The sequence below is a fragment of the Glycine max genome, chromosome 16 (genome assembly GCF_000004515.6).
Source record: "Glycine max cultivar Williams 82 chromosome 16, Glycine_max_v4.0, whole genome shotgun sequence".
Classification (NCBI taxonomy): domain Eukaryota; kingdom Viridiplantae; phylum Streptophyta; class Magnoliopsida; order Fabales; family Fabaceae; genus Glycine; species Glycine max.
In genome coordinates this window covers 18,849,363-18,921,451 of record NC_038252.2, presented here as the reverse complement: position 1 = coordinate 18,921,451, position 72,089 = coordinate 18,849,363, and the positions used below count along the sequence as shown (strand labels likewise).

Genomic DNA, 72,089 nt, shown 5'->3' with positions numbered 1-72,089 from the left:
TACTGAATTCTGCACATCTGAAGGCATCACTCATGAGTTCTCTGCAGTCATTACACCACAACAAAATGGCATAGTTGAAAGGAAAAACAGGACTTTGCAAGAAGCTGCTAGGGTCATGCTTCATGCCAAAGAACTTCCCTATAATCTCTGGGCTGAAGCCATGAACACAGCGTGCTACATCCACAACAGAGTCACACTTAGAAGAGGGACTCCAACCACACTGTATGAAATCTGGAAAGGGAGGAAGCCAACTGTCAAGCACTTCCACATCTTTGGAAGTCCATGTTACATTTTGGCAGATAGAGAGCAAAGGAGAAAGATGGATCCCAAGAGTGATGCAGGGATATTCTTGGGATACTCTACAAACAGCAGAGCATATAGAGTATTCAATTCCAGAACCAGAACTGTGATGGAATCCATCAATGTGGTTGTTGATGATCTAACTCCAGCAAGAAAGAAGGATGTCGAAGAAGATGTCAGAACATCGGGAGACAATGTAGCAGATACAGCTAAAAGTGCAGAAAATGCAGAAAACTCTGATTCTGCTACAGATGAACCAAACATCAATCAACCTGACAAGAGACCCTCCATTAGAATCCAGAAGATGCACCCCAAGGAGCTGATTATAGGAGATCCAAACAGAGGAGTCACTACAAGATCAAGGGAGATTGAGATTGTCTCCAATTCATGTTTTGTCTCCAAAATTGAGCCCAAGAATGTGAAAGAGGCACTGACTGATGAGTTCTGGATCAATGCTATGCAAGAAGAATTGGAGCAATTCAAAAGGAATGAAGTTTGGGAGCTAGTTCCTAGACCCGAGGGAACTAATGTGATTGGCACCAAGTGGATCTTCAAGAACAAAACCAATGAAGAAGGTGTTATAACCAGAAACAAGGCCAGACTTGTTGCTCAAGGCTACACTCAGATTGAAGGTGTAGACTTTGATGAAACTTTCGCCCCTGTTGCTAGACTTGAGTCCATCAGATTGTTACTTGGTGTAGCTTGCATCCTCAAATTCAAGCTGTACCAGATGGATGTGAAGAGCGCGTTTCTGAATGGATACCTGAATGAAGAAGCCTATGTGGAGCAGCCAAAGGGATTTGTAGATCCAACTCATCCAGATCATGTATACAGGCTCAAGAAGGCTCTCTATGGATTGAAGCAAGCTCCTAGAGCTTGGTATGAAAGGCTAACAGAGTTCCTTACTCAGCAAGGGTATAGGAAGGGAGGAATTGACAAGACTCTCTTTGTCAAACAAGATGCTGATAACTTGATGATAGCACAGATATATGTTGATGACATTGTGTTTGGAGGGATGTCGAATGAGATGCTTCGACATTTTGTCCAGCAGATGCAATCTGAATTTGAGATGAGTCTTGTTGGAGAGCTGACTTATTTTCTGGGACTCCAAGTGAAGCAGATGGAAGACTCCATATTCCTCTCACAAAGCAAGTATGCAAAGAACATTGTCAAGAAGTTTGGGATGGGAAATGCCAGCCATAAAAGAACACCTGCACCTACTCACTTGAAGCTGTCAAAAGATGAAGCTGGCACCAGTGTTGATCAAAGTCTGTACAGAAGCATGATTGGGAGCTTACTATATTTAACAGCAAGCAGACCTGACATCACCTTTGCAGTAGGTGTGTGTGCAAGATATCAAGCCAATCCCAAGATAAGTCACTTGAATCAAGTAAAGAGAATTCTGAAATATGTAAATGGCACCAGTGACTATGGGATTATGTACTGTCATTGTTCAGATTCAATGCTGGTTGGGTATTGTGATGCTGATTGGGCTGGAAGTGCAGATGACAGAAAAAGCACTTCTGGTGGATGCTTCTATTTGGGAACCAATCTTATTTCATGGTTCAGCAAGAAGCAGAACTGTGTGTCCCTATCCACTACAGAAGCAGAGTATATTGCAGCAGGAAGCAGCTGTTCACAACTAGTTTGGATGAAGCAGATGCTTAAGGAGTACAATGTCGAACAAGATGTCATGACATTGTACTGTGACAACTTGAGTGCTATTAATATTTCTAAAAATCCTGTTCAACACAGCAGAACTAAGCACATTGACATTAGACATCACTATATTAGAGATCTTGTTGATGATAAAGTTATCACACTGGAGCATGTTGACACTGAGGAACAAATAGCAGATATTTTCACAAAGGCATTGGACGCAAATCAGTTTGAAAAACTGAGGGGCAAGCTGGGCATTTGTCTGCTAGAGGATTTATAGCAATTACTTTTATCTGAACGTGCTCAAACGTTAATAGCGCGTTCTCTACTGGGCCAAAACAAATTCGACCGTTGCTTCACACGTCCCTCTACATTCCTCATTCAAACTCATATTTTAGTGGTAATCTCGTTTTCAGCTTTCCCCAACAGCTCTCAGAGATTTACGAAACCACTCCAAAGGCTCTGCTTCTCCATGGCTACCTCACCAAAAGATACTTCATCTCCTGGTTCACCCTCTGTACCATCATCTCCATCATCCACCAAAGCACCATCAAACCAGGAACAACCTGAATTCCATATCCAACCCATACAAATGATTCCTGGTCAAGCCCCTGTTCCTGAGAAACTGGTCCCCAAAAGACAACAGGGAGTGAAGATTTCTGAAAACCCTAGCCTTGCAACAAGTCCTAGGGAAGTAGACCCGGAGATGGATAAGAAGATCCGCAGTATTGTGAGTAGCATTCTGAAAAATGCTTCTGTCCCTGATGCTGATAAAGATGTTCCAACATCTTCCACCCCAAATGCTGAAGTCCTCCCTTCATCCAGCAAAGAGGAATCAACAGAGGAAGAGGATCAAGCCACAGAGGAGACCCCTGCACCAAGGGCACCAGAACCTGCTCCAGGTGACCTCATTGACCTAGAAGAAGTAGAATCTGATGAGGAACCCATTGCCAACAAGTTGGCACCTGGCATTGCAGAAAGATTACAAAGCAGAAAGGGAAAAACCCCCATTACTAGGTCTGGACGAATCAAAACTATGGCACAGAAGAAGAGCACTCCAATCACTCCTACCACATCCAGATGGAGCAAAGTTGCGATCCCTTCCAAGAAGAGGAAAGAAATTTCCTCATCTGATTCTGATGATGATGTCGAACTAGATGTTCCCGACATCAAGAGGGCCAAGAAATCAGGGAAAAAGGTGCCTGGAAATGTCCCTGATGCACCATTGGACAACATTTCATTCCACTCCATTGGCAATGTTGAAAGGTGGAAATTTGTATATCAACGCAGACTTGCCTTAGAAAGAGAACTGGGAAGAGATGCCTTGGATTGCAAGGAGATCATGGACCTCATCAAGGCTGCTGGACTGCTGAAAACTGTCACCAAGTTGGGAGATTGCTATGAAAGTCTAGTCAGGGAATTCATTGTCAACATTCCCTCTGACATAACAAACAGAAAGAGTGATGAGTATCAGAAAGTGTTTGTTAGAGGAAAATGTGTTAGATTCTCCCCTGCTGTAATCAACAAATACCTGGGCAGATCAACTGAAGGAGTGGTGGATATTGCTGTTTCTGAGCATCAAATTGCCAAGGAAATCACTGCCAAACAAGTCCAGCATTGGCCAAAGAAAGGGAAGCTTTCTGCAGGGAAGCTAAGTGTGAAGTATGCAATCCTGCATAGGATTGGCACTGCCAACTGGGTACCCACCAATCATACTTCCACTGTTGCCACAGGTTTGGGTAAATTTCTGTATGCTGTTGGAACCAAGTCCAAATTTAATTTTGGAAACTATATTTTTGACCAAACTGTTAAGCATTCAGAATCTTTTGCTGTCAAATTACCCATTGCCTTCCCAACTGTATTGTGTGGCATTATGTTGAGTCAACATCCCAATATTTTAAACAACATTGACTCTGTGATGAAGAGAGAATCGGCTCTGTCCCTGCATTACAAACTGTTTGAGGGGACACATGTCCCAGACATTGTCTCGACATCAGGGAAAGCTGCTGCTTCAGGTGCTGTGTCCAAGGATGCTTTGATTGCTGAACTCAAGGACACATGCAAGGTGCTGGAAGCAACCATCAAAGCCACCACAGAGAAGAAAATGGAGCTGGAACGCCTGATCAAAAGACTCTCAGACAGTGGCATTGATGATGGTGAAGCAGCTGAGGAAGAAGAAGAAGCAGCTGAGGAAGAAGAAGAAGCCGCTGAGGAAGAAGAAGATGCAGCAGAGGATACAGAATCCGATGATGATGATTCTGATGCCACCCCATGACCATCAGACCTTTATTTTTGCTTTTTACTCTTCCTAACTATTGGGGCATGTCCCTTTGAACAATTGATTGCTATTGGTCTGTAATATTTGCATGCATTCTACTTTTGTCAAATTCTGTCTAAAAAGGGGGAGTAATAGTATTATGCATGATTTATGAGTTTGAGTAGTAGGATATTATGTATGCATGAGTTATGATTTTGAGGGGGAGTAGTTATGATTTTGAGGGGGAGTAGTATCTGCTGATGATGATTGATGTAAGCTACTAAAACTAGTAGCTGATAGAAGATGTTGCAGTGAAGATGTTGCAGTGAACTGCTTCACAGCAGTAAGAGCATGGAGACAGGGGGAGCAGAAAGCTGATGTCACGTGAGATGTCTTGACATCCTGGAAAAGACTAGTAGCTGATAGAAGATGCTGCAGTGAACTGCCTCACAGCAGTAGGAGCATGGAGACAGGGGGAGCAGAAAGCTGATGTCACGTGAGATGTCTTGACATCCTGGAAAAGACTTGTAGATTTGCAACTTGCAGAATTTTGCTGTCACCACTACAGATACCGCTGTGCTTGATTACTCTGATAATGAAAGTTGCTGATCCCACTTGCATAACTGCTCGTACCTGCTCAGGAAGTGTCTAAGTATGTTTTAGACAAAATTTGCCAAAGGGGGAGATTGTTAGTGCTTAGCTTTACTAAGCTTTAAAAGATTGGCTAAAAATTTGTTAAAACATAAGCACTTAGACAATGAAGGAAAGCTGGAGTTGCTGCACATGCTGTCTAACATTATGTCAAGGAATCAGATCGGGCTGCACAATGCACAAGGCAAGATAAAATGTCAAATGAAGAATTGAAGCTGCAGGATCCACGATGTCGGATACAATGTCCAGGACATCCTGCCCGAAAATACTGGACACATAAACCTGTTATATCTTTAACAGATTAATGTGCAGTTAGCAACAGATTTAGGCGATCTATCTTTAGGAACGAATTAAAAGATAATTAAAGTTCGAATTACAAACTTGAATAGTTCGTTCAGGGATTAAAGATTAAAGATAAAAACTAAAAGATCAAACTTTATCTTTTAGATCTTTAAGTGCAGATTTTCAGGAGAATGATAGATCTTATCCAGCGCAAGTTGTTGCAGCCCAGATACGCACACTGCTATATAAACATGAAGGCTGCACGGGTTTTGTACCAAGTCCGGGATTGAAGAGTTATTTTGTGAGTTTTGGGACTTGAGTGTTTTGTGAGCCACCTTGATGTCACCCTAACATCAAGTGTTGGACCTGAGTGTGTAGAGTTGATCTCTATTGTTCAGAGAGCAATCTCTGGTGTGTATTTGATTTAATTGTAAACACGGGAGAGTGATTGAGAGGGAGTGAGAGGGGTTCTCATATCTAAGAGTGGCTCTTAGGTAGAGGTTGCACGGGTAGTGGTTAGGTGAGAAGGTTGTAAACAGTGGCTGTTAGATCTTCGAACTAACACTATTTTAGTGGATTTCCTCCCTGGCTTGGTAGCCCCCAGATGTAGGTGACGTTGCACCGAACTGGGTTAACAATTCTCTTGTGTTATTTACTTGTTTAATTTGTTCATACAGTCAAATATAATCTGCATGTTCTGAAGCGTGATGTCGTGACATCCGGTACGACATCTGGCCTCAGTATCAGAATTTCAAGGTATTTGCTCCTGTTGCTCGTCTTGAAACTATTAGACTGATCATTTCTTTGAAAGCCCAAAATAAATGGAAGATCTATCAAATGGATGTGAAGTCAGCCTTCTTGAATGGTTTTCTCGAAGAAGAAGTCTATATTGAGCAACCACTGGGCTATGAAGTAAAAGGGCAAGAAGAAAAAGTCTTGAAGTTGAAGAAGGCGTTGTACAGTCTCAAGCAAGCACCGAGAGCTTGGAATGTTCGAATCGACAAGTACTTTCAAGACAAGAACTTCATCAAGTGTCCATATGAGCATGCACTCTATATCAAAGCGCAAAGTGGAGATATTTTGATTGTGTGTTTGTATGTAGATGACTTGATCTTTACAGGGAACAATCCAAGCATGTTCGAAGAGTTCAAGAAAGATATGTCAATTGAATTTGAGATGACGGATATGGGGCTCATGGCATATTATCTCGGCATCAAAGTAAAACAAGAAGAGAAAGGAATTTTCATCACCCAAGAAGGCTATGCCAAAGAAGTCCTTAAGAAGTTCAAGATGGGTGACGCCAATCCAGTTGGCACCCCGATGGAATGTGGCAGCAAGTTGAGCAAGCATGAAAAAGGAGAGAATGTGGATCCAACTCTTTATAAAAGTTTGGTCGGAAGTTTACGTTACTTGACATGTACAAGGCCGGATATTCTCTATGTTGTAGGAGTAGTAAGTCGCTACATGGAAGCTCCAACCACAACTCACTTCAAGGCGGCAAAGAGAATCTTTCGATACATCAAAGGTACAACAAACTTTGGCTTGCACTATTACTCTTCTGAAAATTATAACATTGTTGGCTATAGTGATAGTGATTGGAGTGGAGACTTGGATGATAGAAAGAGCACTACTGGTTTTGTGTTCTTTATGGGAGATACTGCTTTCACTTGGATGTCAAAGAAGCAACCAATAGTCACACTATCAACTTGTGAAGCCGAGTATGTCGCTGCCACATCATGCGTTTGTCATGCAATTTGGCTAAGGAACTTGTTAAAAGAGTTAAAAATGCCACAAGAAGAACCTATGGAAATATGTGTTGACAATAAATCAGCACTCGCTTTGGCAAAGAATCCAGTCTTTCATGAAAGAAGTAAGCACATCGACACCCGTTACCACTTCATAAGAGAATGCATTGAGAAGAAGGAGGTAAAGTTGAAGTATGTGATGTCTCAAGATCAAGCTGTCGACATTTTCACAAAGGCACTCAAGTTGGAAATATAAACTTGATTTGGGCCTAAATTAATTATTTGGTTCCTTGGACTTAGTTATTTTGGGCTTAAGTAATTATGGGTCATGTTTCTAGAGAATTCTTGTAGTGTTTGGAGTGTCTAGATATTTCTTATGTTTGTAATATTCTCTAGAATACTCTTTGGATCTCTAGAGTTGAGAACTCTCTAGAATTAGTGTGTCTAGAGTTCTCCTTAGAGTAGTATAAATAGAGATGTAATCCTACACATTTGTATCAAGCAAAAATACAAGGTTCTCTCCTCCATAAAGAATTCTCCTTCCTATCAAGTTTCTATTCAAAGTCTCCAATATTCCTAAACACTTTTCCTAAACATAAAAAGCCTTATTTCCAACAGAAGAAGCCTATTATACATCCATGTTCGGTGTGTAGGCTTTTCCATTTTTCAATGCAGCTCCAAAAATTACTGTATAAGTATTTATTTGAAATGTTAGAAATCTAAAAGTAAGAGTCAAACAAAAAAAAATAATGTTCCAATTTAATCCATCAATCAAAATTTACAAATAGATACATTTGGAACACATTCATTTTAAACTCTTAAAATGCAAAATGCCAGTATCACCATAGTGAATTTTTTTAAGAGTCCCCCCCTACCCCTATTGTGACAAAACCAATAATGCAACAACCTAAATAAATATAACTTAATGTAGTAAACATCATAAAGATGGATTATACCTTAAAGCTAGATTCAGTCTGTAACATCCATATTTGGTTTTCCTTCAAACCATAAGTTTAATAAATAATGATTTAAGAATCTTGAGAGACCAGTCAGGCAGTCACATAAAATAGTTAATACAATTACAAAAAAAATGCACGTGAAAAGGCAGAGAAAACCCAACCAACATCACCATGCACAGACAAATAGAAGAGGTTTTGTAAACAAGGATTTGAGTTAATATTGGATCACAACATGATATAAGATCTTGAACTTTGAATTCCCAGCTTAAACAACAGAGTCAAACAAATCACTCCGAAACTTAGGTTCAAGACCAAACAAAACCAAAGAGACACTTTTGGGGAGGACTCATCCAGTGGCACAGAGGAAAACTGATTCAGATAGAGTGGATAATATCAATGAAGTACTATTGTCAACTTTAGGTTCACCGCACTGGCAGTGGGCATATTTGGTTGGTAGTTTCCAAGGATATGGTTAAGAGGTAGAGTACAAAAAAATTATGTATATTAAGTTTAAACTGTTGAACAACTAGCTGCTGCAGTGCTGCTATAGAAGCATGAACTTGCAAATGACCTTAAAGTATGGCATGTTCTAATTTCCCTACTTCACAAATGGACCTTACACTACACTCCACACAAACGAATACAATATTACTCTGGCCTCAAATCAGGAACCTAGAAAATTGCAAATGCATATAAGAATCACCAACTGCAGAATTCAATCTATGAAAAAATTAATTTAAGCAAAGTAATTAGAGTACTACCTTTTCTACAGGACACAATGATTCTGATACAAAAAAAACAAGAGGACATTTTCAAAACACACGAACAAGACACCAAGTCACAACATAGAAACCCTAATAGCAGTCCTAATCGGCACTAATTTCTGTTTATCAAACTCCTCATCTATAATGTGCATTTCTCAAGAAAGTGAATCTCAAGAAGAGTAAATATGTGATCTATGGATACAACGAACAAAGACCACTTGATCAACAAGCCCAACAAGTGGTATCAAATGATACCAACAGGTCACTTGTCTTTGATTGATTACTTTTGATGCTTGTTTTCTACTTGAGTTTAGATTGTCCTTGATGATTGATTGATTGTGTTTTTTGATTGATGTGTTTGTTTTTGCTTGATTGATATTCAATGTTTGTTAGTTTGATTGATTGATTATATTTTATAATTGATTAATTGTGGTTGTTGATTGTTTTTGATTGAGTTTTGACTGTCTTTGATAATTGCTTTTGATTGTGTTTTTGATTGATGTGTTACTATACTTGTTTTTGCTTGATTAATATTGAATGATTGTTTTAATGCCTTTTGGTATCACTTGATTCTCATACATTGCAACAAGTGGTAACATTTTTCTCCTCTCTATTCATGATTTGTTTTTGATGTTGACAAAGGGGGAGAGAAAGATAAAATAGTAAGAAAATTATCTATTCTTTATTAGACAACTTTTTATATATGAAAAATATGAAATCTTTAATTGTCTCATATAAGCAACCATTGCAAAACCAAGGGGGAGTAAATTATATGCAAATAGATATTTTTTTTGTTTTGTTTTGTTGTTGCTCCTAACCTACAGGTGGTTGTCATCATTAAAAATGGGGAGAATGTAAATCATGAAGATTTTGATGATGTCAAAAAGAATTTGCTTGAGAAAGGGAGAGAATGTAAATCATGCAAGCTTTGATGGTGTCGAGAAGAAATCACATGTTTGTCATCATCAAAAAGGGGGAGAATGTGAATGTATGTATACAAGATTTTGATGATGCCAAAGAAGAATCAAACAAGGCTACTTCAAAGGATAAGCATTTGCTTCAAGATTAATACAAGATTGTTTCAACAAATAAAGCCTTGATTCAAGATTTCTTCAAGATCAAACCTTGCCTCAAAACAAAGTGCTTTCAAGACATTCAAGGCTCTGGTAATCGATTACTAGGCAATGTAATCGATTATCAGAAGATAGGGTTGACAAATAGCTGTTGAAAAAGATTTTGAATTTTCAACATGTAATCGATTACCATATGTCTGTAAACGATTACCAGCAATGAAACTTCAGAAATTCAAATTCAAAAGTCATGACCCTTCAAATTATAACTGTGTAATCAATTACACAAACATTGTAATCGATTACCAGTGGAGAATTTTCAGAAAATATGCCAACAGTCACATCTTTTCATTGGATTTGTGAATGGTCATCAAAGACCTATAAATAGGTGACTTGGGCACGAATTTTATAAGAGAGTTTTTGCTGGTCCAAAATGTCTTATCCTCTCAAAAGAAAATGAGAGAGATTCCAAGAGAACTTCATTGCTAAATGCTCTCTCAAGAACTCTTGGGTAAACACTTGTAAATCCATTAAGAGTTCATCCATGGATCTTCATTGTAATATTCTTCTCTTGAAGAGAGAATTCTTCTTCCATTCTTATTCAATGAGATTGGCTAAGAGACTGTGAGTCTCTTGTTGTAAAGCATCTGAACACAAGGGATGAGTTGTCCCTGTGTGGTTCAGACTTTGTAAAGGATTTTACAAAGATAGTGGAAACTCAAGTGGGTTACTTGAGTACTGGATGTAGGCACGGGAAGTGGCCGAACCAGTATAAAACTGTGTTCGCATTCTCTCTTCCCTTATCTTATTTATATTATTGCAATCAATTTTGCCTTGCATGTTTAAAGAATATTGTTAAATTGATTGTTGTTGCTTCTTCTGCATTCTAAGCCTATCCCTCTTAAGATTATTGAGGCCACAAGGACCAACATAATCAAGGCTCATCCATTCCTTCTAATTAGTCACTCTATATATGTTAGTGGAAGTTAGTTAGTTATTTCATTTTGTAAAAAACAAAATTAGTTACTTGTTGTGCAAGTTTCAGGATCAAACTTTTTTCTCTCAATTGTTCTTCATTCTTCTTCCTCTTTTCACTTCTGTTCTTCCGTTTTATTGCATAGCATTTCATGGATTTTTCATTAATGATAATCATGGAAGGCTAAACACTTAATCAATCCAAGGATCTACTCCAAATAAGGCTGAATTTGAGTTATGGTTTAGTATTTCTAATCTTTGTAAATTTTCATCTTTTTCTTCAATCCTATTTTCGATTTTCATGATTATGATTATGCTTAGGATTGAAAATGGATTAGGCTATGGATTCATTTCTTAATTTCGAAATTTACTCATAGATTATTTCGATGATTTTCCAACCTAATTTGCGATCTCAAACAATTTAGGGATTGATACGATTGAACTATCTCTTGTAACAACCTGTCTCGTCGCTACGATATCACCATTCTAAATCGCAATTATTTCAAATTTTAAATGAGAATTCTGTTAATTTGCTTATGAAAAATGAAAGTAATTTTTTTCTTGACATACATTCACCACACAACACACCATTACTTAAGTGAATACATATACATATAGGAATAGTAACTCAGTACGCGTCATACACATAATGGAAAGTACATTTGTTCATACATATAATTAAATTTGTGATTTACATCTTTAGTTCAACAAAAGAATCATGAACCGGCTATGGAGGAGTTGATTAACAAAACACAACTCTCTCCCAAAATAATCCCAACGTCATCACGTCAGCTTGGCAGCTCCTCAACAAAATCTCACTTTCTGCACCCCACTGCTGTCATTCTACTCCCACGAACAAGGTTCGTGATCATCACAAGTATCAACCACACGATACAAAATTGCAAGGGTGAGTTCATTATAAAAATAATTAACACAAAAACCAAACAATCACGATTAAAAGAAACACATTAACAATTATCATAAGAATACACAAACATTCATTGATCCACACACACTCAAGAATCAGTCATTATCCATCCATGGATCCTATCAATCATTGCTTAGTATGATACATGCACCTAACCTCAACTCTTAGATGCAATGTGGTACCGTACCATCCCCAAGGAAATAGCCTAAGCATGTCCCCACGACACCTCACATAGGAAAACTATGCAGTAAGTGTCGAGGCCGCCCTGTCGTGCACCGTAACTCCCTCCTGATGGAAGCTTGCTTGTGGAGATTCTATGGAGGCTGGATCTTTGAGCTTCAATGAGGTCCTTCAATGGTGATTTTCCACCATGGAGATGCAGTGGAAGGAAAAGGAGAAGAGGAGAGGGGAGGCACCATCCACTAGGGAATAAGCCATGGAAGAAGGAGCTTCACCACCAAGAATGTGCCTTGGATAAGAAGCTTGAAGAGGATGCTTTAATGGAGGAAAGGAAAGAGAGAAGGGGGAGCACGAAATTGAAGGAATAAAAGAGGGAGAGAAGTGGAACTTTGAAGTGTCTCATAAGACTTTCATTCATCAAAGTTACAATAAGTGTTACACATGCTTCTATTTATAGACTAAGTAGCTTCCTTGAGAAGCTTTCTTGAGAAAACTTCCTTGAGAAGCTTCTTTGAGAAAACTTCCATGAAAAGCTAGAGCTTAGCTACACACACTCCTCTAATAACTAAGCTCACCTCTTTGAGAAGCTTCCTTGAGAAGATTCCTAAAGAAGCTAGAGCTTAGCTACACACACCTCTCTAATAGCTAAGCTCACCTCCTTGAGATGAGAAACTAGAGCTTAGCTACACCCCCCCTATAATAGCTAAGCTCACCCCCATGACAAAATACATGAAAATACAAAAAATTCCCTACTACAAAGACTACTCAAAATGCCTCGAAATACAAGGCTAAAACCCTATACTACTAGAATGGTCAAAATACAAGGCCCAAACGAAGGAAAAACTTATTCTAATATTTACAAAGATAAGCGGGCTCATACTTAGCCCATGGGCTCGAAATCTACCCTAAGGCTCATGAGAATCCTAGGGCTTTCCCTTGGATCTCTGGCCCAATTTACTTGGAGTCTTCTATCCAATGTCCTTACGGGATAGGATTGCATCATTCCCTCCACCTTGAAAAGGATTTGACCTCAAATCCCGAGGTTCTTCATACTCTAGGCTCCTTCCCTCGACACATGTAAAAAGAACAAAAACATATGTATTAGTGGTGTTTGGTATGTTGAAGTAAGGTAAGGTCTGAAAACACACTTCTTGGGCATCTTTCCATGAAGGAACATGGTTCATCACCAACTCAATGAGTGGTGCTACAAGTATAGAAAAATATGGGACAAACCTTTTGTAAAAGTTTGTTAAGTCATGGAAGCCCCAAATTTTTCTTATACTTGGTGGAGTGGGCCACTCAGGAATGACCTTTATTCTCTTAGGGTTCATGGGAACCCCTTGATCACTATTTGAAAAATTAAGAAAAGTAATGCAATAAAACATACCTTTTTCTGTATTTTCATATTGAGTATTCCTACCAAAAAGTATGACAAACCTAAGGTATCCCATATGAGTACCTAAGTTTGTATTGAAACTAAAAATAATAACAAACCTACCTAATAAGTCCCTATGTACACAAACCATGAGGATGTTGGGTGCACGAGTGTTTTTACAAAAGAGGGTTACACCACTCAAAACATTCATCATACCACCTATTTTAGGGACTTGGTGCCTAATAATACCTATTTTGGGCACCAACAAAGCCTAAGGATTTAAGCTGTTGTGAACCAAAACCTTCATCCAACAACTTCTTTACTTGAGGCCCAAGAGGTGTGGAATTGCTAGCAAGTGTCTTTTTACAAAAGAAAAAATGTGGAGGTTGTCTAAGACGGAAAGTTTCTTTAATGTTTATCTTTATTGTAAAATGAGTTTTCTTCTTAGCTAACCTCTTGGAGGAGACACTTACCTCCTTACACTTCTCTTTAACCACTAATGGTTGTCATTCTTCTTGGGGGTAGATTTCTTCACTAGATTCTTCCCCTTTTGCTTCTTCACTTTCACTAGAGGAAGGTGAAGTAGTAGCCTCATCTTGGTTACTATATATGTCTTGGCCCCTCATAATCATGGTTTTCGTGGTGGGGTATTGAGAAGTAATGTGTCCTCTTCCAAGACATTTAAAGTACTTTATAGAGCTAGTCTTCTCTTGCATACTAGCCTTAGGTGCTTGCTTTTCTATTGTCTTCCCCTTATCATCTTTGGGCTTAGAAGGTGTTGTAGAAGCAAGCTTCATGATGTTGAATCAAGATTGATTCAAGGAGTTTTGATGATAACAAAGATGATGACAAAAAGCCCAAGAGAATACAAGAGAATGATTTCAAGAACAAGATTCAAGAATCAAGAAAAGTTTGGTTTCAAGATTCAAGAAAATATGAATTCAAGATTCAAGAAAAGAAATCAAGAAGACTTCACAAGGGAAGTATTGAAAAGATTTTTCCAAAAACAAACATAGCACAGTTTTGTTTTTCAAAAGAGTTTTACTCAAAATTTTCTAAGTTACCAGAGTTTTTACTCTCTGGTAATCGATTACCATTTTCCTGTAATCGATTACCAGTGGCAAAGTGTGATTTCAAAAGCTTTCAACTGACTTTGCAATGTTCCAATTGATTTCAAAATGATGTAATCGATTACAAGATAATGGTAATCAATTACCAGTGTCTATGAATGTTGAAATTCAAAATCAAAGTGTGAAGAGTCACATCCTTTCATAAAAGCTTTGTGTAATCGATTACAAGGATTTGGTAATCGATTACTAGTGACAAGTTTTGAACAAAAATCAAAAGATGTGACTCTTCCAATGGTTTTCAGGTCTTTCTAAAGGTTATAACTCTTCCAATGGTTTTCTTGACCAAACATGAAGAGTCTATAAAAGCAAGACCTTGACTTGTATTTCATAATCTTTGACAACCTTTACAAACAACTTTTCCACATATTCTTTTACAACCTTTGAATCTCTTTGAACATCTTCTTGAACTTCTTCTTCTTCTTTCTTTGCAAAAAGCTTTCTTAAGTTTTCTGGTTTTCCAAACCTTGAAAACAAAAGTGTGCTATTCATCTTTTCATTCTCTTCTTCCTTTGCCAAAAAGAATTCGCCAAGGACTAACTACCTGAATTCTTTTTGTGTCTCTCTTCTCCCTTTTCCAAAAGAACAAAGGACTAACCGCCTAAATTCTTTTGTGTATCCCTTCTCCCTTTTCAAAGAATTCAAAATGACACAGTCTGAGAATTCTTTTGATTCTTCCCTTTCCCTTAAACAAAAGATTTCAAAGGACTAACTTCCTGAGAATTCTTTTGTTTCCCCTTTACAAAGTTTCAAAGGACTAACCGCCTAAGAACTTTGTCTTAACACATTGGAGGGTACATCCTTTGTGGTACAAGTAGAGGGTACATCTACTTGGGTTGTTCTAACTGAGAACAAGAGAGGGTACATCTCTTGTGGATTAGTTCAAGTGGAGGGTACATCCACTTGGTTGTTACAAAGAGAACAAGGGAGGGTACATCCCTTGTGGATCTTTGCTTGTAAAGGATTTTGCAAGGTTGAAAAGAAATCTCAAGGACCACAGGTCGCTTGGGGACTGGATGTAGGCACGGATTATTGTCGAACCAATATAAAACTCTTGTGTTTGTCTTCTTCCCTACACTCTTTAATTTTTTATGTGCACTTTAATTATCGCTTTTACTTTTGATTAAGTTTCTATAGCAAGATTAATCGGTGGAAATTCTAAAGAATCATGTTAATAACATTTAGCACAGGACATGTGAGGAGATACATGGAGAAAAATGAAGAAACAACAATGGAAGAGAAGGTAAAGCAACAAAATTAATGGAGGTTTAAGGAGCACCTACTTGAAGCTCTTGTGCTCTGATTACCACTTGATGGAAGCTTGCTTGTAGAGCTTCTATGGAGGCTGGATCTTGAGCTTCAATGAGGTCCTTCAATGGTGATTTTCCACCATGGAGATGCAGCGGAAGGAATAGGAGAAGAGGAGAGGGGAGGCACCATCCACTTGGGAATAAGCCATGGAAGAAGCAGCTTCACCACCAAGAATGTGCCTTGAATAAGAATCTTGAAGATGATGCTTTAATGGAGGAAAAGAAAGAGAGAAGGGGGGAACACGAAATTGAAGGAATAAAAGAGGGAGAGAAGTGGAACTTTGAAATATGTCTCATAAGACTTTCATTCATCAAAGTTACAACAAGTGTTACACGTGCTTCTATTTATAGACTAGGTAGCTTCCTTGAGAAGCTTTCTTGAGAAAACTTCCTTGAGAAGCTTCTCTGAGAAAAATTCCTTGAGAAGCTAGAGCTTAGCTACACATGCACCCCTCTAATAACTAAGTTCACCTCCTTGAGAAGATTCCTAAAGAAGCTAGAGCTTAGCTACACACACCTTTCTAATAGCTAAGCTCACCTCCTAGAGATGAGAAGCTAGAGCTTAGCTACACACCCCCTATAATAGCTAAGCTCACCCCCATGAAAAAATACATGAAAATACAAAAAAGTTCCTACTACCAAGACTACTCAAAATGCCTTGAAATACAAGGCTAAAACCCTATACTACTAGAATGGCCAAAATATAAGGCCCAAAAGATAAGCGGGCTCATACGTAGCCCATGGGCTCGAAATCTATCCTAAGGCTCATGAGAACCCTAGGACCTTCCCTTGAATCTCTAGCCCAATCTACTTAGAGTCTTTTATCCAATTCCCTTGCGAGGTAGGATTGCATCACCCCTCCCAATGGTGATCAACTTGGGCCATAAGGGAGTTCCCAAATCGAGTGACACACCCCCTAGTACAAGTAGTCCTCCTCACAAGGAACTACAAGTACATACTGCCATAGTTTATACTATTTCCCGTGTCATATGAGGCATGAAACATGGGCACCATCAAGTGCAAAGACCATGGATGAATTAAATATCCTAAACATCCCCTCAGAGATGTTTAAACTCTTTAACCACTCTATTTTCCCCTACTAGGGACATCCGACAAGGTCAATGCACCCCCCATGAACATACACAACATACGACGTATGAAACACGGGCACCATCAAGTACACTGACCATGGATGAATTAAAGATCCTAAGACATCCCGTCGGAGATGCTTAAACTCTTTTACCACTCTATTTTCCCCCACCAGGGACATCCGACAAGGTCAATGCACCCCCCATGAACATACACAACATGCATCATCTCAATGCATTTCCAAAATCATCAACATTTCATTTCAATATCATTATCAACATAAACATCATCTCATCTCATCTCAATGACATTATCAACAACAACAACCTCATTCCATATCAACATAATCATCAACAATAACATCAATTCATGTTGACCTGATCGTCACTAAGAACGTCATCTCAAATCAATATCATCATAAATATCAACATCACCACATATCAATTTAAGTCATCAATAGCAACATCAAAAGTAAGTCACATTCCGCATATACATATATCTTTCATGCTTGGGATTCACACTCCCCAGGTCTTCAGACAACATAAGTCTAATAAAGACAACAACGTTATTCATCAACAATAAATATATTGCATCCCATTTGTCAAAAATATTATTTTCTAAAAACAAAATCAGCATGCAACAGGGACAAGCATATATTCCCATAGTTACATTCCCTGACCCTAACTGTGGCATCAAAACAGTAAATTTATAATAAACTCCCTCACCTATCGTGATCCCTCCTTCAGTTCCTCTTTGTGTTGCTCTAAGGTCTCTCTCTCTCTTGTTCACGTTCTTCAGTCCAAACGTAAGGCTCTATATGCCAAATTGAAGGGAAAACAATATAGATTTCAAAAATAAGGTCAATGATAACATTCGGAGTCAAATACCCCTGTCAAAACATAAAGGGCTGACGGGTGTTTTAGGTTCTACAAAAAGGAAACATCATTTTGAAATTCCGATCATACCAATGTGACCGGGGTTCACTGAATGCCACAAAAATAACCTCAATGTTACAAAAAGATAACTTTTACAATGTCTCATTCTCTAGGGTTTTTCAAAGAAAGTATAAAAACACCCTATTACAGTACCCAACACATAAGAGACACTAAGAGGAACTCAAACAAACTAGGAGAAGGTTTAGAATTCAAGACTACCTCAAAGAAACTTTGAAATGGAGGATTGAGGGATTTTCTCCACCGAATCTTTCAGGAGGATTCTGGGGATTCCGCTCCGATTAAAGTGTTTCCTCTTGGTGTGGGGGTTCAACGGCAAGCAATGGCGGCTTATGGCAGCCACTGGTGGTCTTGGGTGGTGGAAAATTGAGGTTTAGGGTTTGGGTGGCGTTTTGGAGAAGAGGAGAGTGAAAAATCATGTTTTTCATGCTGGAAACGTATTTATAAGCTATAGATTTCGCTTAGCGAGCCTGTCGTGCTAAGCCGAAGTCCACTTCTTCCACTTAGCGTAAGAATTTAGGCTTAGTGCAGCCCCCTCTGCACTAGGGCTCGCTTAGCGCACCTCTGGTCACTAAGTGCAATTCTCTCTCTGGTTGGAATTGGGCTTAGCACACCTCTGGGCGCTCGGCGCAATTCCCTCTCTGGTTGGAATTGCGCTAAGCGTGCCATTCTTGCTTAGCGAGAGATCAAAAGTTGTTATTTTCCAAATCCCAACGGTCCGACAGTGAAAACATTTCTTAGGAAGTTCTAGACCAAATTTGAAGATGATCCAATGGTTAACAAATCAGGGATCACTATTTTACTGAACTAGGTTTAGGCAAAAATCTAAAATCTCATAATTTCAACTTAGCTCAACAAAACTCCACATAACTCAACATCCACATCAAGAAATTCACACATGACTAATTCAAGGCATACTTCAACTCGTTCAAGTCAAGCATATAGTCAAATAACAAAATAAATACAATTAAACATAGATTTATAACTTGTAATATTTCAAGGTGTTACATCTCTAATGCAATTGACAGAACTTTCACCCTCTGAACATCATTCATAGTAACTGTGATAATTCAATTTGCATTGATTTAGTGAATTGGATTGATGTTATTAAACTTGATTTGTGTTTTGTTTTGTTCTATTCTATTTCTTCATCTTTGTTTTTGTGTTTTTGCTTTTGCATTCCTTTACAGTCACATACAAACTATTCGATGAAATCCCCCCTTGCTGTTTATAAGTGAATGAACATAGGAACCAAATTGAATCATATCTCTAAGTCAACCTAGGTTAATCCTATGCTGTAAAACTTCCCAGTTATATTTGTTTTGGAATGATTTGATAGTCATTATCATTGATTCATCAAGAACTATGAGTTATGGAGGTAATTACTACGCTCTAGTAATTGTCGATGATTGATTACTCTAGATATACATGGACTTTATTTCTTGCTCATAAAAGTGATGCATTCCACGCATTTAGTAAACTTGCAAAAGTTATTCAAAATGAGAAAAATCTTAATATTGCATCCATAAGAAGTGATCACGGTGGGGAATTCAAAAATATGTCTTTTGAAATGTTTTGTGATTATAATGGAATTGAGCATAATTATTCTACCCCAAGAACTCCACAACAAAATGGAATTGTAGAAAGGAAAAATAGATCTTTAGAAGAAATGGCAAGAACTATGCTCAATGACTCAAATCTCCCTAAATATTTTTGAACAATCGTAGTAAATACTGCTTGTTATGTTTATGAATAGAGCCTTGATAAGACCATTTTTAAATAAACCCCCTTATGAAATATATAAAGGGAGAAAACCTAATATTTCACACTTCCATGTTTTTGAATGTAAACAATTTGTTTTGAATAATGGTAAATACAATTTGGGCATATTTGATGCTAAATCTGATGAAGGAATATTTCTTGACTACTCATTACATAGTAAAACATTTAGAATTTATAATAAAAGAACTATGATTATAGAAGAGTCTATTCACGTTGCTTTTGATGAGACTAACCATCTTAGGCCAAGAAAGAAAATTATTGATGATCTTGTAGACGCCTTGGATAACACTTGTATTCATGAAGAGGAGTTAGAGACCAAGAGGAAAACAATAAAGGAAACTTCATTTCGAGAGGAATCAAGAACAATTCATCTTTCAAAAGAATGGAAAGCTTCAAAGAATCATCCACTTGACAACATCATAGGTGAAATATCAAAAGGGGTAACAACTCGAAATTCTCTTAAAGATGCTTGTAAAATATGGCTTATGTGATGCAATCCTCCCTAGGAAGGGACCAGTCACTGGAGCCATGAGCAAGAGGCTCCAAGAGGATTGGGCTAGAGCTGTTGAAGAAGGCCCTAGGGTTCTCATGAACCTCAGGGTAGATTTCTGAGCCCATGGGCCAAGGTTGGGTCCAATTATCTTTGTACATATTAGATTAGGATGTCATTATATTTGGTACTTGTATTTAGGGATCCATAATGTAGGTAGGGTACCCTAGAAATATAGGATTTTTCAGCCCTTGTATTTTAGGGCACCTAGAGTAGTTTTTGTATTAGGGGTAGTTTTGTAATTTCACATGCACTAAGTGAATATTTGATGTGTGTGTTGGGAAATAAATTTAATTGAATTGGTAAAAGCCCAATCCAATTAAACTTTAGAGGGGGAGGTGAGCTTTTGCTTACTACACCCCATTGTCACATCATATAGTCACACTTTGTACGTGTCCTTCATGCTTTACATGCCTCATGACACCTAAGCGCACTTAGTGGAGAATCTTGGAATTGATCTTGGATTAATGAGCTGAACCATAACTGAAATTCACTAATCATAATTAATGAAATTTTGGCTCCACAAATTCAATTTCAAATTCAAGTGAAATTTGAATTAAAATTAAAATTTTCTTCCAATTTTGTGTGACACTTAGGCTATTAATAGAGGTCATGTGCGTGCATTTTTTTCAACTTTGATCATTTGAGAATTAAACTTCAAAGTTAAGACTTCTTTAGAGGCACTAAATTTCATGCTTCCTCTCTCTTTCTCCCTCCATTCTTCTTCTCCTACCCTCAAGCTCTTATCCATAGCTTCCTATGATGGTGAGCTTCTTCTAGACTCATCTTCTACTTGAAGTGGCATCTCCATTCATCTTTCTCCTTCTCCATTCCAATGCAATCAGACCTTAAGAAGCAAAGGAATCCATTGATGAAGAAGATCCAAGGCCTACAAGCTCCAATGGAGCTACATCATTTTGTTTCTATAATTGAACCTAAGAATATTGATGAAGCCATCAATGATGAACATTGGATTATCACTATGCAAGATGAATTAAATCAATTTGAAAGAAATCAAGTATAGGAACTAGTTCATAGACCCAATGATCATCCAATTATAGGCACTAAATGGGTTATTAAGAATAAATCATATGAGAATGGTATTATAGTTAGAAACAAAGCAAGATTAGTGGCTAAAGGATATAACCAATAAGAAGGAATTGATTATGATGAAACATATGATCATGTAGCAAGACTAGAAGCAATTAGAGTGCTACTTGCTTTTGCATCTATCATGGATTTTAAACTTTACCAAATGGATGTAAAAAGTGCATTTTTAAATCGTCTCATTAAAGAAGACGTGTATGTTGACCAACCTCCAAGTTTTGAAAGATTTGATTTGTCCAATCATGTTTTCAAATTGAAAAGGGCCTTATATGGTTTAAAGCAAGCTCCTAGGGCTTGGTATAAAAGGTTGAGCAAATTTGCTTTAGAAAAGGATTTTTCAAGAGGAAAAAGTTGACACTACTCTCTTCATTAAACGAAAGGAGCATGATATACTCTTGGTACAAATATATGTATATGATATTGTTTTTGGTGCCACTAATGAATCTTTGTGCAAGGATTTTTCAAAAATCATGCAAAATGAGTTCAAGATGGGCGACTTAAATTTCTTTCTTTGACTCCAAATCAAGCAAACCGGAGATGACATATTTATCAATCAATCAAAATACTGCAAGGAGATGCTCAAAATATTTGTAATGGACAATGCAAAGGAAATTATTACTCCCATGAGCACGGCTTGTTACTTGGATAAGGATGAAGGAAGCAAGTCAGTTGACATCAAGAAATATAGAGGTATGATCTAAACCCTCCTCTATTTATCTACTAGTAGACCTGATATAATGTTTAATGCCTGTTTATGTGTTAGATATCAGGCCAATCCTAAAGAATCACATCTTAGTGCAGTCAAATGAATTACATCTAGGTTTATGGTATCCTAAGGGCACCTCATGTAATTTAATAGGATATTCTAATTCTAATTTTGTTGGGTGCAAAACTAATAGAAAAAGTACTAGTGGAACATGTCACTTGATTGTATCTGTATTAGTTTCTTGGCATAGTAAGAAACCAAATAGTGTAACATTATCCGAACATGTCACTTGATTGTATCTGCATTAGTTTCTTGGCATAGTAAGAAACCAAATAGTGTAACATTATCCATTTTTGAAGTAGAATATATTGTTGCTGGAAGTTATTATGCTCAAATCCTTTGGATGAAACAACAACTTTCAGACTATGATATAGTACTTGACCATATCCTAATAAGATGTGATAACACTAATGCAATTAATTTATCTAAAAATCCCATTTTTCACTCTAGGACTAAACATATTGAAATCATACATCATTTCTTTAGAGATCATGTGCAAAAGAATTTGTAGAAACTAAAAAGCAATTAGCATATATTTTTACTAAACCCTTACCTAAGGGAAACTTCTTCAATATAAGAAGAGAACTAGGAATCACTAGTCTCTCAAATATATAAATTACAAAACACTTCTCATTAACTTAGTTTGTTATATCTTTCTATTATTTATTTATTTATTTATTTTGTTATGATGGTTTTGGATCTTTCACAAAATATGATCCAATAATACTATAAATATGACATAAAAATAAATACGAAAAAAAGGTGAAATAAATAACAATATACCTAAAATTAATATCTTAAGAAGTTCTAACACTAGTAGTCCCAACACTTGCAGTTCCAACACTTGGAGTCTCAATATTAGCAGTATTTATAGTCAAACCAAACAACTTTAAAAATTTTGATTAGTTCAGTTTGATTTTGATTGGATCTATAAATCTAAACATGTGATCTAACCCGTACATGAATGGTTTTGATCGATTCGGTTCAGTTTTGACCCAAATACATAAATGACCCAACCCAAACTGTTTGGTTTGGGTCAATTCGGGCTCACAAGTGACTCGTACTCGTGAACACCCCTAGATACATCTTTTGGGAATGACACCTAACAGTTTACACAAACTTTGCCTATAAATATTCATTATTTTAACATGTATATATACATGAGAAACATTTGAAAAGATCTTGTTAACAATCATTCTCAATCATCAAGTTCTTGATCAAAAACTTGGTCCAATAAACTTATTATTGAGAAACCTTCTAGTGCTTCAATTTGTAACATTTCCTCTAAATTAGAGAGTGAATTCTTATATTCTTTGTCTAAACTTTTGAAAAGGGTGAGGCATCCCTTTTAAGAACAAGAGTATGGTATCTCTTGATTCTTGAGAGACTCAAACACAAAGGGTGACGGATCCCAAGTGTAAGAGTGCGCTGTTGTTGTAAAGGATCTGAAAGATAGTGAAACTCTAAATTGGATTGCTTGAGGACTGGACGTGGACACAAGAAGTAACCAAACCAGTATAAATCAAGTTTACAATTCTCTCTTCCCTTATCTCTTTACTTTTACTGTAAATTTATTATATTCATTTATATTGGTAGAGATCTTAATTACTTATTTTTTTCTCTTTTTAATCAAGATTTTGATACATTATCATATTTATCATATAAAAAGGAATTAGAGTGTATTAACAAAGAAAAAGTTTATGAACTCAATTCACCCTCCCCCTCGAGTTCATTAAGATCACTTAGATAACATGTACATGTACACTCTTGAAATTCATGGAATAGTAGAAATTGAAAATCACTTTCCTTAATTCAAAGCCCCTTCTTTGTCATGCCTCAACTCCACAAAGTTTGTCACACCTCTAAGGAATGACACCTCCGTTGACAAATTTTGTCACCACCACTGACACCTCTGATCACCCCTTCTTTCTTGCACAATCCTTTTTCAACCTTTGTTATAAACACTTCTAGATCTAAATTTTTTTTATGAAAAACATGATAAAACTTTAACAAACAAATCATCAACCACACAAGTCTAAAATTTCATCAAAAGAAAAATAAGTTTGTAGATCTAGGTTCAGATTTGGAGTTGGGTTTAAGCGAGACAAGTACGAGATCATCGATTTGTGCAAAGAGAAGGCAATAGTATAGTCTCCATGTATTTCAAAAACAAAAACAATCTCATCATGTTGGACTTGAATGTTTACACTAAGAAAGAATAGATCAATTGTGAAAGGGAAAAGAGATAAAAATATGATGAAATCACATGAAGTAAAAGAAGATATTGACCGACAGATTGAAATTTACAAAACACCGCTACCGTTGGAGATGATTTCTTTCAATAGACTAGCGGTGGTTGCATGAGAGAGATTTATAGGAGTATTAATATGGTGTAGAGAGTGTAAAATTTGACTTATGGAATGAGATTAATCTAATGAGATCCATATTAAATCATTTAAAATCTTCAGGGATTTTCATTTGGGACTTGCTAGGTGCACCCAACATTATTGTTGGTGCACCCAGCAAATTTTGTAAATGCCTAAACTACCCCTTCCTCTACTGCTCCTGCATTCCGTCTTGTCGATGAACAGTGTCGCCATGAACAGTGCGTTGCACCAGGCCTTTTTTAAACGACACAATGCTTCCTTTGGGTATTCTTTCGTTGTTTTCTCTCCTCTGTGCACAGTGCTTCTTTGTCATAGTTCTTTCGTTTCGTTGCGATCGGTTTAGTTTGGTGAACGGTTAGGTTCCGTGAAGGTGAAGGTGAAGGCGTTGTGGTGGTCGGTGGCGGCATATGAGGTACACAGTGTTGGGTGCGTTTTGTTCTGATGTACGAAAAATCGGGCTTCTTACGGATCAACTTGATCCGTAGTTAAATTTCATTGTTGCGGATCAAGTTGATCCTCAAAAGACACTCGGATCAACGTGATCTGCAAGAGACTCTACTTTTTGAAATTGTAAAGTTTAATTTTGTTTTTAATTTATTACTTTGTTTGTATTGTCATTTTGTATGTTTGTGTTTAAATTTTTTTATTTATTGTTAAGATGGACGAGGATCAGTGGATGTATAAAGGTATAATGCATGAAGAAGTGGATATGGATTATGAAAATGAAGAAGAATATGGTGTGAATGAACCACATGTTGATTGTTTAGATGCGTTCAATACTTCTCAGGTAATAATGTTCATGACTGTGAGTGATTTAATAAAATGAATATGTCGTAGGAAGCTGAAATTATGTGGATTTGTTTGTAGGTGTTTGACAGCCGAGAGGATGTTATGCAATGGGCTCGATCTGTTGCTTATGAAAATGGAATTATGGTGGTGATTGTAAGGTCTGACACAAACACAGGTAGTGGAGGAAGGACTTCGTTTGTGTTAATTGGGTGTGAAAGGAGTGGCGAGTATAGGTCTAGGAAGAAAGAATTAGTTAGAAGAGACACTGGGACTAGGAAATGTGGGTGTCCCTTCAAGCTTCGTGGAAAGCCAGTGGTTGGGGGACAAGGCTGGACAGTGAAGTTGATTTATAGGATTCATAATCATGAATTGTCCAAGTCATTAGTTGGACATCCATATGTCGGGCGATTGAGTAAAGATGAAAAGACACTTATTGATGATATGACGAAGTCAATGGTCAAACCAAGAAACATTCTACTGACTCTAAAGGAGCACAATGACAATAGTTGTATGACCATCAAACAAATATACAATGCAAGAAGTGCATATCATTCTTCCATAAAAGGAAGTGATACTGAAATGCAACACCTAATGAAGCTTCTTGAACGGGATCAGTATATTCATTAGCACAGATTAAAGGATGAAGACGTGGTTCATGATATTTTTTGGTGTCACCCTGATGCAGTGAAGTTAGCCAACACATGTAATTTGGCGTTTTTGATAGACAGTACCTAGAAAACAAACAGGTACAGACTCCCATTGCTCGATTTTGTTGGGGTGACACCAATTGGGATGAAATTCTCTGCCGATTTTGCATATCTGGAGGGTGAACGTCTTAATAATGTGGTTTGGGATTTAGAACGCTTTCGAGGTATATTTTTAAGACGTGATGTCCTCCCTGGAGTTATTGTCACTAACAGAGACCTAACATTGATAAATGCAGTGTAAACTATATTTCCTGAGTGTACAAATTTGTTGTGTACCTTTCACATAAACAAGAATGTGAAGGTAAAATGTAAATTGTTAATTGGTCAAAGAAATGCTTGGGAATATGTCATGAATGCCTAGGGAACTCTTGTTGATTGTCCTTCAGAGCAGAAATTTGATGAGTACTTGAAGAGGTTTGAAATGGTTTGTTCACCTTGGCCAATGTTTATTGATTATGTGAAGGATACATGGATAATCCCACACAAGGAAAAATTTGTTATCGCGTGGACGAATAAGGTGATGCACTTAGGGAACACAACAACAAATAGGTATGAAATTGTTCACTTATTTCGATTAACGTTGATGAATTGATGAATTTTTATTGTTATTTGTGTATTTGAAATGTAGGGTTGAATCTGCTCACTGGGCTTTAAAAAGAGTGTTACAAAATAGCCTTGGAGACTTATGCAGTGTGTTACAAAAGAGTGTTATAAAATAGCACACGGAAATTAGAGCATCATTTGAAACAAGTACACATGTCGTTGGACATGTCTTCAAAAAAACCTTACACAAGAGTCTTATTGGAATAGTTTCAAGGTATGCTTTAAATCAGATTGCTGCTGAATTTGAGCGTGTTCACTATGGTGGCAACAATCCTTCCAGTCGTGGTTATGTGATGAGAACGATGCATGGTCTTCCTTGTGCTTGTGAGCTATCCAAATATGTTTTTAGTTTCATCCCATTGGATTCAATCCATATGTTCTGGAGGAGACTTAGTTTTTCAGATCAAGGGATATCTGAGCCCGAGGTGAGCATCAAGGAAGAAATGGAAACAATATACAAAAGATTTGATGAACTTGATGTTTATGGTAAGTTTACTCTAAAGAAAAAGCTTCGGGGAATTGCGTACCTTGATCAAAATTTGATGTGTCCTCCTCCAGCAAAGGTTAACACAAAAGGTGCACCGAAGAAACTAATGAAAAGAAACCCAAGGTCAACAAAGCGTGATTCATCTTACTGGGAGTATGTAGATGCTTTTCATTCTCAGAAAAATAGCAATTCATCAGTGAGGCGTAGTTCATCTTCTTCTGACCAACCCAATCCAAGAAGGATGATGCCTATGTTGGATCAATTCCAGCCATTTATCCACGACTTCATTGATAATATTGTTGATGTCGGAGCTGATGGAAATTGTAGATATCAGGCGGTTGCCGGTTTATTAGGTATGGGTGAAGACTCTTGGTCGTTAGTCCGCACCCATCTGCTTATAGAACTTGCCAAATTCGCAGAAGACTATATCAAGCTCTTTGTTGGCACAGACAGATTTGAGGATTTAAGGATGTCACTACATGTTGATGGGTTAACCACGGTATTTAATTTGTGTTTTTGATTTTTAAGACTTAACTTTAAAATAAACTTTGACGTCTATATTTGTTTCATTCAAGTCACTATGGATAAGTGGATGGATATAACCGACATGGGATATGTGATTGCATTAAGGTATAATGTAATTCTTGTATCCTTGTCTCACCAATAAAGCATGATGTTCTTTCCTCTTAGAAGTCAACCACTGGGAGATCCTTTGGTGCATCGCATAATTTGTATCGATCACGTCTATGGCAATCATTTTGTTCAGGTACATTGTAGATATAATTTTTTTTATATTTATGCAATCAGTTGTGTACGATTGAGTTAATACTTATTTATTTTTGCATGTACGACAGATTTATTTGAAAGATCGTTGTCCTTTATCACCGATAGCATTGTTATGGTCTACCAATTGTCATACTCAAGCGAAGCAGTGGTCAACTCCATATATTAGTAGAATGCAACATTATAGAAGCTTGACGTTGTACAAAAGAGACTATGTTGACTTAAATGATGATTGAAAATGTACCTTTGTTTATTTGTTATGTTAACATAAAAATTTGTTGCTTATTTGAAAAAAATAATAATTGCTGCAACTAAAATAAAGTATGCATGTATGATAAATCATTGTATGAGTTGACAATACATTGGGAAATGCAAGCGTATTAACATAAAGCGTGGCAGGACACTGTAAGACTTGACTACATATTGGGAAATGCAAGTGTGTTAACATAAAGCGTGTCACCATGTCACGTCATTGGTGTGGTTGACAACATAGACAGAAACCATGTGCACGCATATGTATTTATTCTAAATAATTGAATCAATAGTACTGAAACTCATCTATATGTATCACACAACCGAACACGGTAAAAAATCAAACATTCAATCCTAACTCAACTCTTTGAACAAAGTATGGAATTTTTGGGAGAAATAAGTAGTCAGACAATTGTGAACTCCATATTAGGTTTTATTTTTCCAAATGGTTCCATTGTTTATAACAACAGTGATATTTATTTTCAAATCTCCACTCCAGTACCTTTTCGAGTACCTAACGCTTGTGATTTTCAAACGTTAAAAACCAGAATACACAATACCCTTCAGCTAATCGATGAACAATATGATGCAATCATACCCCGCAAGGGCATTGGATAGAAGACTCCAAGTAGATTGGCCCAAAGATGCAAGAGAACCTAAGGTTCTTATGAGCCTTAGGGTAGATTTCGGGCCCATGGGCTAAGTACGAGCCCACTTATCTTTGTAAATAGAAATATATGGCTCCATAACTAAAATTTAGGGCTTGTATTTAGGGCTCCATAATGTAGGTAGGGTACCCTAGAAATATAGGATTTTTCAACCCTTGTATTTTAGGGCACCTAGACTAGTTTTTGTATTAGGGGTAGTTTTGTAATTTCACATGCACTAAGTGAATATTTGATGTGTGTGGTTGGAAATAAATTTAATTGAATTGGTAGAAGCCCAATCCAATTAAATTTTAGAGGGTGGGTGAGCATTTGGTTACTACACCCCATTGCCACATCATATAGTCACACTTTGTGCATGTCCTTCATGCTTTACATGTCTTATGACACCTAAGCACACTTAGTGAAGAATCTTGGAATTGATCTTGGATTAGTGGGCTGAACCATAACTAAAATTCACTAAATCATAATTAGTGAAATTTTGGTTCCAAAGTTTGGCTCCACAAATTCAATTTCAAATTCAAGTAAAATTTGAATTGAAATTCAAATTTCCCTCCAATTTTGTGTGACACTTAGGCTATAAATAGAGGTCGTGTGTGTGCATTTTTTGGAACTTTGATCATTTGAATATTAAACTTCAGAGCACAAAATTTCGTGCTCTTCTCTCCCTCTCCCTTCATTCATCTCCTTCTTTCTCCAAGCTCTTATCCATGGCCTCCTATGGTAGTGAGCTTCTTCTAGACTCATCTTCTCCTTGAAGTGGCGTCTCCTCTCTCTCTTCCTTTCTCCATTCCGCTGCCATTCATCTTCCAAGAAGCAAAGGAATCCATTGATCAAGAATATCCTAGGCCTACAAGCTCCAATGGAGCTTACATCATGTGGTATCAAGAGCATCTTCATCTAGGTGATGTTCTTTTGCTTCCTCTATCTTTTTGTTCGGCGAATTCTCTTTAATTCCTTGTTCTTCATCTTATTCTCCATGTATATCCTCCATTGTCCAGTTATTTGGTGCTTTTTAGAGTAGATTCAAAAAAATAAACCGATTAAATCTTAGATCTACACTTGTTCTTGCATTTCTATGGTTCAAATTTTGTAGATCTACTCTTGAATCTTGTTTTTGTGTTGATTTTAGGTTCTATCGTTTTTCATTCATAATATTTTTGTGCTGAACCTTAGATCTAAATTTTCTTCCAAAATATTGATTAGAAAAAAAAAACACAAAAATCTAAGTGTAAATCACTTAATCCATGTTGTCTTAGAGTCATGTTTAGTCATAGTAATTGTCACATTATGTTCTAAGTTTGTGTTGAATTTTTATTTTGTTGATTGAATTCTAGATACATTTGTTCATGTATTCTTGTCATTCTTAGCCTATCTTTGAATTTTGAGTCTAATTCATGCATGTTATTTAGTTCATAACATGTTCTAAATCAATTCCTAGAAGTAGTCTTGTTGTTGAACTCTTTTTTTTTTGTTTTCTAAGTTTCCTACATGATGCCTATGATGAAGTTGAGTTGTGGTGCTGAGTTGTGGCTGGATTTGTGAATCAAATAAGTCTTAAGCTCTCTTGAATTGTGTTATTCAAGATAATTGAGCATAAGAAAACTCAAATTGTAACTATCCAAGCCTTAAGCAACATAAACACTACTCTTGATTTCTAGGTTGAAATCACTGGTGTTGGCAGCTTGAACATACGAACTTGTATAAATTACTGGGAATTGTTCAATATGTGTATTGAGCTGAAATATTTACTGAATTTTCTAGACACCTGGACCAAAATTATAAAAAAAGAACCAAGCGATTTGGATAAAAATAAAAAATAAGAAAAATCACACAAATTGACAGAAAAATCAGTGTCCAGGAAAAAAAAGTGAAAGGGAAGTGTGCTTGTTGTTTTGGCTCAAAATTTGTTCTATAATTGGTGTCTATTTTATACCAATCCTAGTTCTGAAATTTCAATTGAAAATTATTGTGAAAACAAGTGCCAAAACTAGAGGTTTCTTGAGTCTTTTTTTTAGTTTTTCTACTCTACTCTAGAGTCATTCTAGGTTTCTCTTTGAGTCCTAGCTAGCTTTTGTGTGCTTTTCATTGCTTTAATTGTTGAATAATCTTTGAAAATTTGTCTTGTTAAAACTCTATTGGTTTAGCTTTTATTTCATTTTTTTTTGGTATTTGGTTATTGCTTGTCTCTTTGTTTCCTTGCTTGTGAGTTGCCATATAGGGAATTGGAAGGAGGATTGGTGCCATACCTTGAAGAATTTGAGTCAAGAAGCAAGGGACCAACCACCTTAAGAGCTATTGGACTAAGAAGCACTCCAAATTTAGTGAAACATTAAAGAGAGAATAGCCACAAAAAATGAGGACTTTTTTCTTTGTAATTTTGTAATTGGCAATTTGCTTTGCTTTCAAATTTTGTAACAAAAAGACCTTTCATTGGAAGTAAGTTGGGAGCCTCCAATAGGTCACCCTACTTCCATTTGTGTGTAATAATTTTAGGCAATTTTCCCTTAGGATAGTGACTGTTTTGTTGGGAACCTTAAATGAAGTCATTCAAACACTCTTAGGATCCGCCTAGTTTGCATTTCTTGCACTTTAATTTCTTGCTTACTTTCATAGCTTATTTCCTTTACCCTCCATTGTCAAACAGCCCAGATAGCTTGCTTTTTACCAATTAGTTTTTACATTATCTTTCACACCTTTTTTAGTGTTTATTTTGGCTATTTTCAACCATATTTTCTTTTACCTTTTGTTTTCAAACCCCAACAAGAAAGAACCATGACTTAGGAACCAACATGAGTCTTCATTCTTCATCTAGTGTTAATGGTGGGGGTTCTACTCCTAAGGACCCCTTGTATAAGATATTAGATGAGTTGAGATCCCTTAAGTTGTGGAAAGAAAAACAAGAGAGAAAAGAAAAAGGAAAAAAAAAAGAGTGGAAGAAATAAGTCAAGATGAAAAAGAGAAAATAAGGGAAGAAGAAAGAAGGAAAATACTAAAAGAGTTAAGAAAAGAAAAACATGACTCCTATAGTAGTCATAACTCTTGCAAGAGCCTAAGTGAAGAACTTCGTGACTATTATGAAGGAAGGCATAGGTCACATCTTAGACCTCACTCTCATAGGAGAGAAAATGAAAGAAAGCCTTAAGAGGCTAACATTAACCTCCCATACTTCCATGGGAAGGACAATGTAGAGGCTAACTTAGATTGGAAAATAAGGGTAGAGCAACAACTTAAAAGGAAGTCTACTTCAAAATCTTATGGCTCTCACTCTTATCCAAAGAAAGACCAAGGTCAAGGCATCTTAGGGGTGACACCTTCTAAGCCCAAAGATGATAAGGGGAAGACAATAGAAAAGCAACCTCTTAAGGCTAGTATGCAAGAGAAGACTAGCTCCATGAAGTGTTTTAAATGTCTTGGAAGAGGACACATTACTTCTCAATGCCCCACCAAGAAAAATATGATTATATGGGGCCAAGACATTTATAGTAGCCAAGATGAGGCTACTACTTCACCTTCCTCTAGTAAAAGTGAAGAAGCAAAAGGGGAAGAATCTAGTGAAGAGATCTACCCCCAAGAAGAAGGACAACCTTTAATGGTTAAGGAGGAGTGTAAGGAGGTAAGTGTCTCCTCCAAGAGGTTAGCTAAGAAGGAAAAATATTTTGAAATAAAGACAAATATTAAAGAAATTTCCCCTCTTAGACAACCTCCACATTTTCTCCTTTGTAAAAATACACTTGTTAGCATTGCCACACCTCTGGGGCTTGAGTTTATTCCTCAAGTAAAGGAGTTGTTGGAGGAGGGTTTGATTCGCAAGAGCTTAAATCCTTGTGCTTTGTTGGTGCCCAAAATAGGTATTATTAGGCACCAAATCCCTAAAATAGGTGGTATGATGAATGTTTTGAGTGGTGCAACCTCTTTTGTAAAATCACTCGTGCACCCAACATCTTCATGATTTGTGTACATAGGGACTCATTAGGTAGGTTTGTTCTTATTTTTAGTTTCAATACAAACTTAGGTACCCATATGGGACACCTTAGGTTTGTCATACTTTTTGGTAGGAATAATCAACATAAAAATACAGAAAAAGGTATGTTTTATTGCATTACTTTTCTTAATTTTTTAAATAGTGATCAATGGATTCCCATGAACTCTAAGAGAATAAAGGTCATTCCTGAGTGGCCTACTCCACCAAGTATAAGGAAAATTTGGAGCTTCCATGACTTAATAAACTTTTACAAAAGGCTTGTCCCATATTTTTCTATACCTGTAGCACCACTCATTGAGATTGTGAGGAACCATGTTCCTTCATGGGAAGATGCCCAGGAAATGGGTTTTCAGACCTTACCTTACTTCAACTTCCCAAACACCACTAATATGTATGTTTTTGCTCTTTTTACAGGTGTTGAGGAAAGAAGCCCAGAGTTTCAAGAATCTCGGGATTTGAGGTCAAATCCTTTTCAAGGGGGAGGGAATGATATAATCCTACCCCGTAAGGGCATTGGATATAAGACTCCAAGTAGATTGGGCCAGATATGCAAGAGAAGGCCCTAGGGTTCTTATGAGCCTTAGGGTAGATTTTGGGCCCATGGGCTAAGTACGAGCCCACTTGTCTTTGTAAATATTAGATTAAGGTTTCATTATTTTTGGGCCTTGTATTTAGGGCTCCATAATGTAGGTAGGGTGCCCTAGAAATAGATTTTTCAGCCCTAGTATTTTAGGGCACCTAGACTAGTTTTTGTATTAGGGGTAGTTTTGTAATTTCACATGCACTAAGTGAATATTTGATGTGTGTGGTTGGAAATAAATTTAATTGAATTGGTAGAAGCCTAATCCAATTAAATTTTAGAGGGGGAGGTGAGCATTTGGTTACTACACCTCATTGCCACATCATATAGTCACACTTTGTGCATGTCCTTCATGCTTTACATGCCTCATGACACCTAAACACACTTAGTGGAGAATCTTGGAATTGATCTTGGATTAGTGGGCTGAACCATAACTAAAATTCACTAAATCATAATTAGTGAAATTTTGGTTCCAAAGTTTGGCTCCACAAATTCAATTTCAAATTCAAGTAAAATTTGAATTGAAATTCAAATTTCCCTCCAATTTTGTGTGACACTTAGGCTATAAATAGAGGTCGTGTGTGTGCATTTTTTGGAACTTTGATCATTTGAATATTAAACTTCAGAGCACAAAATTTCGTGCTCTTCTCTCCCTCTCCCTTCATTCATCTCCTTCTTTCTCCAAGCTCTTATCCATGGTCTCCTATGGTGGTGAGCTTCTTCTAGACTCATCTTCTCCTTGAAGTGGCGTCTCCTCTCTCTCTTCCTTTCTCCATTCCACTGCCATTCATCTTCCAAGAAGCAAAGGAATCCATTGATGAAGAAGATCTTAGGCTTACAAGCTCCAATGAAGCTTACATCACAATATTTGGATGAAATTTACTACCGGCAGCCATTCACAGATACAGGTAACCATCTTCGCTTTCAATGTATGCAACTGAAAAATGATGATGATGTTAACACAATGTTAATATGTAATCATCAATTTTCAAGTGTTTGTCCGATTGAGTTATTATGCACTATTGGTAGAACACCAGATGGTATATTAAACATACTTCAAGCCACTATGACCCCTATTCATGATGGCCTGTTGTATTACAATGAGAGGTGGAACATGTCACGCCAAAATGAGTTTGTTGGTTACTCGTTCACAGGAAAAAATCTCAAAAAGTTTGACATTCCTTCCGGATGTACCATGGATGAACTGAAAGATTTGATCAAGTAAGTTGCGCCTCATGGGATTCCTCTTTATGGTATTTATGAAACACAAACGGTAAGACGATTGTTTTTTCGACAACCAAGTCACTATGAATATTCACATGAAATTATCAAATTCGAAATTATTGAACTGAAATTCAACGATAACGTCTTGAAGGTGTTAGTGCATTCTAACTACTGGAAAAAATTTGGACCAATAAAAATTTTAGCTGTTTTTAGTAAGCATGTAATCAAAATGGAAGATAATATGTCTATGTCCTTGTTGCAAAATTAACATGGCTTAATTGTCATATTTGATGCAAATTTTATTTCTTTCCACTCTCTTTAAGTTAATGTAATCTTTGAAGCTAATGTAATATTATTTTATGTTTGAAATGATTTTATGTTTCAATTTGTGCAAATTTTATGTTATTCATATTCAAAAATAAAATAAAATCTCCATCTAAAATAAAATAAAATCTTCATCTAACAAATCAACCTCAATAACCTGGTGCACAATTTTTTTTAAAAAAATACACAAGGATATTTTTATCTTTTCATGGAATGCATGAGCAATGGGTGCACCTAACAACACCCTTTTCATTTGTCTAGACAACAATCTCTTACGTGGCACAAAACTGATCGCTCTCTAATGACATTGATTTGCTCTTACACTACAGTTTCCTCAACAACAAACATCGACCAAGGATACTTGTCGTCGTTTCTCAAATCCAAAACCTCGCTTCACTCGATTGGGCGTGTGCCTTGTCGTCGTCGTCGTCATGGCGACGCTGCTAAGAAAACTGTGCGAATCGGCGACGATGAAGCGATCCGGCTCTCACTCTCACCCTCACCCTCTCCCGTCCTCGGAACAAGCACGCCCATCCTCCCCTCTTGGCGCCTTCGACCCTCTCCCTGCCGACATCCTCATGCAAATCGTCCGCCTCTTAGGCCCCAAACACGCTGCCAGACTCTGCCTCGTTTCCAAGTCTTGGCGGTCACTCGTCTCCGACAACGCCCTCTGGGCCCACTTCCTCCAAACCCACCACCCCCACTCCCCGCTCTTCGCCGAAACCGCCCTCAGCTCCGGCTACCCTCTCCCGTAAGTTGCTTTACTCTCTTTTTTTGTTCTTACCAACGAGCGCATGAATCAACTTGTACGGAATTGTTTCAGTCGTGTCTCGAGTTCGAGTCTTTTTAGTGTGTTAGTTTTTGCTAGCAGGAGGAATAGAACCTGCGACTTTTTCCCCCTTCCCTTATTTCTTAACCATCCAACCAACCTTGTATCTCCTTCGAGTGAGTTGATATGCAACTGCGATAAGTAACTGACTCGAATAGAATTGCCTTTAGCAGTGTATTAAAAAAATAAACATTTATTCTTCCCACTAATTGCTTTGATTCAACTCTAATTATTAAAATTGCAGGACCTTGCCTGCTCAGAATTCACCACGTGTCTCGTTCCAGCATGCTTACGCGCTGCGTGAACGAGTCCCTCCTTCTGTTGTCATCGACGGTTAGTTTTACTTTACCTTTAACTTTGTTTCGTTCTCTCTCTGGAAATGGTACTTTTTGTTATTTTAATTCTCTTTTTGTTCTTCTTTATTAGGGGGTTCTGGCTATTGCAAATTCGGTTGGAGCAAAGGGGCCTCTCCTTCGGGGAGATTTGCTACTTTTTTGGTGAGGCTCTCTGCTTCGGGTGAAGGTTTTTGGAGTTGACGTGTTTAGTGCTTGATTGGGGATTTGATTTGCAGGAATTTGGTAACGTTGAGACGCCTATGTATACTAGACTGCGACATTTTTTCTCCACTATCTATAACAGGTGTGCAAGTCATGTGTGTTTTCTTCTTGTTGGTGAAACAGTTCACTACTGTTGATAATCATTTAAGCAAAGTGTGTTAGTTGATTGGCATAAAACACGAGCAGTCATGTTGTGGAAGATGAAGTTGTTTTTGTTGATTGCTTAGTTATGAGCTTAATGATGATAATGTGTTGGTTGCTTTCTCTGTAGGATGCAGGTGAAACCAAGTTCTCAACCTGTTGTTGTTTCTATACCAATATGCCACTATGACGGTCAGTTAAATTTTATGGTTTTACTGCAGTTGTTAAAATGTAGGGAAAGAAAAAGTGTACAGAGAATTTCAGTGTAATATATTGTTGTATTTGATACTTATGTATGGATCAATATTGAGAAAAGCCTTAAATTGGGCTTCTAAAGATCAGTGTGTCATGATGTTTTAGTCATTTGAAGATTTTTGTCACCGTATTAGTCTTTCAAAGATACAAACTAGCTATCAAATTTGCCCTTATGTTTCACCACTGCAGTCTTCTACAAGGATGAATGCGGTGATAATACTCTAATTTTTATTTACAAATGTGGCTAGATTAAAAGTTTGGTTGCTTTGTTCCCTACATAAAAGAACAAATTTTAGTCATTTGAAGATTTTTGTCACCAAATTAGTCTTTTAAAGATACAAACTAGTCATCAAATTTGCCCTTTTGTATCACCACTGCAGTCTTCCACAAGGATGAATGTGGTCATAATACTCTAATTTTTATTTACAAATGTAGTTAAATTAAAAGTTTGGTTCCTTTGTTCCCTACATAAAAGAACATTTACAAATAGTTCCATGTTTTCTCTAAATCTAACACCATCATAATTATGGCAAGTGGTGCAGACTGATTTGTAAACTTTTCATGTGGGGACCAAAATGTAAAGTTTTTCTAAGTAGGGACCAAAATTAAAAAATTGTCAAATATAGGGATCAAATTTTTAATTTGATCTACACTATCTTGTGAGAGACAAGAGGAGTTAACCTTGGCTATATAACCATGCATGGATGCTAAAAATTGGCTTGCTTAAATTTTATCTTTCTTTAACCATCCATTTTGGTTATGTAGTCAAGATTGCATTTTCTTATTCTAACACTTGATACTAGTATGATTTTCTAGCCGTGTAATGTTCTGTTTTGTACTTGCAGATACCGAATCAGCCAAAGCATCAAGACAACAACTTAAAGAAGCAATCTATGTTGTCTTGTTTGACATGAATGTTCCTGCTGTATGTGCTCTCAATCAGGTAAATTTTAATGGGAACGAAAAATAATAATTTCTGTTACCATTTTACCTTTTCTGAATAGAATTTATTGGCTCTAAGCATTGGGCTTGGAGAATCCATTTTGTTCCTCTTTTAACTTAGTTATTGCAAGAGATACATGGATTTTGGTACTTGCACCTTTCTGACAAATATAAGTGTGTTACCCACATCCTCTTGTTTTTAATATTTATAACCTCTTTCAAGTGCTTATATGCAAGTTATACTATCTTATATTTTCATCCCTTTCAATAGAGAGAATACATGTGCCCTTCCTCTTCGTCTCTTGTAGAAAAAAATATGTAGTTTAGCCTTGTTTTCCGCATTGTTAATTGAATTTATGATGGTCAACCAGACTATTTATCCCCCCATGCTCATGAAGGTAACATTTGGCATACAAAATAAACAAAATAGATCATTATATTCTATTTCCATGCTTTACATCAATCTTAATTGGAACCAAAATGAATCAGTATTCTCCTCATGTCCTGTTCTGCTCTGTTTTTTAGATGCTCACCAAACATAGCATATAACTCATGTATTATTCCATTCTGCTACATCTGCCAAATGGTACTATAAATTCTAGATCTTTTCCTTTTCATAGTGTTGATGGTATCTTTGTAGTTATGTGACCTGGGATGCCCTTTCCTATTCCAACTTGGTGTGATGCATGCTTATCAATCCTTGGTAGCGCCGCATAGCGGCTGACCCCCAAAACACTATAGCAGTATAGTGCATGCTGAATGGTAACAGGATATCATGTTTGTAATTAATAATAAAAAGTTGTATATCTTAGCTCTTAAGCAAGTGTACAACTATACCAGTAAATAGTATTACAGTAACAAAGGATGCCATGACTAACCTAAGAGATAGAGAAAAAAGGAGGGAATGAGTTTGGGTCTTAGGGAGATAGATGACCAAATAAAAAAAAGATCCAAGACTCAGACTAGACAGACAATAAACAAAGAACATGAACTGATGGAACAAAGAGAATAAAAAGAAAAAAAAACTACTCAGTAGAGAGACTAAAACACAGAAAACATAGATCGATGAGAATAAGAGTACAATGAGAACAAGATTACAAGAAAAGCTGCTAGATGGGTTGTTGGAGACATACTGGAGGGCCACACGCCAGAGGGTTGCATGAGAGTTCTCCAGTAGTTACCAGGTATGAGAGGAGAAAAGTGAGGCATGATAGTTATGAACTTTGAAAGGGTTTTCTACAAGCTTAAGCCCTTTTAAACCCAAAATACCTCCATAAAATTCCCCTTTAACATTAATATTTGACCGCATTCTCAGGATTTTTGACACCATAAGCATAGCAGTGCTATGTCTCCATGAAATGCCCCCATTGCAGCCACTACTGTGAAGTGTGATGCTATGGTGATGCATATAGCAGTTAGGGGCTGCTATTCACTGCTACGATACTATAGTGCACTATTGACAACTATGGTGTGATGCACTGTAGTGCACTATTGACAACTATGGTGGACCAGCTAGACCACTTGTCTCCAAAATGGCATTATTTTTCAGTGAAGGTTGGGTCTTCCCCTGCTCTCAGTATCAATTTTATCTCCCTACCCAACCAAACTAATTCATTCTTACTAGAAACTCATGAGCTGTGAGCTGTGAGCAGTGTCTTTGGTGGCACATGATGTTGGCAATGGGGGCGATGACATGCATTATTGATAGTGGGTTGGGATATTGATCTGACTAGTGACATAGGGCACAAGTTAAAGTGTTTCAGTATGGTGATCAGAAGGAAAGGAAGTTGTGTGGTGTGATGGTGTCAAATGACAGCAGTGACAAGCAATAATGTGCCAGTCCTCTGTTGAGCAGCAACTCTTTTGCTCTGGGATGTGCATGCAATTCCTCTGTTCCTCTGAGCATGCATCACATCCATCCATTTTAGGGTCCTTAAGGATCAAGCATATTTCTGATTGGTTTGTGTTAGGAACCAAGAATTGAAATGAGAAAGAAAAGAAAGGATTTTATTGACTAGTAAGAAAAGAACAGAAAATAAGAGAGAAAACTCTCCTTCAGAGGTTTCCCCTTCACAAAGGATTTCTCCTTTCACAAAGAGCTAATGTGTCTACAAATGATAAGATCTCCCTCTCTCCTATCATTTTTCCCCTATTTATATCTAATAAACTCCTCTATCTAACTAACTAACCCCTTAACCAACTAATCAATATCCTAACTGTGGTAGCTAACTTATTAATAGTCTAACTATGTTAACTAACTTTCCCTTCTCCTTATATCCTAACAATACACCCCTCCTAAAAATCAACCTTGTCCTCAAGGCTGGAATTTGAAAACTGAAATGACACACTTCCTCGAGTTTTCTCCTTTCCATCTGAAATTTCCTTTGCTCTTCAGCCTTTCGTCGGGCTTCCTCAGTCAATGCAACCTGACGAGCAAGTTTTTGTCTCTGTAGTACTTGCTGCTCTTCACGCTCAACTGCTTCAAGATGAACTTTAGCAGCCGAAAGTAAGTGGTTGCAGTATCCAACATGAGTGTCAATTTTCTTCTCATCAAACCCATGAATATGTAGGTTGGAAGCAGCAGACAACTGACTAAATACACAGACAACATTTTGCAGCTCAGCAACAGTTGCTCTCACCTCGTCTACAGTCCTCTTTGTCTTTTGTAGTGTTGATGCTGAAAACTTTTGCATTGCAACCCCTGCATCAAACCTTAAAGTATAGTTTGAGGGTGCCAAATGAATGGCTCTCAGTAGAGTTTTTGTACAGTCTTGCCACTGTTCAGCCTCATAATGTGTACGAGCTAAATATAGAAGTATTTGAGAGTCTGTGTTATAATAAAAATTCCGCAAGCTATATTTTCACAGCCAAAGTAAATTAGTAAAATTCCCCTGAGCAAAATAAACATGCGATAGATTCTTTGGCCTCTTCTCATTGCGAACTGCTGCGAAGTAGTTCCACTTTCCCGTAGTGACTCTATTGCCCTTAGCATCTTAGACGATGATTTACTAGTTGCAAGTGGTTTGGTGTCTAGTAGTTTGGCTTACATGCCAAAATTCCTTGCTTTGTCAACAAAGAAGACCCATCTTTCTCCTTGAGAAGTTGTAGTTCTGCTGATGATAACCCATTAAGGGTTGAATGTGAGCTTGCATCCGGCGGGTCTGGTGGTGGTGTAGGCGCAATCAATCTCCATATAATCCCAAATTCATGGTTGTGGGTTTCATAAAGAAACCATTATCACCCTCAACATCTATGACATTTACTACCCAAGAATGAGATTCTTTGATGATAATTGAGAAATCCCCTTCTTTTTCCTGCATTTTCTGCTGCAAATTCTCAGTCTCTTCCACCTTGATCTCCTCTACCACCTCGGCATCAATGGTTTTCGAGTCTTTGTCTTCGACAACAAACTCCTCCCCACGGTGGGCGCCAATTTTCATTAGCAGGACCCTCAAGGGCTTTTATTGAATCACTGTCTTGCTGTGACTTTGTTACCCACACACCCAACTGCAAAGTCGATATTGTCTGCATGGGTTGTTTGTCCCTTTTTCAAACTCAAGAATGATGCCCTTTTCCCATCACAATTGGTTTGCATCAAGGGTCAACCCTTAGCCCCTACCTTTTTACCTTAATTCTGGATGTCCTCACGGAACAAATCCAAGAGATAGTGCCGAGATGCATGCTTTTTGCAGATGACATAGTCCTCCTTGGAGAGTCGAGGGAGGAGTTGAATGAGAGGTTGGAAACTTGGAGACGAGCTCTAGAAACACATGGCTTTCGCCTAAGCAGAAGCAAATCGGAGTATATGGAATGTAAGTTCAACAAAAGAAGGAGGGTTTCTAACTCAGAGGTGAAAATAGGAGACCATATTATCCCTCAAGTCACACGGTTTAAATATCTTGGGTCTGTAATACAGGATGATGGAGAAATTGAAGGGGATGTGAATCATCGCATTCAAGCAGGATGGATGAAATGGAGAAAAGCATCGGGGGTGTTATGTGATGCAAAGGTACCGATCAAGCTAAAGGGAAAGTTTTATCGGACTGCGGTAAGACCGGCGATTTTGTACGGAACAGAATGTTGGGCGGTCAAGAGCCAACATGAGAATAAAGTAGGTGTAGCGGAGATGAGGATGTTGCGGTGGATGTGTGGTAAGACTCAAACAACAACAACAACAACAACAACGCCTTATCCCACTAGGTGGGGTCGGCTACATGGATCAATTTCCGCCATAATGTTCTATCAAGTACATGTGTGGTAAGACTCGACAGGATAAAATTAGAAACGAAGCTATTAGAGAGAGGGGTTGGAGTAGCGCCTATTATAGAGAAGATGGTGGAAAATAGACTTAGGTGGTTTGGGCATGTAGAGAGAAGACCGGTAGACTCTGTAGTGAGGAGAGTAGACCAGATGGAGAGAAGACAAACAATTCGAGGCAGAGGAAGACCCAAAAAGACTATAAGAGAGGTTATCAAAAAGGATCTCGAACTTAATGATTTGGATAGAAGTATGGTACTTGATAGAACATTATGACGGAAGTTGATCCATGTAGCCGACCCCACCTAGTGGGATAAGGCGTTGTTGTTGTTGTTGTTTAGTCTCTTTAATTTCCTCAATTGTTTTCTTGATCTTGATTTCAGAGGGCTCCTCCTCCATGCTTTCCTCCCTTTTAACCTCAAGAATGTTTTCTAAACTTTTTAGTTGTCCATGCTTCAACTCTGAAATGCTGATTTTGCAAGAATGATGGTGCAACCCTCAAGAATTGGGTTCCTCTTCCTAATTGTCCTCGCTAGACCTGTTATTGTCATTGTTCTCCTCTTCCAGCTTCTTGTCTCTGTTGACCAAGTTTTCCCCACTATCTGAAGGTGTCTTTCCCTTCTTGAATTCAAGAAGTAGTTCCTTGATTTGCCTCATCTCCAACAATCTTTCATTTATGAGATCCATGTCTGTTTTTAGATCTGTAATCACCTTTCCATGCTTGCTGGCCAATTTGTCCAAAGCGCTCACTCTGCTCTCCATCGTGCAACTCAGATACAGCAGGTTGGACTAGTAAGAAAAAAACAAAAAACAGGAGAGAAAACTCTCCTCCAAGGGTTTCCCCTTCATAAAAGATTTCTCCTTTCACCAAGAGCTAATGCTCAATCTACAAATGATAAGATCTCCCTCTCTCTTATCCTTCTTCCCCTATTTATATCTAATAAACCCCTTAACTAACTAATCAATATCCTAACCATGGTAACTAACTTATTAATAGTCTAACTATGCTAACTAACTTTCCCTTCTCCTTATATCCTAACAGTTTGTTAGTTATTTCTTGGCATTGCTGCTATTCCACTATCATTGGTAATTCGGTATTGCTTGGTCTATTGGTTGACAATGTGTTTAGTTTTTTTTATTCATTTAATATTGAGTTTCACTGATTTATATGTTTTTTAAAATTATTTTCTCCAGATATTTTTACAAAATATACTACAATTTGGTTCCTTGTTGTTTTATGCTATGTTCTAATTTTTATGAATTTCTATCTTTTGTGCAATTTTATTATATGAAATTCTATCTCACATTCACTCACTTAATTTTTAAATTTATATTGATGTACCATATCTGTGTTTTAGAAATTCATATCCATATCTGGCACTGGGTACCGATATTGTACCCATATGTTTGCAACGTAATTGTTAGGTTGAACTTGAAGGTGAAAATGCAAAAACACTGATGGATTGAGTGGAGTAGAATCATAGTTCTATGTAAACTTAAGAGCCTAGAACTAGGTGCAAAGGAACTTCTTTTCAATTAACGTAACAGTTTCAAATGAACTACAATTAATCAAGGGTAGATTGTTTGTTTTTCCATGAATATAATTGTCTATCCCTTTTGTTCGATCACGTATGGGTGTTCCTGTTCTTTCAATTACATTTTATTTTGTCTTTACCATATTTACTTGTTTCTTTTCTATTATGTAAATCCAGGGTACTTTAGCTCTGTATGCTGCAAATCAAACATCTGGGATAGCTGTTAATATAGGCTTTCAAGTCACATCTATAGTTCCAAGTATGCTCTACAATTTTATTCTCTTTTAAGGTTTTTTAATTTATGGATAACAATAGATTCCTTGCATGAAATGCCTTAATCTACTGTCTTTGTTGGGTTCAGAGTTGGTCAATACTTGAACAGTACCTCTTCTGTTATAATCCATACATTGTTCCTTTATCTAATGAAAATGAGTTGATGGCCAATATTTTCTCTGTTCCCCTTGTTGTGAGTGTATCTGCATTGTTGTTTTACAGTTTTAAATGGTAAAGTGATGCGAAAGGTGGGTGTGGAGGTTGTGGGGCTGGGAGCACTAAAACTTACTGGATTTCTTAGAGAACAAATGCAACAAAACAACATAAGTTTTGAATCTTTGTACACTGTTCGCACACTGAAAGAGGTATTGTTATTGTCCTTTCTGTTCTGAAATAGTTATTTTGATTGATGGGATTTTACTTATATTTGATGCTGCAGTGCTCTTGAGAAGATAGAAGTGGACCCCTAAGATTGCATATTAAATTTAGTCTACTTTAACATCTTTAATCTAGTCAGAATATTTGTTTTCTTCTAAGCACTCCTAAGTTGAATTTGATTTTAAATTTTCACTTCTTTGGCACCTTTTGAATCCTTATTCATTTGTAAATAGGTAAATCAAATTCTCTCTCTTTTCCTCTCTTACGCTGTCTCCGTTCAAAGAAAAAGAAGCTTTAGGTTCCCTGATTCCTGGTGTACAATATTTTCTAAAGATACAAAAACCAAGCACCCACCTTATAATACAGGATTTGTAAACTAACTGCTAATATATACTGTAGGGATGTGATTTGTGTAAGCTGTCAACACTCAACAGCTATGACACTGATGTTGGTCATTCTGAACTTGTGTACATGTGATTCAAAACTTGGTCTAGGCAGCCTTTTTGTTAGGATATCTACTACCTATTTTGTGGAAGGAGAGTAGATTAGGAACCTTTTTTTAGACGCAAAGATGAGAATGTCAGAATGGGCTGATCTTGATGGAGCTGCCCATATAACCAAAACCAATAAATAGGTTGGACCAACAAATTTGATGCCTGAATATAGTTTTGCTTGGCCTGAAGTGACAGGCTCATAAAATGTCAAAATTAGTAATGAATTTTTTCTTAAGTTTACTTGGATGTTAGTTTAAAACATGAAAAAGACAATGGGACTAACCAAACCAAGAGGGAGGAGGGATGAATTGGTTTAGAATCAAATTGTCAAAAACAGAGTTTTAAAACTTTCGTTGTCCAAAGAATCGTATCACAACTTTCAGTTAAAACAATATTAAATCAATCACCCAAACATTGTACCCTTTTTTTAAAGTGCATCAATTTAAAATATCTTTGAAACTTAGCAAATTGATAAAGAATGCAATAGTGAGAGATGAGGGTTAAAGAGAAGATAGAAAACAAGATTTATACTGGTTCACTCTCTATTTCTAGAGAAACTAATCTAGTTATCTAATTCAACTCAAATTAAATTTTCACTATGCAATGTCAGTTTTTACAAGTAATCACAAGCAATTTCAAATTCTACCTAGAAAATGAAACTTAGGCACCCAACCCTAGGGTCCTTAGTGAATCTAAGCCTAAGACAAACCTATTCTTAGCTTCAAATTATAAACACCTATTCTAACATGCAGTAAAACTCTTACACATGCAGTAATAATGTGTAAAAATCATATGAAACAAAGTTAAGGAGAGATACAACCTTTACATTGAAATGCAAGAACAAAAGACTTGATTGAATGGAACTCTCTTGATATCAAATGTGTTTACAACTCACTAATCACATAACCTTTAGAGAAACTTTTCTTTAGAAATCTACAAGAAACAAAAACTAAAGTTTGTGAGTTGAAAAAGTTCGTTAAAAAATTGTTTTTAAAGTGAGAACACAAGGTGGGTATATATAGAGAAAATAGTTATAACCGTCTGTAATTGATTAAATTGGCAAAGTAATCGATTACCTTTCCCAGTCAATCGATTAAAGTGTTATCCCAGTGTAATCGATTACAATCTTGATTTAATTGATTAAAGTGTTCTTGATCACTTTTTGGAACACTTTAAAGAATGATGTAATCGATTATTATATCTTCGCAATCGATTAAACTAAGATCCTAGACATCAGACATGGTCTCAAATTGAATTGTGTAATCAATTACGAATATATGGTACTCGATTAAACCAGAGCTAAGATCTCTTTGCAAACTTCTCAAAGACTTATGTAATCGATTACAGACAGCGGTAATTGATTAAACCAGTGAGTTATATAGCACAAAAGATCTACCTTATATAGGGAACTACCTTCCTACTTCTATGTGATGATGCATGATGTACTCATAGATAGATTAAGTATTATAAGCAACAAGCAATACAAATGCTACTCAATAAGAAGTTGGGCATGTAAAAGTCAAAACACTTCTTAGTCTTGATCTTCATGTTGCTCCCCCTATCTCTAACAAAACAGGCATTATTTGAAGTCACAATTGATTTGAAATCTTTAAATGCAAGTTAATCTAAGTATTTTAATACAATTTAGTCAAATAAATTATTTACAAAATTGACGTTTTCGCACTTCAATAATATAAATAAATAAAATGTGGGCCAGTGAATATGCCCAAGTAGTCCATAGCTTCCAAAGTAGCCTAGGTCAACAATTTATCAGCCTGTATCAAAATTTGGTCTAACCCATTTGTGTTGGTGTGATTCAAATGACTTCATTCCATGACAAGGATTCAACAAAGGGAGCTCCCAAGTCCCAAGAGATATATTCTTCGGACACTTCAAAAATTGATGATGAAATTTGCTCAAATCCTTCGTGCTCTCTTTTATATTTTTATTTTCATGTGTTTGTCTCTTTTCCTTTTTCTGTTTCTCCATTAAAGTTTGGTGAGAGTGATTGGTACCGTACTTGCATTTTTCTTTTCCTTCAAAATCATCTGAATTAAATTGTCTGATATTTCATTAGTCACATGGCAACAGAAGCTATGTTATGTTGCTGTTGACTATGAAGCTGAGCTTTTGAAAGATACTCAAGCATCATTTGAAGCTGTAGAAGGGTTGTTTACACTCTCAAAAGAGCGGTTTCAAACAGGAGAGATCTTATTCCAGCCACGTCTTGCTGGGGTGTAAGTTTTTGACTTTTTGCAATATGGTCAGATTTAGTATACAACTATACATATTTACTTCAGAGATTATGTTTATATCTACGATGATCTGGTGTGTTCGTAAATGAGCATGTCATTATCATAATAATTGAATGGACTGATTAAAAAAACATAGCAATCTTTTGAAAATAACATTAAAATTGCAATTTTCTCTTGATTTCGTTCTAATAAACTTTGTCATTTTTATTTTGCATTTGTTTGAGCTGTAATTTTGTTAATCATAATAAGAAACCAATTAATTTTCATTAGTTTTTTGTTTTTTTGGGAAAAAAGTAACAGATAAAAAAGTCACTAATTTGATATTTCATCTTGCTCTCAGAAAAGAGTGAGGATATTTTGTTGGATAGACTCGTATTATCTAAAAATGGTAGTGTTCTCAGAAAAGAGTGAGCTCTTCTTGATAATTGACTAGACCCATTTTCACTTCAGTTTTGTTTTTTCCCAATTTCTAACCTTTTTCAATAATTTACGACATGTTAGATATTTTAAGGTTAGATGGAAGTTTGATGGAGTATTGTATTGGAAGATCTATATCTTCTAATTCTAATTGTACTTCTCTTATTTAAGTCTTGTACGTAAACAAAAAAAAAACTTGTGTATTTGACAAAAGGAAAAATGAACGAGTTCACTCCACCTACAAAATTGAAGGTAACATATGAGATTAAAAAGGAATGGGAGTAAAGCTATACACGTGTTAGGGGTTTGTAAATGAGTAACTCTTATGAGCCGCCCACATACCTAGGTTATTTGCTTATATTTTCCCAGAACTGAAGCTTAGGTATATTTTGCACTTATTGGTATAGGCGAGCAATGGGTTTGCATCAGGCCATCGCTCTTTGTGTGGATCATTGCTATTCTGCAGAATTGGCAGGCAACAACGATTGGTATAAGACTGTTGTCTTATCAGGGGGAACTGCGTGTTTACCTGGTTTAGCAGGTCTCTCTCTCTCTCTCTAGGCACTTTACATCTTTGCAACAGAGCAGAAAGATGAAATGTAACTACTTGAGATTTCTAATTTTACTGTTGGGATTGCTCTGTTTCAGAAAGGTTAGAAAAGGAACTCCATTCATTACTTCCTCCTTATATGTCCAATGGAATTAGAGTCATACCTCCTCCATTTGGTGTGGATACTGCATGGTTTGGTGGAAAGATTATTAGCAGTGTGAGTTATCTACATAGTCTGATAAATATTCAAATTTTGTTTGCTGCAGAGGATGTCACTTTTATGTCAATTAAAGTCTTGAACATTCCAATTAAACTGATTGATTTTCTTAGATGTATCGATTTTTTTTTTTTTAATAATCTTGTCTCAACTTGATTGTCTGTTACAAGATAGTTTGTGCCACTCAAGACTGATTGTTCTCTTATGTACAGTTGAGCACCTTTCCTGGCCCGTGGTGTACAACGAAAAAGCAATTCCGTCAGAAGTCTAAACTTAACCGCATTTGGTGATTACTCTGATATGGATTTTCTTTTCTGTGTTGTAAATTATATAACAGCAACAACTGTTTCATAATTTCCACTGCTGGGCAGCAACACTAAAGAATCAAATTTAGTTATACTTGTGTTTTAGTAACAATACTTGGATACATAACCTGTTGTGATAAAAAAAAAGCCTTTTTAAGTATCAAGTTTGTTTAGAATAAAAGGGTACACAGCTTTCAAAATGTATTGTACTGTACCTGTGAAGAAATTGTTAATACAGTTTAAGATTCAATCCCAAGCTGAGGGCTTTTATTTACTAGAAATAATACTGAGTTTGGAATTCATTCGGAGGTTTATTTTTTTAACACTGAAGACCTTACATAACGTTCAATCTCCACAGGGAAAGGGGTGCAACTTCCTTTTAATTTTATGTTGCATTCTTTGTTTGAGAACGTCAGAAGTTACTAAGGTGTTCAATTGGAGAATTTTTATTTTAAATTTAATTGTTTAAATATGTTTATAGTTCCTTAAATTTGGTAGTTTACCTTTTTTAGTTCTCAAATTTAAATTTATTTTTCTTAGTCTATCAAATTTGAAAAAAAATGCTTTTTTAGGTGCCTCCATCAAGATGGTGTTAATTAAAGGAGAACCCAGGGAAAGAAGTTAGGAGGACCAAATGTAACTTAGATAATTTATACTTAAATATGTTTTTATTTTTTTTATACCAATGTTTTTTTAGTACTTTAAATATAGGTCATGTTTTTTTAATCCTTAACATTTAAATCTGTTTTAGTTAGTCTTTCAAACTTAGAAAATGTTTTTTTTAATCATTTTTTCTTATGGCATTGCCAAACAAGAAATAATAAATTCGTATTTTATGACAATTTCTAGGAATTAAAAACTGCTACCAATTACTCACACGGCTTAACCTTCATACAAAAAATTCCTAGAATCAGAATTATTTGTTCATACGTTAAAGGGTTAACCTTCATACAAAATCTATCAATCACTCACACGGCTATAACTTTGTACCACCTCTAACCAACTTGTCATGTATGTTATAAAATAAATAATATCTTTATATTATATATAACACTAAAACCATGATTTTGACATAATTTCAATCCATCGTCGTCGAACGCAGCATCGGAAACACCAAGACAGAGAGCGGGATCAGAGGAAGGTCCAACTATGACGAGGAAGAAACCAACGTGCCGCTCTGGGTGGGACTATAGAGTGAAGACCAAAACTAGATCGAGTAACGAAGGATCTTCATCGTGTATGCGACGGTAACGGACGGCCTCACCACGCTCCTCGGCAACGACGTCCTCCTGTCTGACGCCCAGTGTGACTCCCAACACCGCCTCTCAGAAACACACCGCAACATTGGATGTTTGGCAACATTAGAGGCTGAGATTTTGGCAGTAAGAGGTGAATGGGGGGTGATGGACGAGATTTGGGGATTGATTTTGCGTTTAGGGATTTTTGAGGTTAATGAGAAACTCTTTTTTTTTTTTAATTTCATTATTTCTTGTCACATGCAAAATGATGTAAGAGAAAGGATTAAAAAAATATTTTAAAAACTAAAAATATATTTAAGTTATACATTTATATTAAAATCTATAGTAATTATTTTTTATAAAAAATAATTACCAAAATTTTATTTTAGGAAATTTTGATGAATGTATGTTACAGCTTTAATAATCCTGCCTAGGTTAACTTTGCTATTCTTAGCCGGTCCCAAGCCCGAATAAAAGGAGAGGGTTGTGTTAGGCTTTCGACAGCCAACGTAAAACTTTGTCGAATCTCTATGACATGGATCAATTACGTAATAATGTGAATGCTAGGTCGTTGCCCGGAAGCAACGCGCTGTATGGCTCGAGTACAGTGTCAAAAGAGCAAGGGTCGCTGCATCGCCGCCCGGATGTAGTGAAAAGTAAGCAAGGGTTTCCACATTTTCGTGAACGGGTGTGGGTAAAGAAGCTAGTTCATGACAGGAGGATTCGCTTTGGTACATGGAATATAGGCACACTTACTGGAAAATCTATGGAAATAGTGGATGTTATGGTGAGGAGGAAGATCAATTTTATGTGCCTACAAGAAACTAAGTGGACAGGTGAAAAAGCGAAAGAATTAGACAACTCGGGATTTAAGCTGTGGTATATGGGAAAAATCAGATCAAGAAATGGGGTAGGGATTATTGTGGACAAGGAGTGGAAGAAGGATGTCGTAGATGTAAGAAGAGTAGGAGATCGTATCATAGCCTTAAAATTGGTAGTGGGACAGGACACCTTTAATGTTATTAGTGGATACGCACCTCAGGTTGGGTTAGCATAACACTTTAAGGTAAAATTTTGGGAGGATCTAGAAGGGGTACTTCAGGATATACCCCAAGGAGAGAAAGTTTTCCTAGGAGGGGATCTCAATGGACATGTAGGTAGCGTGGATAGAGGTTTTGAGGGGGTGCATGGGGGTTTTGGCCTAGGGGAGATGAATGGGGAGGGTAAATCCATCTTGGAGTTTTCGGAGGCTTTGGATCTTTCTATAGCCAATACATGGTTTAAGAAAAGAGAGGAACATCTTATCACTTACAAAAGTGGAGGGACATGTTCTCAGATAGATTTCTTCCTTATCAGGAAGTCTGATAGGAAGTATTGCTTGAACTGTAAAGTTATCCCGGGAGAGAGCTTGACTACCCAACATAGAGTTTTGGTTATGGATGTAAGAATTAGAGATAGGGCAAAGAGAAGAAGTCCTATGGTAGCACCAAGGATCAAATGGTGGCACTTGAAGGGTGAGAAACAAGGAATCTTCCAACAAAAGATATGGGAGGGATGGTGTGGACAATCACAAGGAAGTGCAAATGATATGTGGAACAAGACGTCCCAAGAGATTATTAAAGTGGCTAAAGAGACGTTGGATGAATCTAGAGGTTTTGGACCTAGGGGTAAAGAATCGTGGTGGTGGAATGAAAGTGTTCAGAGCAAAGTTAGAGTAAAAAAGGAGTGTTTCAAGGAGTGGTCTAGGTGTAGAAATTCTGAAACTTGGGATAAGTATAAGATAGCTAGAAATGAAACCAAAAAGGCGGTGAGTGAGGCAAGAGCCCAAGCTTTTGACGGACTGTACCAAGCTCTAGGAACCAGGGACGGAGAAAGATCTATATATAGGCTTGCTAAGGGTAGAGAGAGGAAGATTAGAGATTTGGATCACGTAAAGTGTGTTAAGGATGAAGAAGGCAAAGTCTTAGTGCATGAAAAAGATATCAAGGAAAGGTGGAAGGTGTATTTCCACAACTTATTTAATGATGGATATGGATACGACTCTAGCAGTCTAGACACAAGAGAAGAGGACCGGAACTATAAGTATTATCGTCGGATTCAGAAACAGGAAGCAAAGGAAGCGTTGAAAAGAATGAGCAACGGTAAGGCGGTGGGGCCAGACAACATACCTATTGAAGTGTGGAAAACTCTTGGAGATAGAGGTCTTGAGTGGCTCACCAAACTCTTTAATGAAATTATGAGGTCAAAACGCATGCCGGAGGAATGGAAGAGAAGCACGTTAGTGCCAATCTATAAGAACAAGGGGGATATACAAAATTGTGCAAATTATAAGGGAATCAAACTCATGAGTCATACCATGAAATTATGGGAAAGAGTGATCGAACGGAGATTAAGAAAGGAGACTCAAGTTACTGAGAATCAATTTGGTTTCATGCCGGGAAGGTCGACCATGGAAGCGATTTATTTATTACGGCGGGTGATGGAGCAATATCGCATGGACCAACAAGACTTGCACTTGATTTTTATTGACATGGAGAAAGCGTATGATAGAGTGCCTAGAGAGATTTTGTGGAAAGCTCTAGAGAAGAAAGGGGTTAGGGTTGCATATATTCGAACTATCCAAGATATGTATGATAGGGTATCGACTAGTGTTAGGACACAGGGTGGAGAGTCAGACGATTTTCCCATCACAATTGGTTTGCATCAAGGGTCAACCCTTAGCCCCTACCATTTTACCTTAATTCTGGATGTCCTCACGGAACAAATCCAAGAGATAGCGCCGAGATGCATGCTTTTTGCAGATGACATAGTCCTCTTTGGAGAGTCGAGGGAGGAGTTGAATGAGAGGTTGGAAACTTGGAGACGAGCTCTAGAAACACATGGCTTTCGCCTAAGCAGAAGCAAATCGGAGTATATGGAATGTAAGTTCAACAAAAGTAGGAGGGTATCTAACTCAGAGGTGAAAATAGGAGACCATATTATCCCTCAAGTCACACGGTTTAAATATCTTGGGTCTGTAATACAGGATGATGGAGAAATTGAAGGGGATGTGAATCATCGCATTCAAGCAGGATGGATGAAATGGAGAAAAGCATCGGGGGTGTTATGTGATGCAAAGGTACCGATCAAGCTAAAGGGAAAGTTTTATCGGACTGCGGTAAGACCGGCGATTTTGTTCGGAACAGAATGTTGGGCGGTCAAGAGCCAACATGAGACTAAAGTAGGTGTAGCGGAGATGAAGATGTTGCGGTGGATGTGTGGTAAGACTCGACAGGATAAAATTAGAAACGGAGCTATTAGAGAGAGGGTTGGAGTAGCGCCTATTGTAGAGAAGATGGTGGAAAATAGACTTAGGTGGTTTGGGCATGTAGAGAGAAGACCGGTAGACTCTGTAGTGAGGAGAGTAGACCAGATGGAGAGAAGGCAAACAATTCGAGGCAGAGGAAGACCCAAAAAGACTATAAGAGAGGTTATCAAGAAGGATCTCGAACTTAATGATTTGGATAGAAGTATGGTACTTGATAGAACATTATGGCGGAAGTTGATCCATGTAGCCGACCCCACCTAGTGGGATAAGGCGTTGTTGTTGTTGTTGTTGTATGTTACAACTTTAATATTTTATTTGTTTTTTCAAATAAACTCGTAAAGTAATTCAAAATAGATTCATACAGTCAAAGTAAGTCAGAAGTAGACTGAAGACTGCTATAATAAATAATGACATGAATAATAAATTTGAGGTGAGAGAAATAATATATATATATATATATATATATATATATATATATATATATATATATATATATATATAACATAGTAATAAAAAAATAGTTATTGGTATGTCTCACAATTTTAATTGTTTCTTATGTAAGTATTTATAAACTTGTCTTATACACAAAGGCTAATAATAATAAATAGTAGTATCATTTAGTTTCTTAAATTAATTAAAAAAATATAAAATTATTTGATTACAAATGTAAATATTTATAATCTTTAAAATATATTATAAAATAAGAAAATATTACAAAAGAAAATAAATAACACTAGCATACTTTATTTAAAAATGAAAAATAAAACTATTTTTATAATGAAGACTATAAAAAGAAAATTAGTATTTATAAAAAATTGCATGTGTGAGAAATATGTCATTATTTTTACAATGAATACTATAAAAGAAGCAAACCCAACGAGTTCATAATCAATTGCTCGGGCTCCATCTCCAACTCACCAAGCTGTCCTTTTCAAACCAAGTTTTCATGAAGCTGCACTTGTAATGATTAGTAATGTTCATAATCCTATTGCTAGAATCTTAATATGCCAAACCCAAGGTGTACCTAAAACAAAGAAATAAAGTAGCTCATAAACACCCATAATCACATTTCATGCATGGAAAAATAGTTTGATAAATACACATCTTCATCCTTAAAATTGTTAGGTGTTGACTTTAGGTATTTAAAAAATAAAAAATTAAAATTTTGTTTCTAAATTTGCAAAAAGTGTAACAATTTAGTCTTCTTAGATTTTTGTGTTAATTCAGACGGTTGTGATTATGTGACACTTCCAATGATAATGTGATAGCTGACAGTTACCACGTATTATTCACATGATTGTCATATGTTATCCACGTAGTCAAATTTTGATTTGATATATAAATTTAGCAACTTGTTGTCATTTTAATCTTGAACTTAACTACTTAATGGCATTTTGGTCCTTGAACTTAATACATATTATCATTTTGGTCCTTAGAAGCACTCTTAAATTTTCAATTAAGTCTCATTTTAGTCCTTGAACTTAATATGTATTCTCTCACTTTTATTCTTTTTCCAATTATGCCATTTAAATTATACTACAAAATGAAACTAACTTATGAATGATTACATCACAATAGTGAGTGTTAAATTTAGGACATTACTAACAAGATTCTATGACGTTTCAAACTAAATATCCTACCCAAATTAAGTTATTATCTCATATGCTATTAATATGTGTAGAATATTAGATTAATTAATTAATTGATCTATTTTATGAAATAATTTTAATGACAAAAAGATAGTTAAAAAAAACTTAACCCATTATAACGATTGAGCATAAGAGGACAGGGAAAATAAAAGTGTTAGAACCATTTTCTTACATACCTTTTTTGTAGTGTTCACATTGTTATTCAACGATTATTAGAAAACATGATTCGTTATAAGTTAAAAATATATGACCTACAAAATTGAGCATAAAATACAATTTACCTATTATATTTTCAATGGAGAATGTAGTTGTCACATGTCACGTTGGAGTATACTATATATACAATCTATATAATTGAATATAAAACATAGTTTACCCATTATATTAGTCATATTGAAGTATACAAAATAAAAGAATATACAATAAAAGGTGAAAAAAAAATTTAATTTCATCTTAAATTTTGGTCGAATAAAATGACCAATTTTGTATCTCTTTACTTTTTAATTTTCTCATTAATTAAATAAATATATTAAATTTTAAAATTAAATTATTATTTAGTATCTATATATTTAGATAATACACATTTTTATTTGATTCTTATGAAAAATTAATTTAATTTTCATATGTTTATGTATTTTTTATTCAATTATATTGTTGTTTGTCATTTGTTATAATATTATTTGTTAGAATTTTAAGTTAATAAAATATAATTAATAAACTAATAGTGATTTCAAATATAAAATATAATATTTCTTATTTCTATACTTTAACAATTATTTTTCATTTAGTTTTGATCATCATAAATAATTATTATCACTATAAACAAATGTCATTTATTATCACTATACTCACAATTTATATGTAGTGTGACACATAATTAAAAATTCAAAAGTGTTTTCAAGAATCAAACTAACAATATAGTTAAATTCAAGGTTCAAAATGTCACTAAATGATTAATTTTAGGAATTAAAATGATAAAAAATTGTTAAACCCACACTTGGTGGCCACGTGTATGACATGTGGTTAAAGTCAGTTGTCATCACTGAAAGTAACACATAGGTATAACACATAGGTATAACGGTTTGAGAGTTAGTGGACAAAATTAAGAACTATTTTATCGCATTTTTTACAAATTTAGAGATAAAATTTTAATTTTTTATTTTGTAGGGACCCAACTATTAATACCTAACAAATTCAAAGACAAAAATACATATTTAACCAAAATAGTTTGTAATTTTTTATAAAGTTACTACTATTATTGGTTTGGGAAGAGGGTTTGATTTTATTTTATTTCTCGTTCAAGTAGTGTTAAGTTGAACGTCCATTATACAAAGGCAAGGGAAGCACGGGAGGAAGATGTTCTAGCAGCGACACCACTGCGTCACTGTCTCTGATCTCCCTCTCCATCAGGCTTCTCTCTTGCACCATTGCATCGCTACCCCTAATTATAGACTTGTTGTGGTGCCATGACGACAACACAATGCAGTTACAATGGTTGCTGGTTTCCAACGATGGGGTTCAATGCAAAGGAGATGGATGTGACAGAGGCTCGGGAGTGTGTATGGGAATAGTGTGCGATTTGTGGGTTGAGGGAGATGGTATTGCAGTTTGGCGTTTGGGATTATAAATGTGTAAAAACTGGTTCCGGAAAAAATTAAACCGATTATATCGGTTTAGTTTCTAAATTCAAATATGACAATTGAATTTGTAAACTCATTTCCAACCAAACTAGTTGTAAAAAATCAAATATAAATTAAAATAGTTTTGAATCAGTTTTAAGAATCGAATTAATTTTGAGGTTTAGTTTCTAAATCCAAATATGAAAATTGAATTTGTAAACTCATTTCAAACCAAACTAGTTGTAAAAAATCAAATATAAATTAAAATAGTTTTGAATCAGTTTTAAGAATCGAATTAATTTTGAACTGAATTTTAGATTACTTTAATTAAGTATTAAAAAAAAAGAGATTTGGTTAACCTTATGAATAATCAACCCATTCGATAATTATATTCTTTCCATTGCAATTGATTAAGGAGATTGATGATTGATTATAGTTTGCTTTACCATTTTGGGATTTAGGGATTTCAACTCAAATTTTTATTTATTTTCTTTACATATTCTAACAATTTTTAGCGGTAAAAAATCATATTTATAGATTAAATTATAAGATGAAATTTTTGTGATAAAACAATATATATATATCTTCAGGAGAGAGCATTGTACTATTGTTAGAGATGAGACGCTATATAACAAGCATTGGATTAAAATAACACTCCAGATTTAATCTATTGTAAAATAGATTTCACTTTCACGCACCCTAGTCTAAAGCGGCCATCACTCAAGAGTTTATCCCGTCTACTACTTCTCGTTCTCGTGCCTCCCACGAAAAATAGATTGCTTTCATAAATTTTGCGTGAAATTGATATACCAATTCTTTTCCTGCAACAACGTGATCTGATTCTTAATTTACTTGATATGCAATTGTGATCTTATTCACCAATTGATAACGTGATCTCATTCTTTATTTACTTCATCTGCAATTGTGATCTCATTCACCAATTGATAATGTCTAACGTGCATAAAGAAGGAAGGAGATTTGACGTGAAATTCTGTTAGAAGGGAGGGACACGTGACTCACGATCCGCAAAGTGAGGGAGGCAAGCGTAGTACAAGGTTGAGGAGGGAGAATATAAGGCTGGAGGATTACACGTTGTAGGATTATGAGGTGATTCTGTTGCCGGTATACGGCCGAGGAGTGTGCCGCGATCATCGTTCTTCCTCTACTTCGTTGCCTCGCTGTTTTTGTAGCTAATCGTTTGATTTTTGTTCCCTATTCATTGTAACAAACTGCTGCTGTAGAATTGAATTGTTTCATTGGTGTTTGTATTGTGCTTCCGTGGCTAAGAACACGCGTTTGAAGGATTTGCAAATAGAAATTCGTACACATTCGGATGATATTCGTCGTCTCTGTCAAACGATGGATATGCGTTACCAAGAGCAAAATGATAAGATGTTTTAGATCCAGAATTCTATGGATCAAATTTAGTTAGCGATGAATCTGTTATTGCAGAATGCTTCTCAACCTCCTGGAAGTTCTCCGAACAATGGCTCCCCGATGGTGCAATTAATTAATGCTTCTTTGTCTGTTAAAGAGATCTCACTTGGATTTCCTCACTTCGATGGAACGACGCGGGTGATGGAGTGGATCTTCAAGGCGGAGAAATTTTTCACTTATCATAATACTCCTGATGCGTCTAGAGTGGATATTGCGGTGATGCATTTTGATAAGGATGTAGTGGCATGGTTCCAGATGTCACAGAAATTATCTCTAGTGTCTACTTGGTCTGAGTTGACTGGTGCTCTAGAGTCTAAATTCAGTCCTTCACCTTTTGATTGTCCAATGGCTGAGCTCTTCAAGCTTCAACAAACAGGTTCAGTATCAGATTATTACCTCAAGTTTATGTCTCTAGCTAATAGATCTTTGGGATTAAGTAATGAGGCTCTCCTTAATTGTTTCATTAGTGGTTTAAATCCTGATATTAGAAGAGATGTTGTTGCTATGTGCCCTCCTACCTTATTGCGTGCAGTTGCTTTAGCTAAACTTTTTGAAGAAAAATATGGTCCTGTTTCTAAGCCATTTCGAAATTCCTATAGTCACAAATATTCCTAAATTTCTTCTACCCCAGTCTCTATTAATGCTCAACCAAAAACACAAATTAAATCCAGTTTACCTCCGCTTTTACCTACTCCACCAGGCCCAAAAAAGGATTACTCCTACTGAAATGCAGTTGAGAAAGGAAAAAGGATTGTTTATTTTTGTGATGAGAAATTCTCTTTTAATCATAAATGTCCTAATAGACAATTTATGTTGTTGCAAATGGAAGATGATAATGAGGATCCTATTAGTACAATTGTACCTTAGGGTACTCAAGAAGATGAAATAGTAGAATCTGAAGATCATCATTTGTCCTTCAATGCTTTGAAAGGTGGTAGGGGAGTTGGTACTAACAGGTTCATAGCTTATATTGAAAAGTTACCAGTGACTGTGTTGATTGATGGTGGCAGTTCTGATAATTTTTTGCAGCCAAGGGTGGCCAAGTTTTTGAAATTACCTAGGGAACCAACTACTCAATTTAGAGTAATGGTTGGTAATGGTAATTATATGTCTGCTGAAGGATTGGTTAAGCAATTGAAGGTACAGGCTCAAGGCAATACCTTTCAGTTACCAATATTTTTGCTTTCAATTTCTGGTGCTGATCTCATTTTAGGAGCTAGTTGGTTGAAGACTATTGGCTCTCACATTGCTGATTATGATGCTCTACAATTGAAGTTTTTGTGGAAGGGTAAATTTACTACTTTACAAGGAGATTGTGAACTGGTACCTGAGCAAGCTCAATTACATTGTATAAGAAGAATGGTGGCCACTAATTCAATTGTTGAAGTTTATAGTCTGCAATTGATGGAACCAGATGTTGTTCCTAAGTCTATGCTTGATTTACTAGTTACAATGAAGCCTGAATTAGCCTTATTATTGCATACTTACAGTGTGGTTTTTGATACTCCTAGCAGCTTACCTCCACAGAGATCCCATGATCACTCTATTCTTTTATTGAGTGGTTCACAACCTGTTAAGGTTAAGCCTTACAGATACCCTCATAGTCAAAAGGAAGAAATTGAAAGATTGGTGTCAGGAATGTTAGATGAAGGCATCATACAACCTAGTAAGAGTCCTTTTTCTTCTCCCATTATATTGTTTAAAAAGAAAGATGGTCCATGGAGGGTGTGTACTGATTATAGGGCTCTTAATGCAATTACTATCAAGGACAACTTCCCTATTCCTACTGTGGATGAGTTGATTGATGAGCTTTTTGGAGCTTCCTTCTTTTCTAAATTGGATCTAAGGTCTGGTTATCACCAAATTTTGATAAATCCGGATGACAGACATAAGAAAGCATTTAGGACTCATCATGGCCACTATGAGTGGTTGGTTATGCCATTTGGCTTAACCAATGCTCCTGCTACTTTTCAGAGCCTTATGAATGACATTTTTGTTGGAATATTAAGAAAATTTGTACTAGTTTTCTTTGATGATATTCTGGTGTATAGTGCAAATTGGAAATATCATTTATACCATTTGGAAGTGGTTTTAAGTATCTTGAAACAACATCAATTATTTGCAAGGTTTTCTAAATGTTGTTTTAGAGTTCAACAAATTGATTACTTGGGACATACACTGTCTGGTTCAGGAGTAGCTATGGAGGGAACTAAATTGGAAGCTATTCAAAAGTGGCCTGAGCCTATTAATCTCAAACAGTTGAGAGCATTTTTAGGAGTCACAGGTTATTATAGGAGGTTTGTTAAGTCTTATGCTAGCATTGCTGCCCCTTTAACTGATTTGTTGAAAAAAGATTCTTTTAAAAGGAGTGTTGCTGCATCAGAAGCATTTCAACAACTCAAAATTGCCATGACATCTACTCTTGTATTGGCTATTCCTAATTTCAAGGAAATTTTTGTATTGGAGACTGATGCCTCAGGAAGTAGAATTAGTGTTGTCCTTAGCCAAAATAAGCATCCAATTGCTTATTTCTCTAAGAAATTGTCCTTAAGGATGCAGAAGCAATTTGCTTATATTTGAGAATTCTATGCTATTACCCAGACTTTGGCAAAATTCAGACATTATCTTGTGGGTCATAAGTTCATAATTAAAACAGATTAGAAAAGCCTTAAAGAATTTCTAGAACAGAAGTTGCAAACTCCTGAACAACAACAATGGCTTCCTAAGTTCTTGGGGTTTGACTTTACAATTTAGTATAAACCAGGGAAAGAAAATATACCTACTGATGCTTTATCTAGGAGTTTCATGATGGTTGTATCTACTCCTATACATTCGTGGATTAATAAAGTGATGGATTTGACTCAAACTGATTCTCAATTATCCAAAATTTATCAAAGTTGTTTGCAAGGTCATAATCCATCTTCTGAATATAGTATTCAGAATGGCCTATTGTTCTTTAAAGGCAAAATTGTGTTACCTCATGATGTTGGGTTGCTTAATTAGATCATGAAGGAATTTCACAGTTCTAAGATTGGTGGACATTTTGGAGTTAGAACAACAAGTAGAATTGGTGCTCAATTTTATTGGAATGGTATGAGAAGTGATATTAGTAAATTTGTGAGGGAATGTGCCATATGTCAACAAGCTAAAGTTGATCATGTAGTGCTAGCTGGGTTGTTACAGCCTCTTCCCATTCCTCAACAAATATGGGAAAACATAGCAATGGACTTTATTGTTCAATATCCCTTTGAAGTTTGAGTTTAACAGTAAGGTTGTGGCTGAAGTTTTCATTACCAACATTGTCAAAATTCATGGTTTTCCAAAAACCATTGTTTCTTACAGAGATAGAATTTTTATCAGCACTTTTTGGCATTAATTATTCAAAGCTCAAGGCACAACATTGGTTATGAGCTCTTCATATCACCCTCAGTCCGACGGCCAAAATGAGAATCTTAATAAGACCATTGAGATGTATCTAAGGTGCTTTATATTTGAACATCCTAAGAGTTGGATTACTATGCTACCTTGGGCTCAATTTTGGTATAATACTTCCTTCCACCAAAGCTTGGGTATGAAACCATTTCAAGCAGTTTTTGGTAGACCTCCACCAGCGGTGATGCACTATGAGGTTGATCCTAAAGATCCTAATCCACTTAAGGATTTATTACAACTACGTGATCAACTTTTGAGCAAGCTTAAAGGTAATTTACTAAAGGCTCAACAATATATGAAGATGCAAGCTGATAAGAAAAGAAGAGATTTGCAATTTATGGTTGGTGATCTGGTTTTAGTTAAGCTACAACCCTATAGGAAACATTCAGTGGCTTTGAGGAAGCATCAGAAGCTAGGCATGTGCTATTTTGGTCCATTCCCGGTGATTGAAAGAATTGGTACTGTTGCATATAAAGTACAGCTGCCAGAGTCTGCTAAAATACATCCTGTATTTCATATTGTTCTTCTGAAACCATTTCATGGCAAAAGTTCTCCACCATATCTTCCTTTTCCATTCACTTCTAGTGAACTGGGACCAATGCTTTACCCATGGAAGGTGTTGGATGTTTGAGTTGTCAAACATTTAGAAGCTACTATGTCCCAATTGTTGATCCAATGGGAAGTAACTGAAGCTAAGGATGCTACTTGGGAAGACTTGCGGGATATATGTGAATCTTACCCTCAGTTCAACCTTGAGGACAAGGTTGTTTTTTATGATCAAGAGGGTAATGTAACGTGCACATAGAAAGAAGGAGATTTGGCGTGAAATTCTGTTAGAAGGGAGGGACACGTGGGTATAATGCAATCACTCTATGTCTAGCAATGATTTTATTATGATAATTTTGCCTTATTTTCTATTATCAAAATATAATTATTTAGCCGTTATCAAGCTGCAACTAAAACAGCCAAGTAAACATGGTTACTGGTTATTCTTTTTCTCTAAAAGAAATATAATTATTATAATTTTTTTAAAGAAGTCTTTTAATTGAAAAAGTACATTTTCTGAAAAATACAAGAAAGGATAAAGTAAATGGCCCACTATTTGCAAAATTCTACCATTGCTGAAAATCAAATGTAAACATGCAAAACCAAATAGAAAAACTTCATATAATTTCCCCTTTTATTAAAAAAACAAAAGGCATCCTACTAGTGCGGGTATAGACTTCAAAATATGATATAAATTGTTGAGGACGTGCGGGTGTAGACATTCTAGATGTGTGTGTGGCTGTGTTGGATTTGTTAATTTATATCCATTTGTTTAAATGTATACAACTTATTTTTTAGTTGAGAGCATTAGGAAATTAAACCATTAATGTATTTTAAGATAATTTCTAATTATAATTCATTAATGTATTACAAAAACTGGCTTAGTAATTATCAACTGGATGAACAGAAAACACACACACACACACACACACACACACACACACACACACACACACACACACACACACACACACACACACACACGTTGCTTTATCTATAATATAACTTTTGGAGAGAAAAACACTCTCTTGTTGGATGAGTTATGTTGCATTTGCTGAAAAATAATTTGCGTTATAAATACACTCTGTTGTTGCTTTTTATTTTGAAAAAATAACTAACAAATACAACTCTGTTGCTGAAAAGGATTGCTGGAGAATATTGGTTAGGGTCATCCAAACATGGATGGTGTTTGACGACCAAATTTTCTTTTTCCATGTAATTAAATAGTCTTTGTGGACTCTAAGGTTTGCATTTTTTTCTATTATTTTAATTTGTGTTTCTAAATTTCAAAAGGTTTTATTTTGTTTACTCATTTCTAGTTATTTATTTTGTTATTGTGGTTTGATTTAGTGTATAAAGGTATTAAACTAAAGTGATGATGTATTTGTGTAGACAAAATACATCTCTAGAACTGTATCTATGGTACAAAAGTGGTGTACAATGCAAATTTTGAGGCTGCCAAGGTTCTAACAAAGAGGTATTATATTTGTTTGGTGTTGCTTGAACATGTATATGTTTTTTTTATTCTAAAAATTGTGTAAGATTAGTAGATTCTAAGATCAAATTATTAAAATGCAGTTTTTGTATTAACTGTGATGTGATTTGTATTAATCAACCTTATGTTGCAGGATGCTTCATAATTTGGATTCACTATGTGTAAGTTTGAGTCAACTTAGTGATGGTGTAGTTAGTGCCGATGTTGGTTTTCTTGAAGTTACACTAAAGAAAAAGATTGCAAGGAGGTAATAATATGATATAATGTGCAGTATATGCATAATATAATATGGATAAACATTTGAAAGTTATTGTTAAATTAGATAAATGTTTCTTAATAGTTTGTTTTTGTATTGTTGGTGTTGTAGGATTGTTCTCTTGTTGTTTTATGTATTGTCAAACATATTATTAATGATGAAGAATGGTGGTACACAACCTATACTTGTAGTAAGGTTGTGCATCCAAATTCCAACATGTTCTTTTGTCCTAAATGTAACAAACATGTTGTCAATGCGGTCTTAAGGTGACATTTGTATCACTGTTATGAACTATGTAACATATACAATCATGTTACTTATATTCTGAGCTAACTTTTAGTTAATTATGCAATGTGATGTTTAGGTACCGAATCAAGGTTAGGGTTAGTGACGACACAAACTCGACAACTTTTCTCATTTGGGATCATAATTTAAATAACTTAAAATAAATATTATTAACTTCATTTTTGTGTAATTTTTTTATGTCATCTTAAAATTTAATTTTCTAGAAAGAAAATACACTATATTATAAATTTTATATGATATTAAAGTGTTGGGATCTTCGTTTATTTTTAAAATTATTATAATATAAATGTTTTTTCTCTTTTTTAGCCTGATTAATTTGTTGAATACTTTGTGTTATTTAATATAGAGAATATGAATAAAATATAGTGAATGACAATTGTGTAAATGTTTTTTTTTCTTTCTTGCTTATTATCTTATCACTCAACTAATATATTGAATATCTTATTTTATTGAACATAGAAAGTAAAAGTAAAATGAATATCTAAGATCAATTTACGAGCAAATTATGTATTTCTTATTTATTATCTTCTTACTCATATAGGTAAATTTCTAAAAAAAATACTTGGACAAATTTTAACTTTTTTTATATTATGTATATGTAAATTTATTAAATATAAAATCTATGTAAAATATAAAACACAAGGAAGAACAATTTGTGTAATGAAAACAAGTAGAAAACTTACACTCAATTCACAAGCATAAACAATTTACATGAAAGCAAATGAACATATAAATCATTATGATAAAAGAATATATTTTAATTCATTTTTATAATATTTGTAATGTATTTTTTCTTTCCTTTTTTACTTAACTATTTTTTTTGAATATATGCTTTGTTTTACTAAATATGGATAATACGGATAAACTATTTTTGTACCGAACGATATGAATAAAATATAACTAATAAGATTAATGTAAATGTTTTTTTTGGTTTATTTCTTGCTTATTATCTTTTCACTTAACTAATTTGTTGAATATTTTATTTGAGATACAAAGTATAAATAAAATTAATGTCTAAATTTAAATGTAACATTATGGGGTGAGGTTTTTCTTTCCTCATATTCTTCCATTAAATTAAGTACAAAATATGAAAATGATAATTTTAAGACAAGTAACAAAATCTATACTTAATTTGTGGAGATAAACTTTTTTCTTAAAGATAGAAATAACATATATAATATAAAATATGAAACTTATTTTTAAAGCAAGTAAGAAAATTTATACTTACTTTATGGGTAGGAACATTTTAACTAAAGATAGAAATTATATATTCAAATATAAAATATTTAGGTAAATTTTTTATTGTTTTAATCCTCCAATTCATTAGAGGAAAGAGGTCCGAGCTAATTTAAAGTTCGATCGTGGGATAAATTAAGTCTAATCAGAAATTGTTTCCGTTGAACTCAGATATTATCCTAAAAATGATTTTTTTAAAAGCAAGTAACAAAATTTATACGTAATTTAAGGGGAGTAATTTTTTTTACTAAATATAAAAACTAAATATAAAATATAAAGATGATTTTTAAAAGCAAGAAAGACTATTATTACTTAATATCCGAGAAGAAACTTTTTTCCCATAGAGATATTATATATAAAACACCAAAGACGGAAATGATTTGTTTAAAGAAAATAAAAAATATATATATTTAATTTGTGAGAAGTAAATTTTTTCATAATTAATATATATTTAATTATAAAACTCAGAAAAATTTGAATCGATGAAATTATGATTATTAACTTCTCTATGAAAAATTAGAGTAAATTTTTTTTAGGAAAATAATTATTTATTTTAAATTTAAATTAATTTAAAACAAATATTATTAACTTCTCTCTTGTAATTTTTTTATGTTGTCTTAAAATTTAATTTTCTAGAAATAAAATATACTATATTATTATTTTTATATGATATTAAAGTGTTGAGATCTTTGATTATTTTTTAAATTATTATAATATAAATGCATTTTGTTTCTTTTTTTTTAGCTTAATTAGTTTTTTGAATACTTTATCCTATTCAATATAGAGATTATGAATAAAATATAATGAATGAGAATTGTGTAAATAATTTTTTTTCTTGCTTATTATCTTATCACTTAACTAATTTATTTAACATTGAAATTATAAATAAAATTAATTTCTAAAATCAAATTATAGGCAAATGATGTACTTCTTATTTTTTATCTTCTTACTCAAATAGGTAAATTCTTAAAATAAAATACTGGGACAAATTTTAACTTTTTTATTTTGTGTATATATAAATTTATTAAATATAAATATATGTAAAATATAAAACATGAGGATGAACAATTTGTGTAATGAGTGTAAGTAGAAAAAACTTACACATTCATGGGCATGAATAATTTAGTTGAAATCAAATGAAGATATAAATTGTTATGATAAAAGAATATGTTTTAATTTATTTTTATAATTTTCGTAATGTATTTTTTTCTTCTTTTTTTTTACTTAACTAATCTTTTGGATACTTTGTTTTACTTAATATGGAGAATACGGATAAATTATTTTTTTTATGGAAGAACATGAATAAAATATAACTATTGGAATTAATGTAAATGTTTTTTGGTTTAGTTCTTGCTTATTATTTTTTCACTTAACCAATTCATTGAATATTTTATTTTATTTAAAATACCAAGTATAAATAAAATTAATGTCTAAAATTTATATGTAAAATTATGAGGTGGGGTTTTTCTTTCCTCTTCTTCTCCAAGTATTTTATGTAAAAAAAATAAATATAAAAATGATATTTTTAAGACAAATAATTTAATTTATACTTAATTTGTAGAGATGAACATTTTCCTTAAAGATAGAAATAACATATACAATAAAAAAATGTGAAATTTATTTTTAAAGCAAGTAAGAAAATCTATACTTAATTTACAGGAGGAATATTTCAACTATAAATACAATTTTCATAGTAAATACAACCTCAACAATTAGGTTAACTTTAGCCTTCAATTGGTAAATTATATTATTCATGTATTAGTACTTTAATTATTCAAAATAGTTTTACACAGATTTAATTGTTATTTTACATTTTTGGAGTATAAGCACAAATTTTGTAAAACAAGTTAATACAACAATTTGTATGTAATATGTATAAGGAAGCTGAAATTCAAGGTAATATATGAAATTTCAGATGAAGTAACAACAAAATAATGGTACATGTAGTCCATGCAATATTTCTGGCATTGGAAGTTCAAGAAAATGTGTAAGATCAACAAACCCAACCTCATGAGTCCTTCTAATAACACCCTCAATTTGTGTACGGATAAAATTTAAAAGAAGAAATATTATCTTATATAGCTACAACACAACAATATGGAAGAAACATGTTTTTGAAGCAGGGATGGGATAGTAATCTCAGCTGCAACACAACAATAAAATATAAAATTAATTTTTTCTTTAGATTGAATCATATAATGATTATAATTCGTGATAGTTTACAATAAATCATATGTCCATGGATGGCAGGAGCTCTAATACTAGTGGCAGGACAACCTACGGATTATATCTTAGCCGTTCAACATGGATGATTTGTCTTAAATGATGCCTACATGACGAACAATATTTATCGACGAACGCATTTTAATAAGTGACATTTGGAAAAATGAATTACGTTTTATGTTTTTTTTAAAAAAAAAAAAGAACCTATTCAGTTTACCTCCAAGTTTCAAAAGACTATTTTAATATCTATTCATTTAATTAAGTTAGATATTGGTTTCTCACTACTAAAAAAGCTGGAATTTACGACGTACGATTAACAACGGTTATTTAAAAAACGTAGTTATTAAACATGCGATGGCATTTCGGTAAATATGAGTACATTTTAAAGTCGATTTTTGTTAAAAACGTTTTTGAATAATGTAAAACAAAAACGGTTTTTACGAAACCGTCTTTGTTTGAGGGAAAATTTAAAATTTTTTAAATAATTGAAAGCATGGGCCGTCTTCTCATTTCCCCTGCTCACCCCTTCAATTCCCAGTACGCCGCTCTCTCTCTCTCTTCAGCACGCTCGCTATGAATGAACAATCCGTCGGTCTTCGTGCTCTTGACCGTTTGATCTTCCTTTTTCGCCAGCTGCTGCAATTGCTCCTCCTCCATCTCTGCCTTCCTCCCCCGCCACTCCACCTCCTTCTCCCCCCATACGACTCGCCGTGTCAACTCGTCCCCCACCCCCCGAGTCACAAAAATCGTCTTTGTCACAACCGCACCAAACTCCACACCCTATGCCTCGAATTGACGACCACAGTAACGGCGGCGTCGTCGTGGATTCTGGCACCACGCTCAGTTTCTCGCGGAGCCGACTTACGGAAAGATCCTCGCGGCGTTCCGGCTACGCGTCAGGCTTCCAACAGTGGAGAGCGTAGCCACGCTCAGGTTCGACCCTTGTGTGAATGTCTCCGACTTGGCGAGGCCGAGGCTGCCGATTCAACCGGTTTGACCTTTGTGTGAATGTCTCACGCTCAGAGGTATTGAAGTGTCTCGTGGTTCAACTGGTTTGACCTTCAACCCCAACAAGCATCTCAAAAGAAGAGTTACTCTCTTTCATTTCCTTTTTTCCTGATTAATAATAATAATATTTTTTCCCCAATTAACAATTGCAATATTTCATTCTAAATCTGATTTTTTTCTCCTTATCATTATTGTTTGATTGCATTCGATCTATGATTCGTTCTAATTGTTTGAATTTCCTTTTTATTTTTGTTTTTATTAATTATAGGTGCCTCACTGAAGAAGAAAAAAATGATGATGCGCCTTTAGGGAATAGGAATTTAAAATCATACCTATCCACATTGTCTCATACTTTCTTGTCATTGTTGTTCCTATGCTCTTATTTTTCACCGTGTGCTCAATAGCATCAAATGTTTTGCCAACAAATAGAAAATTTGGGACTTGAAAGTAGATTAAAATAGCTTGTTTAACTGAAGATATGTTTATAACAGGGCTTTTGACTTATGCTCCCCTCGTTTTTATTTTGTAATTACTACAATAACCTTGGTGACAAGTACTTGCAAACTGGACCTATTTCTTGGCAAGTTTGTACACTTAACTATATGTTTGGTGGTTCTTCTCTTTCTTTTGAAGGAGAGTCCAACTCTCTTCGGGCATATATTACTTCATATAGGGTTATTGTGGTATGAAGTGCTACTATAGAGTTTTTTTATTCCATTGTTCTTATTGCATTCTGTTTTTATGTTGATGAAGTTATTTTTGTAGATGATTTCTCCCATTCTTATGCATCTTGTCTGTTGACTTCAGAATATTTCCTAGAAGATATGCAAAGACTGAAACTTACGGAACTAGTTTGGTATGAGTGTTATGCAATTCTGATATGAGAATGAAAGACATGGTTAGAATAAGAATATGGGAAAAAAGATTTCATTTAATATGATTCATATGGTTACTAACCCAACACTTTTTTCCTCTTATTATAGGAAAAAAAATTTCATTTGTGTGAGTCAAATTTCTATTTCACATATTTATTAAATAATGATAGTTGATAATTTCTCCCAGAGTATATCCCTGCTTATCAATGAAGAAAAAAAATACTTTCAAAGATTGTCAATGTTTTGTCAAAAGTCAGGGGTGGAGGTTTCTCAAATATCTTGTCTAATCCAAGACTCACGACATTCTCAAAGAAGCAAGTGATCATTTTTCCTTCATATAGGTACATGTGGGTTAATATGGTGTACCATGCAGAGTCCTTTATTTCCTGATAAATATGAGAATTTTTTTACATTTTATGTTACTTACTCTCTTTGTCTTTCAAATAAAATCCTTTTGATGTTTGATCTGCTTGCTTTCCAGTACCTCTCCAATTTCATGTGCTTTTTATTTCTACTTTTGCTTTCATTTTCTGTATATTCCAATTAAGGGACCAAGAGTGCAGTTAAGGGTCTTTTTTTTTTCTCCTATCTCGTGTGCACACGAGTTTGAGAATATTAATAATTTTCTACTTCATTTTTTTTATCTTTTGTGCCAATGTCTGCACACCCCAGCTGGTGAGCCACTTCCAACCAACAAGAGGTATGATGCTGCCAAAATTTTCAGTCACCCTGATATTGTTGCTGAGAAAACATGGTATGTATTTCCTAATATCATCATACTTTGGATTCTTTTAACATTTTCCCTCCATATGCTTACAATTTCTAGAAACCCTTTCTGGAAATCACTTTTTTATGTGATGCTCTATACATGTAATTGTTATTGCAACATAATTAAATTTACTCTTTCATGGATCTGCTAACAGGTATGGTATTGAGCAAGAGTATACCTTATTGCAGAAAGATGTAAATTGGCCACTTGGGTGGCCACTTGGTGGGTTTCCTGGACCATAGGTATGAAATGTTCCCCCTTTTTTAATATATAATATACCATCTAAGCACAAATTCTTTTTTGGTGAAAAATAATCACACATTTTAATGTATTATAAATTTATTAATATTTATAATAATTACCTTAAAATATTAGGGATCATTTTTAATTGATATGTATACTAAATGTTAGTATTTTTTTTCTTTTTCTTACTCTACTAAATGTTAACCAAATCATATGAACTTGATTTAATTTTTGCAATATTTTCTTTACTTGCTTTGTCGCGTGTCCTGTATTTTCTTGACATTAGTATATTTATTATGTATCAACTATTAATTGTTGTAATTGTGAGAAAGAGTAAAGAAAAGAAGAAATTTAAAAAAAATGTTGATAATTTCCAGAATATTTTTAATATAATTCAAAAACTAAAATTTTAAAATTTTTATAAATATTAAAATATGTTTAAAAAGTCAGTTAATGAAAAGTGGTACGAAAAGGAAAAGAAAAAGGGATTGCAAAAATTCTCCCTAGTGACTATCGAAGTATGATGAATAAAATAAAATTGGTCCAGTAGTCTGTGTAGGACCAACTAGTTAGTAGTATTTAGGCCTAGCATGGACTTAATCATATTTTTTACAATTAGAAAAAAGAATCAGTGAGTACCCATATGCTTCTTAATCCCCTCCCTACCCATGTTCACGTTAAAATGTACTTAGATTTTAGTTTAAAAATATTTTTTTACATATATTTAGATCCAGAAAAAATAATTCTAGTCATCATTGGATTCTCAAATCAAAAATCAATTCTCAACTTCAGTTAAGAGACTCAAATTCAAAATTAATTACTTTTTAAAAAATTTTAGTTTATATGATTTTTTATATACTAGTATACTATAGTAGTTTTCAATTTGTTGTTTTAAAAACGCTGGCAAATTAGAGAGGCAAAACACGGGCAAATTCAAAGGCTATGGCTTTGTAAGTAATTAAGTTAATTATATTTAATGTTTACAAGCAAGCACTGCAAAATTTCCAATAATTGAATAAATAAATATGTAGCAATAATAGCTCACCATGAAAATGAGAAACTTGTTGTTATGACACAACTTGAAACCCGTATGGGTAGATTTTTAAGGCCACAGCTACTTTGATTGGCAATTTGGCATACATAGGATGATTTCATTATTTAATTAACGTTTTAGAAAAATTAAAATTTAAATAATGAAACTATTTACTTGAGCAGTTAGTTTTTTTTTTCTTTTTTTTTTGAGAGGATAATTTGTGAGATTAATGTTTATGTATTGTAAAGTAAAAAAAAATTATGTTATTACATTTAGTTTTATTTATATGACACTAAACTCTAAATTTATTTAAAAACTTCACTCCACCCCATATTTATAATTTTAATGATTTATATATATCTCTTCTATATAGTTTTATAATATGTTTATGATTTCATTGTTTTTTCTTTCTTTCATTTCTTCACTTATCTTATGTTCTAGTTTATGCTACCGTGATTTGTTTTTCTACTCTTGTTCTTTAAAAGCTTGGAGTTTAATTGAATGATAGATACTATTGGAGTTTAATTGAATGATAAATTCAATTCATATGAATTTTTAAGATAATTATCATTATTAAATACATACTAATAGTTGAAATTGGTTGACAATGATTTAGCATATATTATTATTTGTGATAAACCTGTTTATTGTATTACTCTATCTAAAATTTGGCACAACATTTAAAGACGGTTATTAACAATTAACCGTCTTTAAAAGACACAACATTTAAAGGCGGTTATTATTAAATAACCGTCTTTAAATGTCTATTTTGACACAGCATTCAAAGACGGTTATTTACTAATAACCGTCTTTGAATGTAAAGTTTGACTCACCTTTCAAAGACGATTATTAATTAATAACTGTCTTTAAATATCTATTAAAGACAGTTATTAGCAAATCACCGTCTTTGAATGTAAACTCTGACACAGCATACAAAGACGGTTATTAGCTAATAACCGTCTTTGAAAGGTTTCTACATTTAAAGACGGTTATTATAATAACCGTCGTAAAAACTAATTTTATTTTAACGACGTTTTAAATAATGACGGTTGATAACCGTCGTTAAATACACTTATTAACCGTCGTAAAAAGCCATTTTTTTAGTAGTGTCTGCTCAGTTCCAGCAGCTGAATTATGGGTTATTTACCTTGGAATGCAGCTGGCTTGGAGTCGAGGATTTAAAGAGTTCATTGTTGAATCATACTCTAAGATTGTTATTGATCTTACAAAGAAGTGTCCACCTTGACTATTCATCCTTTTTTTATGCTTACTCGGAACATTAAGGAGTTTGCTCTTAAGGGTGCACTTTTGTTTAGTCTCACACTTTGCGTGAAGGCAATAAAGTCGCGGATAAGCTTTGCTGGCTTTGGTCTGTCTTTGGAAGCCCAATTTTTTGT

The 72,089-nt window shown here is 35.1% G+C and overlaps 1 protein-coding gene across 1 annotated transcript; it reads left to right on the top strand.

Annotated features, from left to right (window-relative positions):
• The first annotated feature begins 34,842 nt into the window (after nucleotides 1-34,842).
• On the top strand, nucleotides 34,843-48,276 carry LOC100804254 (actin-related protein 8). Its single transcript, XM_003547817.4, has 12 exons — nucleotides 34,843-35,366; nucleotides 35,689-35,777; nucleotides 35,871-35,941; nucleotides 36,016-36,083; nucleotides 36,273-36,334; nucleotides 37,243-37,340; nucleotides 43,309-43,390; nucleotides 43,627-43,769; nucleotides 46,368-46,513; nucleotides 47,356-47,489; nucleotides 47,597-47,715; nucleotides 47,928-48,276. Exons 1-12 carry the CDS (start codon nucleotides 35,047-35,049, stop codon nucleotides 48,003-48,005), a joined length of 1,410 nt encoding a protein of 469 aa, XP_003547865.1. The 5' UTR covers nucleotides 34,843-35,046; the 3' UTR covers nucleotides 48,006-48,276.
• Nucleotides 48,277-72,089: the final 23,813 nt, after the last annotated feature.

What these genes read in the sequence shown, in the direction of transcription:
- LOC100804254 (XM_003547817.4), top strand. Translation starts at nt 35,047, where the DNA reads ATGGCGACGCTGCTAAGAAAACTGTGCGAATCGGCGACGATGAAGCGA. An exon ending in ACCAATATGCCACTATGACG is followed by an intron (nt 36,335 to 37,242) that starts GTCAGTTAAATT and finishes TTGTACTTGCAG; the next exon opens with ATACCGAATCAGCCAAAGCA. An exon ending in GTGTTTACCTGGTTTAGCAG is followed by an intron (nt 47,490 to 47,596) that starts GTCTCTCTCTCT and finishes GCTCTGTTTCAG; the next exon opens with AAAGGTTAGAAAAGGAACTC.